The 72,089-nt window shown below is 41.3% G+C and overlaps 1 protein-coding gene across 3 annotated transcripts; it reads left to right on the forward strand.

Moving 5' to 3' along the window:
• Positions 1-33,406: 33,406 nt before the first annotated feature.
• On the forward strand, positions 33,407-42,074 carry slc52a3-2b (solute carrier family 52 member 3-2b). Of its 3 annotated transcripts, none has more exons than XM_080769231.1 (4): positions 33,407-33,486; positions 35,968-37,043; positions 38,937-39,060; positions 40,420-42,074. In XM_080769231.1, the coding sequence occupies exons 2-4, from the start codon at positions 36,013-36,015 to the stop codon at positions 40,630-40,632; spliced, it is 1,368 nt and encodes a 455-aa protein (XP_080625357.1). In that variant the 5' UTR covers positions 33,407-33,486; positions 35,968-36,012; the 3' UTR covers positions 40,633-42,074. The 3 variants fall into 3 exon arrangements, with proteins under 3 accessions (XP_080625357.1, XP_080625355.1, XP_080625356.1); XM_080769229.1 differs by lacking the exon at positions 33,407-33,486 and adding an exon at positions 34,844-34,977; XM_080769230.1 differs by lacking the exon at positions 33,407-33,486 and adding an exon at positions 34,894-34,981.
• Positions 42,075-72,089: the final 30,015 nt, after the last annotated feature.

Here is a 72,089-nt window from a genome sequence, read left to right on the forward strand (position 1 = left end):
TCCAATCAGGATAGAGAGGGGCCTTCCGCCAATCATGATCGAGCGGGGGCGGGCCTTGGTGTGTGTGTGCTTTTGGCCTGTCGCGTGTCCCCCTCCCCCCACTGTAGTGTGTGCATGTGCACATCTTGTTACCCTTACCGGGGCGGACCGGGTTTTTTTCCCAAATCACCCAAATCACTGAATGCTCCTTTAATGTGAGACAGTCACAGAGACAACATAACTAAATAAAACAAGATGAACACAAGTAAACACTCAGTCACACTTCCAAGATGACTCAACTTATTATGGTATGTGTTCTGTGCCTGTAGCTGAATGAAAGGATGACTCTGATCAGAGACAGCCTGGACCGCCTGTGGAGTCGTATGCAGGGTCCCACCTCTCTCCAGGGCCTGACCCCGAGGATCCAGGAACAGCTCCAGGACAATAAGCACACCCTAAATGAGCTCTCCAAGCTGGAGCTGGGACTCAGCAGTGTGAAGACTCAGGCTGATGAGCTACTGGCCAACACCCAGGCAGCTGGCGATGGATCCATTGGAACAGGTAAATGCTGCTCTGATGAAGGCTCATAGCTGGAAAGCGTAAGCGTTCCTTTTTGGTGTGTGCCAATAAAAATGGAAATGTGAGTACTTTGTCCGCCATTCACTAAAAAATGTGGATGTGCTACCTAACCTTTTAGATTAAAAAAAGAAATCCTACTTTTTGATTGTTTGACTTGATACAGTATGTATGTTGCACGTGTGAAGATGCATAAAGATAAGATAGTTCCATGGAAGAAATACCTCTTTATTTGTTGTGGCCATTTTGTACAATTGGCCACAATACAATTGCACATACATACTTCTATAACTCCCTCCTTACTGGCCTACCGGCATGCGCACTTTAGCCTCTCCAACTGATCCAAAATGCCGCAGCTGGCTTGGTCTTCAACCAGCTAAATTTCTCACATCACATGTCTCTCCCCTTCTCCGCTTTCCCAGTTTTTATCTGCTGTGATTTTAACATAGGAAAACGGTAGGTTATTTACTGTATCTCTTCTTTCTACTCCAGCCATCCAGGAACGTGTGTCCAGCCTTTCCCAGCTGTGGGACGAGACTCAGACCCAGGCCAAGGAGAGGGACTGCTGGCTGCTCAAACTCCTGGACCTCGCCATCAAGTTCTGGAGCGATGTCAACGACCTGACGGTTGCGCTCAACGACGCCCAGCAGGCACTGTTGGACCTCAACTCCAGCCGGACCAACTCCGAGACCATCCGCCAGAGCTTGGAAACCATGCAGGTTGGTGTGCACTGATTAACGGCACATTTTTGTGCACAAGTGTGGCACGTGCAAAATTTGTAGATCAGCTATTTTCGCATTCATTAACTGTTGGTTAATGAGTTATTAATCCGACTAAAATGTTTTAATAGTTTGTTGCCTTATAAATAGATCATGAACAAGCAATTAGTAAACATCCTACGAATGACCTAAAGGAGTAGTTTGCCCAAACAATGACTTATTTTCTGACAATATTTCTGACTTATAATGGAAACCTGCAGAGTCTCCGGTAGAACTTAAGACTCAAATAGTCCAAGAGATTCAAAGAGAGGAGATACTGAGTCTCCTACTGACTGATGACCTGGTCATCAAATTATTGGCTCAGGAATGCGACAAAAACTAAACAAAATCTCCATAAATTCAAGTAATTATTTTGGGCGAACTGTTCCTTTAAGTATTTGGTGAGTACAAACCATAGAGTTCAAAAGGATCATGGGGGACTGCCCTGTCCCCTACTATTCATTTAGATGGAAGTTGCTCAGTGGCGTTTTGAAGCACCCGGAAGAACGCTCTACCTGAGCTGCATGGGGTTTCCTCATGCTAAATGCATGGGCCTGCCTGCATTCTCGGCTCTCACCAGTAGGGCTCAGCGCTTCAACGCTGGCCAGCCTTACTGGGGACTTGGTACAAACCCTCTCTGTAGCCAACTCCTACTATTCTACCATCATTAGTACAGGAAAAGGCAACACCAGAGCGCTCTTCTATGGAACTAAATGCATTTCTAAATAGATCATACATGAAAAAGAAATTTTGGGGTACAGTAAAAACATATCTACAACAGGTGGCAATGAACAAAGTCATGCATTCTGAGGTCCAAATCTACCCCTATGTGTCTGTAACTTTGAGAGTGTACACATGGAACCAAAACCAAGATTTGTACACTCTCACAGTTAAATAAACACTGCGGATTGTACAGTGTAGATTGGTGTCCCAGTCAGAGATAAAGAGCTGCGGGAGCTAATTCATATCAGCATCACTGCAGTTGGCCCATGTCTGTTGGCCGATAATAATGATGGCAAATTGATTGCCATAGCAACCTCAGCCCAGGCAGGCTCTGGAAATCCCCCATGCCACGGAGCAGACAGTCTCTTCATGCGGTCACTGGGTCAGAAAGGCACTTGTTATTCATGGTGCACAGTATCATTAGTATTATTAGTTATTTTATTTGGATATGATCAGACGATTCTGACCAACACAGATTTCTGGGCTGTGTGTGTTTGTGTCTCAAATTAGATCTTAATAGTGAACAATTATTTATCTTTTATTTTATGCATAGAATCATATCCATAAATATACAATACTGTATATCATATTTTGTCCAACATCTAGCACATTGTTAGTACATCTTAGTAAATGACGAATAGTTTAAACTTTAGAATAAACTATTATAATAATGACTCACAAGGATTCACAAGGACTGATGTTTTATACATTGGTTGAAAATGCCTTCGTAAATATTAGTACACGGTGAATAGCAACTTTAGAATAACATTAACATCCCAATTAAGGTTTATAACAAATATATTTACTACTAAGTGTTTTAAACATAGATTAATTTGTGTTTAGATAGGTTTGTTCTCTTAAGATAATAATAATATCTGGCGGTGCTGATGGCCTGGCCCTAGTGGTTAAAGTGCATATCATATGACAACGAGTCTCAGGTTCGATACCAGAGCCCGACAGAACTTTGCTGTGCGTCACTTCCCGATTCATGCTTTTATCACAAATGATTCCTTTATATGTTGGAGCTAAGCTGCTGGACTATGACTCTTTCTCTATTTCCTGCCAAAATCTCCACTGTACCATATGATCATAATCAGCTTTATTGTCACATCACAAGGTTTACAGAAGTAAAATAATCACACCCATGTGAAGTGAGGAGCGCTCTTATCATCATACGTCATCATACAGACAGTACATCATCTCATTCTCAACCAATGGCACATCTCCCACCCAATCACTTTTGTCTTCAATGTCTGTCACAAACATTAAATCCCACTGACAATTAATGGACAATTTTGAGTGTTTGTGTAAACACTAACATTACGTAAACACAAACATTGAAGACGATGGTGAGGACGCAAATTCCGATTGGCCGGAATGAGATGATGTATGATGATAAGAGCGCCCCTCACTTCACAGTTCACACGGGTGTAATTTGTATAATAATTATAAGTGATGCTTTACGTTATAAATTAGAACACGTTTCCCTTTCCCCCGCAGACTCTAAGAGAAGACATTGACAGTGTGCAGGGGGATCTGGACACCCTGGGGATCCTGGGAATGGACCTGATGTCAGCCTGTGGGGACACGGACAAACCAGAGGTCACCAGGAGCTTAGATGAGGTTGGCTTTGGAGTTGTCAATTATTTCCACAAACTCATTAACCATGGTTGCCCTGGTTGGAAAATGATAAATAGCCCTCTGCATGTCCTCTGCTACAGCTGTATTGCTCCTGGAACAACCTGAGCAAACTGTGGAGCGAGTGTCACCGCAAGCTGGAAGAGTCCCTGCAGCTGGCCCTACATTATCAGGACACGATGCAGGTGTGTGTGTGTGTGTGTGTGTGTGTGTGTGTGAGCGCACGTGTGTTTGTGCATGCATTTGTGTAGGAATGTGCATGTGTGTGGGTTCCATGGCACAGCGGTTCTCAAACTTTCTCGTGCCAAGGAACCCAAAACTGACATGTATTTGGCTGCGGACACCAATTCTAAAAAATATGTTGCGCCAGGGAAGAGAAGATTTATGTTAAAATAAATCAAAATTATGCAAAATAATTCAAAAGGATTTTCAAAAATAGCAGATGTATCTGCTATTTTTGAATAGACAACATATTAATGGAAAACACCCGCCCCCCGCCCCCCTGCCCGCCAGGACCCCACTTCTGAGAAGCGATGCACTAGCACATGACTTCTCGCATGTGTGCACACACAGCTGAGTTGATGGCGCAGCAGCAGACGAATTCTCCATTTCTCAGGGTCACAATGGGATCGGCCCAGACAGTTGGCCACCACTGTCTGACTCCAGTAGTGTTGTGTGGCATTCTGCCAATGAGAAGGCTAGTCTTTTATCTGGCAGAAATAATGAGTCTCACTTCCCCGCAGCTCTGCCGAAGAGTAGCTGACAGAAAATGCATTCCTTTGCCAATGGGAAACAAATGACCTCAATGGTGTTAACTGTGTGATACACCATTGATGGCACAGGACGGAGAAAGTGGATGAAATGTATCAAAATGTTGCTGTTTCAACGTTGCAATCATATAAAAATAAGAGATATGATATTATGTGTTTCTATAAAATTGTTTCATTTCACCAATAGGGTCTTTTTGAGTGGTTAAAGTCAGCAGAGCTGAGGTCCACAGAAGAGTTTATGGTAGAAACCGACTTGGAATCAGTCAAGGAGCAGCTATGTGACCTCAAGGTGAGTTCATAACATTGAAATACTGTACATCCAAAGCTGGGCTGTAATTGACAGTCAGTGTGTAAATCATTCTCGATGAGAGCATCTGCTAAATGCTTACCGTAAATTGTCGTTTACAAAAAGTCGTAAAGTTTTAACCTTCATATCAATATAGTTCAATCCATCAACTATGGTCTCAACGACTCTTAACATTTGGTCCAGGAGTTTAAACGGGAGCTGTACCAGAAGAAGATCGAGATGGAGAGCCTGAACCACCGCTTTGTGTGCCGGCTGTCCCCAGGATCAGAGAGACCCGGTTCCATCTCACCGCTGTGTGACTTCAGACTGCGCTGGGACAGCCTGGAGGCAGAGACCGTCAACAGACAGGTGAAGGACCCGTGTTCATTTTGACAGCATTTATTTTATTTATTTAGTCTTAGTCATGGTCTTTTCAATAAAATTTCATTTAGTTTTAGTTTCAGTCTGGTTTTAGTTGACTAAATATGATGAGATTTTAGTCGACTAAATCTACAGCTGATTTATTCCAACTAAAATGTATTTTAGTGACCTGTGATGCCGTAGTGCCTGATTTATACTTAGCTGATGGCGGAAATAGCAGATCTACAAGCTCACAATGCTTCGCAGTGTAAAGACCAGCTATTTCCGGAGAGCAAAACCCGAGCATAAAATGCATAAAGCATAAAGCATTTTTCGTCATAGTTTTAGTCGACCTAACTAACACTTGGACACATTGCCACAGACTTGTTGACTGCCAAACAGTGTCACAGAACAACCTTTTAAAACATAACGTCAGTAATGGTTCCCTCCAGTCCCATGTCGTGTTGGTATATTGTCATTGATGAATCCACCTCATTGTGTCTGCAGCATCAGCTGGAGTGTGCGCTGCTAGGCCTGGGCCAGTTCCAGAACACGTTGGACGAGTTGCACACCTGGCTCTCTCGTACTGCTGACCAGCTGCAGGGCAGCCGGCAAATCAGCATCGATCTTCAGTCCTGTGAGATAGAGCTGGCCAAACACAAGGTCGGTTCTGTTCTATTTCGTCCCTGCTGACCGCCAGAGGCGGTGCTTTAAGCATGAATATGTCCTTCGCGCATGCGTCGTCGAGTGTTGTATACAAACAAAGTCAATTTTGACCCCGTGATGACCCGAAGTAGTCTATATCTTCCGGCAGTCTGCAGGGGATCAGTCTCTAATTTTTCTCGCGCGTCGTGGTGAGAAATTTGCACTGGGCTGCGAGGTATTGCTATGCAATACAATATGCAGCTACGGTGCCTGTACCTGGTTGCCGGTAGTTCTGTGACGGCGTGACTGCCTGTCGGAGTAGCGTTTGTTCGCCCTCCAGGAACTGCGACTATGGTTTTCTATCTCCTCGATGAATGGAGTTTATTTCGCGGATTCACGTGGACGCAGGAGCGTACAATCTCTCTCGCCGGTAAGGAAGGCTAACCCCCCTCGGACAAAAGGTACGTTATCGTTTAAAGTGGTGCTATCCCCGCTAAACAGACGTCCAAATGATATGATATATATTTTTATCATGGCATAACCTCTTGTGAGTATAGGCTGCGTTCGCGCCGCCTCCCTGCTCTGCATAAAAGTTTTGTTCGACTGTGAACGCTAACAGACGTTCAAATTATATGATTATTGTATCATGGCATAACCTCTTGTAAGTATAGGCTGCGTTCGCGCCGCCTCCCTGCTCTGCATACAAAGTTTTGTTCAACTGTGAACGCTAGCGCTTATTATAAGCGACTATAAGACCTGCCGAAGGATAAGAACACTGTCATAATATTACCTTCGTTTGATAAACACGCTACTGTCAAGCTTTGGTTAGCCCCTGCTGATGGCAAGCATTGTCGCTACATACTCTCAGCAGTCGACATATAACTTATGACTTAAGTTAGTTAAGGCTAACCGGCATTTTCTGTTTGACAAGCCCCGCTGGCCAAAGCCATATACCAATATTGGCAGCATTCAAGCTTAACCGCTTTTGCGAATAGCTTGTATTCTTGTTGTTATTATTAGCCCGGTACAGGAGCAGCTACCTGCGTCCTCCCAGGGTATTGATGTTGCTACCAGTATAGTCTGTAGCTAAATAGCTATTGGTGTACATAGCCTGTCTGGTTGTTAACCCAGCTGGCCCCCAGCAGTGGGCCTAGCTGAAGCTGCTACCAGTATGTATTATTATACAGTATTATTTTATATTTTATTTTAATGTGAAGCACTTTGAGTTACATTTTATGTATGAAAATGTGCTATATAAATAAAGTTTATTATTATTATTAGGTCTGGAGCTCAAAGCTCCATTAACAGTTTCTTGCATATACAGTGGGTACAACTTGGTTTGTCCACCTGTAGGTCCCATTAACCCAGCTGGTCCCCAGCACAGGGTATCTGGCACTGCTGCCAGCGTAGCTCACAGCAGCTACCAGTAGTTTAAAGTTAAAGCTGTTTATGAACAGGCTATAGCTTGTCTTGTTTGTGGTAGCCCAGCTGGTCTCCAGCATAGATCTCTAACTGGCGCTGCTACCTGTAGTTGTAGCCCAAGCGCTTATTATACTATCTAAGATAAAAAAAGCTATCTGTGTATAGCTTGCTTTACCGTTTGTTGGCCCAGCTGGTACAGGGCAGGCAGCGTATGCGCTCCGCTCCTCCAGCATACGGCCAGCTTGATGTTACTTACTACTAATGTTTGTTAGCTCAAGCATTTATTAACAGCTATCGGTGTATAGCTTGTTCTGTTCTTAGCTGCAGCTGATACAGGCAGCGTACGCGCTCCCTTCCTTCGGCAGGCGGCCCCTATTGGTGGAGCCATCGGTTGTAGCCTTTTCTCCAAAACTAGCTTGTGTCGGTTTATTTAACCAAACTTCTGGCTGGGGTAGGCAGCGTTAGTGCTCCCTCCTCCCAGCATGAATGCGTAGTAGTGCACACTTGACTAGTGTATTGGAAGTGTCTTTTGTTTCGCTCTGGACTAGCAAACATAAATTACAATAGTCTGGTTGCCCTTTTAGGGCAACCACACTAATAATAATGCACTTGGAGTTTGGATAAATGTCATAGTGCTGGGATAAGCGTTCGCATAGGAACACTACAGCTGCTACATAGCAGCGTCTAAACCTTGACTGGAGGCTACTTTATTATCATAATTTATAAGTAAGCCTCCGCCGGGGGTACAGGTAGCGTACGAGCTCCCCTCCCCCACCGCGACCATGCAGGTCGCACAGTATCTAACAGCAACGTTTGTGTGCTGTTTCTATGATGCACTTTACATCTGGTTGAATCTCAAAGTGCTACAATGAGCATTTGCATAAAGCGTAAATGCATGCTGCGGCAGGTATAGCAGCATTCAGTTTTTCGATTAAGTCATTAGATGCCGATCTAAGTTAAAGCCTCTGCTGGTACAGGCAGCGTCCGCGCTCCCTTCCTACAGCATACGGCCCCACCCCTAGCAACCAGTAGCGTCCGCGCCCTGGGCTAGTTGGGACTGGTGTGCACCGGCCGGCCCAAAGGAACCGGTGCCACCACAACGGAAAGTTCCCACTTTTGTACCTCGAAAGCCTCTGCTGGTACAGGCAGCGTACGCGCCTCCTCCCCCCAGCATACGGCCAACACCTAGCAACCAGCAGCGTCCGCGCCCTGGGCTAGTTGGGACTTATGCGCACCGGCCGGTCCAGAGTAACCGGTGCCACCACAATGGAGAGCTCCCACTTTTGTACCTCGTGTGAAGCTCTCCTTCAGCCGTGAGCCGACCTTGGTCCTGCCCCGTGTGCCAGGAGGAAAAGGTCTGACCGCTGGCTACAGCAGATCCGAGAGGGCTCAGCTATCTGCGGAGTTGGCCCACATGAGGTCCATGCTCACTTCGGATGACACCTAGGCACCTCGGAGGGTGCCGAAGCGCCTCCCTCTCTGATGCCACAGCTGACTCGAGGTTGATGTGCTCTCCCCGACAGCTTAAGCTATGCACTTCCATGACTATGAGGAAGATGCAGAAGGCAGTGCCTCCCAGGCATCAGAGCCAGCCTCCCACTTCTCAGCTCATGCGCATAGCCGTGGAACGCATACTAAAGCAGGCAGTCGGCTCCTCCAAGCGCCTTCTGCAGACGCGGCTTTGCTGTCTTCGCCGTCCCCCACGCCTGTACCTGAGTCAGCTACAGGCCTGCCGGGCGGACGATCAGGGCCTTCTCCCATCTCTATACCGATGGTGAAATCCTGGCAGCCCTGCCCTGATTGGAAAAAGTGTCCTGAGACAACCCGTTGCGACTTGACACTTTAATAGATTGGAACGCACAAGGCGATAAGGGCTGGCCTGGGTTACATGCCAGCCACCAAGCCTGTCACTGCATCCCTCATGGTGTTCTCCAGCGAGGCCCGGCGGCAGAACGCTAGGTGACCTCGACCCCAGTACAGGAGCACAGGCAACCTGCTCACTGGGGCCTCCTTTTCACACCTAATAGTGGCAACGTTAATACTGGCTCAGCCACCTTTGGTGTATCACTGGAGGCATTGGCGTCATGTCCTCAGAGCGCGGACGGCTGATGTCCATCGTATCTCTAGCCCGTCGCCAAGCCGGGTTTTCACAGTCAAGCTTGACTGATGAGACTAGGCCAACTCTCCGTAGTCCCCCTGAGGAGCCAGGAGCACTAGGTGGTTCAGCTGGGCGAGAAGCGCTGGAGCGAACCATCCAGGTGGGGAAGACCAGGCTGCAGCTTGCAGGCCTATGACACATCACGCCTCCCAAAGGGCCGAGCTCCAACATTGATGAAATCATCTTGACTGCCCTCGGAGCTCGCATATCACCGCCGGCCCACACTAGAGGCCAGCGTGTTCCCTGGCGTCCCACGCAGGGACCTGACTGTGACTTTCCGGGCTGTGCAGCGCCTTCTGACGCCAGCCCCCCATATCAGGCGGGTCAAATTGGCCATTTTCAGCAACATGACGAGAGCCCTACTATCAGACCAGGAGTGAGGTGTCCTCCTGCCCAAGGGCGCAACAGAGGCTGTATATCCTCAGTCACACTAAGGGAAGTCCGATCTACATACTTCCTTGTGACGCAAGACAGACGGGTGTCGACATGTCTTGAATCTGATGGGACCCAACAGGTCTATGAAGTTCGTGCCAGTCTACTGGGCCGAACACGGCAATGTGCTGGAGCGGCAAGTGGTGTGCTCCGCTCTACAGCACTTCCTGCCGTACAGGAGAGGCGAGCACATTCTCATACGTTCGGGCAACACCTCGATCGTGTATCACGTAAGTCATCGGGCAGGGCCACGTTTGCTCGGCTGCTGTAGGTGTCTATGGACCCCCTCCTGACTTGGGCAGCCTCCCCGCCCGATCAGCCTATAGGCAAGTTGTCTGAGTGGAGAGCGGGACTACACGGTAGGCTCTCCCTCCCATCGAAAGCTTCCATGAGGGGAGCGGTACCCCATCCAGTGGTGGTGAACACTAATCAGAGGCTACCCCGGCAGAGCGGAGGTGGACCTCCTCACCCTGGACCTCACTAACCTCCCTGGTTCTCCCTAACGGAGACACCCAGCCCACCGGGCCAGGACGCAAGGGTCCGACGGTTTCATAGAACCTGAACGCCACAAATGGCTGTCAGCCTGCTGGACTTCTTAGGCTTCCTGCCACATGGCCAGTATGAACGGAACGACCTACATCGTTCCTGACACACATGGCCCTAAGCAGACCACCGCCCACAGGGCACTATCCTTCTAAATGCGCACTGCCAGAGGCACTGCATATGCCTTGCCACTGCCTCTCTGATACGACCAGCGCCTCAGAGTTATTTAGGAGGGTCACACCATACTGCTGGTTGCCCCCCCCCAGCCAAGAAGTACTTGGTCTCCTCTGCTGAACAGACCCAGTCGGAGGACGCCATGGCGTCTCCCCGACAGAGGTCTCCCCCAACTGGGAGGCGGTCGGATACGGCATTCAAATGCTCAAAGCCCCCAACTGTGCGCTTGGCCACTGGCGGCCCTGAACCGCTGTGTGGAACCAGCCAGGCATGCCACCCTGAATTCAAGGGTGACATCCATGACATCCATCAGGCTACTGTACGATAACCGATGGAACCTATTTCCAACTGAGGCCAGAGCAAAGACCTAGTGCGCTGCCCTGCCTACCTGTCTGGAGTTCCGCAGTCCCTCCTAGACAAGGGCCGATCTCCTACTCTAAAAGCATAAGTAGGGGCAATGTCATGTTGATATGCTAGAATCAATATTGCTGTAACGAAGCGTGTCCGTGAGCGGCACGTCCTGTCTGTTAGTGACTTGCGTCCGAAGCAAAGCTCAGACGGCCTGAGTGTCTCTGTGACCGAACAGTGTTCCTCCTGAGGGTGCTGTCACATACACACCTCAACCAGCCTATACGGCTAGCATAGTTTTACCCTCCACCAGGAGAGTGGATGGACGAGCGGGAACTATTGCGCCCAGTGTGGGCCCTGAGAGCCGCTTGTTAGACCTGCCAAATGCTTTCGGCGGTCAGAATGGCTGTTCCGTTGTGACGATGGCCCTTTCAAAGGTAGCGCTCTCTCCAGACAGCGCCCGCCCCACACTATTGTGGATGCCATCAACCACGTTTATGGGGCGAGTGATCGTACCTTACCATTTGGCGTGAGGTGCCACTCTTAACGGGAGCGTCCCCACATCAGGGGCTGCCCCGAGGGAAGTACCCCTGGAATATATCTGTGCCGCTGCCTCATGGGCATCACAGCGAGTTGTTTATGTTCCTCTGGGTGAGTGTTGCCACTCCCCATCCGCTGGACGTGGTCCTCTTACGAGAGTCCTCCAAGCCTACTCCTTATGGTTTGTGATCAGGATCCCTCGTGACTTGGCTGGCATAAGTCATTCATGCTTAAAGCACCGCCTCTGGCGGTCAGCAGGGACGAAATAGAACGATAGTTACGTATGTAACTACGGTTCTATGAGTCCCGAATGACCGCCAGAGGCACTCTGTCACTCAGAATCCTCGTTTTCGCGCGAGAAAATTCTGTAGAGACTGATCCCCTGCAGACTGCCGGAAGATATAGACTACTTCGGGTCATCACGGGGTCAAAATTTACTTTGTTTGTATACAACACTCGACGACGCATGCGCGAAGGACATATTCATGCTTAAAGCACCGCCTCTGGCGGTCATTCGGGACTCATAGAACCGTAGTTACATACGTAACTATCGTTTTAATTACTGTATACAGTCTACCAAAGCTCTTCAGTCTACACCAGTAATTCCTAATATCTATGCCTAAAAAGCAGATCTTCTTTAACTATAAAGTGAAGCAGTTATGAACTGAGGCCGGTACTAATTACAGATGTGCTCGTCCCCAGGTTCTGCGTAACGACGTCATGTCCCATGTGCGTACGGTGGAGTCTCTGAACAAGGCTGGCAGGGGGCTGATGGAGGTCGGGCCCTGCGACAGCCCCCACGGCCTGCAGTCCCGCCTGGAGCAGCTGAATGAGCGCTGGGAGTTTGTCCACTGTGAGACAGAGCGCAGGCAGCTGGAGCTGGAGAACAACCTCAGTCAGGTGAGAACACACAGAGAGGGTGGAATGGCCTCCTCCTCCCATGCTCAATGTATACTGTGCAATTATTAACCCATTTAGACCTGAGGCCGATTCTATTATGTCAACAGTTTTCTGAAAAACCTATGTTTCTATGTCAGTGGTGCTCAACTCTTTTCATGTCAAGGACCCCCAGAATTATCTGTATTTGGCCGCGGACCCCCATCTGAAAATATGTTGTTCCAGGGACCCCCCCAGAAGCAAAGATTTCTGTTAAAAACAAAGATTTGCGCCACATTTTCTAGATTTGTCAAACATAGCAGCTATTTTTCAATAGCTAAAGTATAACATAATCCTTAAAACACCAAAAGGGGTTCCTTTAACCCTGTAACCCCCCACAGAGGCTGAAATTCACACAAATAAAAAATTTCTGGACTCTGTGCAATTTTGAAAATAACCTATGACTTTTGACCTTTAACCCTAATAAAAGTAAGTAGAATTATTGTAATATATGTTTTTTGTTAGAATTAGAATGTCTAGAACATGTTTTATTCATTATTGTGAAAGATTTCCCCCAAATGTAAATTATTAATTTATTATATTATTATATAATTATTATAAATGTGCATAACATTTTCATCAAACTTTTTTTTTTCCTAGTAGTACAAAGGTTGAAATCTCTTTTTTGCAAGTAGAAATTAATCCGGATCTTACAGGGTTAAGCACTGGTGCCCTCTAGTGGCCATTGTAAGAAACATGATTTTAGGCTTTAGAGTATATACTCTAAGCTTTATCCTGAATTGGGAGATTAATATTGTGCTACCCTACAGTATATTATCCTATCCTATCTTTAAAATGATCATTCTTTTCTTACCGTAGGTTCAAGATGTTACAATGGAAATTCAGGATATTCTGCAGTGGCTAGAGAACACAGACCTGAGGCTGTCCTCCACTAAGACTGTGTGGGGGATGCCGGACTCTGCCAACGAGAGACTCAACGCACACCTGGTGAGACTATTCGAAATTTAGACATTTAGTAGATGCTCTTATCCAGAGAATCACTCAAAGTGCAAGATCTGAGAAATTTACACAAACGCTATAGTCAACAAATGACAAGATAAATGGTCAGCAAAATCAATTTTAAGTTCCTCAAAGTAACTAGAATGCCAGATAAACATCAAACCTACCATCTACTGTATCTAAACAGCATGCTACAGTATAACATAGTGTTTGTAATCAAGGAAACAGTACTATGTCTATCTAAACATTAAGGGATTGTGTCTTTGTGTAAAGCCCATTTGCTCCCTCCCCCTTGACAGGAACTATGCAATGAGATGGAGTCTAAGCTTCATGCCTACACAGACGTGAAGAATGCCATCCACAGGATGCTGGAGAGCAGTGATGTGGCCCGGGGCTCCAGCACCGAGCACAGCCTGTGTATCCTGGAGCAGAAGTGGGCCTCCGTTCATAGCAAAGTCCAGGAGCGCAAGGTGGTTAGACTCTTTTCATGAGCAGCTACTGTATATTATGTTCACATTCACACAAACTGCGACAGTGGATCACCGTTACCCATGCATTATGTGTTCTACTGTATGTGGTAAACATTAACACACAGACTGGGGAGGGAACCGTGCAAGGATGCATGTAAATAAACCTGCTGATCATCAGGAGCTTTTAGGGGTTCGCCATCTTGCTCAAGGACACTTGAGCATGGGCTGCATGCAACAGATAGAACCCTGGAACCTTACATAACTACTAACGTCTACTGTACCTACTGAGCCACTGCCACCCTGCCTCAACATTGGGACATAAATAACCAATTAAATTAAATTAACCCATTAGACCTGAGGCCGATTCAAAAGATACCTACTAAACTAAAACATACACATATAGCGGTTATCCTGGTTATATATACATTATACATAATACAGCTAAGGTTACAAAAGGGGGTTCAACCAATGGGGGTTCCCGGTCTAAATAGGTTAAATAACCAAAACTACAACACCTCTGTCTTCACAGGCGAAGCTTACGGAAGGGCTGAGTTTGTCGAAGGAGTTCCACAGTAATGTCCAGGAACTTCTCACTAGGATGGCCAAGTGTGAGGAATCCATAGGAGGTCTACCTGCTCCCAGCTTCGTCTTGGATACAGTGTCCGCTCAGCTCCAGGACCACAGGGTAGGTTTCTTTAGGAGGAGTAATGCATCGCAGAAGCATGTAGTAGACACAAACTCTCAGTCCATTTTGTCTGTCCTAGAATTCTAGTTCGATTCAGACTTCCATTCGGGTGTATATTTGGATTTGCTGCCAGGTAATACTTTTCCCCTCCATACTGTAGGCCCTGGTGAATGAGGTTAGCTCTTACGGCGAGAAGAGGATGGCCGTGGAGAAGGCAGGGTCCAGACTGACGGAACTGGGCAGGAAGGAGGACTGTGATGTCATCCAGAACCTCATCATGACGGTGCAGGACCGCTTTAAAAAGCTGCACCAGCGCGCCATGGAAAGAGGCAGGACACTGGACGAGGTCCGAAGGAACGCCAAGCAGGTACGGATACAGCACAGCAGTGGTTCCCAAACTTTTTCATGTCAAGGATCCCCAAATTGACACAAATTAGCCCGCCGACCCCAATTTGAAAAGGTATGCCAGGGACCCCCATAAGAGAAGATTTTTACGGCTCTAACAGTGATTCTCAACCCGTTTAATTTCAAGGTCCCCCAGTTTGACATGCATTAGTCTACTCTACGGACGCCCATTTAATGGCATTTCTATCTCTGAGACCCCCAATTTATGATTTTGTAAAAACAACGTTAATTTAACTCTGAGTGTACAAATTTGTACACTCAGAGTTCCATGTACACTCAGAGTTCCATTTGGTTCCTAACTATCATTTAGCTGGGGACCCCCTGGAACTCCCTCAAGGACCCCTAGGGTTCCCCGGACACCACTTTGGGAACCACTGCAGTACAATACATCTATTCTTCAGTGGTACAGTGTTACTGTTGCCTTGTATCTGTTGCAAGAAGTTGTATTTAATTACCGGACCATTCTCTCACGATTCAGTTCAGTGAATCTTGGCACCTGCTTGTGGACTGGATGACTGAAGTGGAGCAAACACTCGACACGCATAAAGAGATCGCCGTGTCCCATGAGGAGATCAAACAGCAACTCATTGAGCAAAAGGTGCGATGTGTAAAAATTACACCCTCAATTATGTGGGTTAGCGCATTTAAAACCGAAAAGTGTCATTTTCGATTATTATATTGGTTATAAAAAAATAGCAGATATACAAGCTCATAGCAGGTCACTTAATTCGTCCTGCGCCATGAGCCTGTAGATCTGCAATTTTTTTTTATTATCGTGAAAATGTGTGCAGATCTTTGAATATATCTATTTTTTAAAGCGAGCACTTTTAACTCAAATCGTTGCTTTACGGGGGGTCAGCAGTCATTAAAATGTTGACATATTGTGGCTTATAGCAGCTTTAAGGGGTTAGACTCGAGTTATATCATTGATACTATGAAACAGCTTACATTTTACACTTTTGAGTTACATTAAAGGGCCTTTCTGTGTGGAGTTTGCATGTTCTCCCCGTGTCCCCTAGGGTAGATACCCTCACAAAAACATGCCGTAATCCTGGTCTCTAAAACTACCTCCCCCTGGCCAGCCAGGGCGCCTGATGGAGGGGAAAGGAACTGGTCGGAATAACGTGTCCCTTCCACGCGCTACGTCCGGCCGGGGAAATTCCCCTCTGTCAGGTGAAAAGAAGCAGCTTGGACTCCTCATGCATAGAAGGAGGCATGAGGTCAGTCCGCTGCCCCCCCAGGTTGGCAGAGGAAGTGTAGCGCCCAGGATTACATTAGATAATTGGCACTGGGTGAAAAGAAAAACTGGGTTACAAAATCGTGGGATAAAAAATTTAAACGGCCTTCACGGCCTTTCAAACGTGAAGCGATTTAACACGCTTATAGTTCATTTTCAATGAGACCTGCATTTTCGCGCTGAGAAATTTACGTGAGTGCGGCCCGGTGAATTTGTTGCGCGCATGCTCGTTACGTGCACACGCCCGCGACTCACCAGACCTGGATTCTGTTTAGCTTTTCTTTTACGCTTGCGTTGTTGTGCTCCTCTTGAGCAGACCTGGATCAACCTGTGTTGATCTTCAGGCAACAACGCCTGCGTTCCTCGCTTCCCGTTTGAAAGGCCCTTAATGCTGAGGATTAATTTTGTACTGTTTCTCAATCAGGAGTTCCAGAAACTTCTGCGGTCCAAGAGGCCCATGTATGAGGCAACCCTGAAGAGCGGCCGCGGCCTCCACGAGCGAGCTCAGACGGGCCAGGACAGGCAGCACCTGGAGAACCTGCTGGCTGAACTTAAAGACTCCTGGGATACCATCAATGGAAAGTCTATGGAGAGGTAATATAACACTACCAGTGAGATAGTTCATGGAAACAACAATGTAAAATACATAATTTAACCGTACAAAAGCATTAAATCTGACTTTTACTTGGACAGAGCCATGCAGAAAATTGAATGAGTGTCTCATCTGACTTTTATCTTCCCAGGCAGCACAAACTGGAAGAGGCACTGCTGTTCTCGGGGAGATTCACGGACGCTCTGCAGGCGCTCAACGACTGGCTGTACCGAGCAGAGCCGCAGCTGGCCGAGGACATGCCTGTCGGCGGGGACAAGGACATGGTCAGCGGTCTGATAGACAAGCACAAGGTACGCACGTTTACACAATGCTGGACGGATCTCACACCATCATGTAACGCATCGACATTAATTATGACTCGATACACGTGAGCTTACGCACACGCCTCGCGTCGGATTCAGCTTGAACAGTTCTCAGTGCAAATCTTTGGCTTAAAGATATATATTTGCCTTTTATTGATAACAGTAGTTTGACAAAGGAAAGGAAGAGAGAGATGGGGGGGGGGGGGACATGCAGCAAACGTCGTTGGGATCGGGACTCGAACCCGCGACACACTGTCAGGCTTACCAGCCTAGGTGCCTGGACCACTCGGCCGGCCCAGGACTAGCATCTGTGATGGGTACAGGCTTTAGTTTCGACATACTATTGGTCCGACTGTCATTAGAACGACAACCTACCTCAAACCCTAACCTAACCATAACCGCTGAGCAGCGCATGTTCGCCAACCTTAATCCAATCGTTGTTTCCGCATGTCGGTCCTATGGTGTGTCGGATAAGCGTGCGCAACCCTCTGTGATTTTAACCACTTTATCCATTATTTTTTACTTTAACAATTTTTTTAAAATCGTGATAATGTGTACAAAATTTTTAATATATCATCATCATCATACTATAATTCAGCGAATGTCTGAATGTCTGAATGTCACTGACAGAGCGTTATCTCATCATTGACTGCACGAATCACTCCCACTTTTCACACAGGCATGGACCATGATTATATGGAGGTCTTAACAGAGCCCTTTTTTCAATTTGACAGTGTTTGACAGTGAATAAAAACAGCCGTTTACAGCAGTTTACAGCCGTGGTCTTTGTACGTGGTCTATCTCCGACCGAGCCACACTATTAGCACACATCTCTCCATGCCAAAAAAATTCTGCACACTCCCAGAAGTGACCTAGGCTACTTTTTACAGACGCAACTGTCATATTTACTGTACAAATATTGTTTTTACATCACCACACGATCCCATGGGCAATGCGCCTGGGTGCAGTACCCCCCGCGGCCACAAGATGGGGCAAATATCTCACAACGGGTAAGGGCTAGTAAAAAAAATTAAGCAATCTTTGCTTCTGGGGGTCCCTGGAACAAAAGTATTTTGACATGGGGTGTCGGTGGCAAAATACATATAATTTTGGGGGGTTCTTTTTTAGTTTGAGCACCACTGATATAGCAAATATATATATATATATATATATATATATATATATATATATATATATATATATATTTTTTTTTAAACTGTTAGGATCTTGAATTTTGTAGAATGGGCCTGAGGTCTTAACGTGTTAACTGGAGCATCCCTCCCTCAGGTGTTCCAGAAGGAGTTGAGGTCTTAACGTGTCCCTCCCTCCCTCCCTCAGGTGTTCCAGAAGGAGTTGAGGTCTTAACGTGTCCCTCCCTCCCTCCCTCCCTCCCTCAGGTGTTCCAGAAGGAGTTGAGGTCTTAACGTGTCCCTCCCTCCCTCCCTCAGGTGTTCCAGAAGGAGTTGAGGTCTTAACGTGTCCCTCCCTCCCTCAGGTGTTCCAGAAGGAGTTGAGGTCTTAACGTGTCCCTCCCTCCCTCAGGTGTTCCAGAAGGAGTTGAGGTCTTAACGTGTCCCTCCCTCCCTCAGGTGTTCCAGAAGGAGTTGAGGTCTTAACGTGTCCCTCCCTCCCTCAGGTGTTCCAGAAGGAGTTGAGGTCTTAACGTGTCCCTCCCTCAGGTGTTCCAGAAGGAGTTGAGGTCTTAACGTGTCCCTCCCTCCCTCCCTCCCTCCCTCAGGTGTTCCAGAAGGAGTTGAGGTCTTAACGTGCCCCTCCCTCCCTCAGGTGTTCCAGAAGGAGTTGAGGTCTTAACGTGTCCCTCCCTCCCTCAGGTGTTCCAGAAGGAGTTGAGGTCTTAACGTGTCCCTCCCTCCCTCCCTCAGGTGTTCCAGAAGGAGTTGAGGTCTTAACGTGCCCCTCCCTCCCTCAGGTGTTCCAGAAGGAGTTGAGGTCTTAACGTGTCCCTCCCTCCCTCAGGTGTTCCAGAAGGAGTTGAGGTCTTAACGTGTCCCTCCCTCCCTCCCTCAGGTGTTCCAGAAGGAGTTGAGGTCTTAACGTGTCCCTCCCTCCCTCCCTCCCTCCCTCAGGTGTTCCAGAAGGAGTTGAGGTCTTAACGTGTCCCTCCCTCCCTCCCTCAGGTGTTCCAGAAGGAGTTGAGGTCTTAACGTGCCCCTCCCTCCCTCAGGTGTTCCAGAAGGAGTTGAGGTCTTAACGTGTCCCTCCCTCCCTCAGGTGTTCCAGAAGGAGTTGAGGTCTTAACGTGTCCCTCCCTCCCTCCCTCAGGTGTTCCAGAAGGAGTTGAGGTCTTAACGTGTCCCTCCCTTCCTCAGGTGTTCCAGAAGGAGTTGGGGAAGTATTTAACGTGTTAACTGGAGCCTCCCTCCCTCCCTCAGGTGTTCCAGAAGGAGTATTTAACGTGTTAACTGGAGCGTCCCTCCCTCTCTCCCTCCCTCAGGTGTTCCAGAAGGAGTATTTAACGTGTTAACTGGAGCGTCCCTCCCTCCCTCAGGTGTTCCAGAAGGAGTTGGGGAAGCGTGCCGGGTGCATCCGGACGTTGAAGCGCTCCGTCAGAGACGTGACGCGGAGCAGCACGGCGGACGGACACTGGCTGCAGCAGCAGATGGACGAGCTGGAGGGACGCTGGGAGGCCGTGTGCAAACTGTCCGTCTCCAAGCAGGACCGGCTGGAGGCTGCGCTCCTGCAGGTCACTCAATGTTATATATGCTGTCGGGCAGAAACCTCTGATCTTCGTATTTTGACTTTTTGTGTCATAAATTAATGCCCTACACACAAAATAGCAGATAACGAGCTTGTAGATCTGCCAATTTTTGCTATTTTAGTTTTTCAGGAAATGAAGAAAACCTTATACATTTAAAACAAAGCAATACTGCCTCATCAAAGTTGGTATTGTGACTTTATATATTGTCAATTACTTGCATGAGAGGGGGAGAGGTGGTGGAGTTAGCTGTTAGAGGGCCCAATGGAGTTAAGAGGTTTTGTCCGAAGTGCATTGATTCATGAAAATAAATTAAAAATGTGGTTAGGTGGTTTCCTTCTGAAAGCAATGATTAAATATGAACTTTTATGGTGGATTTCCAATAATACTCATCTATCAATGCTTACTCCTGTCAGGCAGAAAAGTTTGACAATCTCGTCCACTCCTTCATGGAACGTCTTTCAGCATCCGAGAGAGTTCTGAAGTACGGTGTGATCCCTGAAGAGGAGGGCGCGTTGCTGGCCTTCCGAAAACAACACGAGGTCAGTCAGTGTGAATCAACGACTATACACACCAGTTGAAAACTGACCTTGAGGGAAACACTGACGCGAATATATTCAGTATTTTAGCTGTGACGTGAGCGCCCCCTCCTGAGATACTTCCGGGTCCTACTTTTGTGTCGCTTTTGTGTCCCCATGGAGTTATACTGTGACGCTCCGTCGGACTAAATCTGAGACGAAAACAACCACGAAAGTCTCATTTTACCGCTTTCCTTGCAACAACAAAGCTGCGCTGCTCTCCCAAATCTGGCTGTGACAGGCCGTCTGCCCCACATGGAATACTATCATTTTATTTTATTGTGTCAACTAAATCCTCATTAATGCAAACTAGATTCAACATACTAAGCCTGCACGCATTCTAAATATGCCCCCGAAATATTTTACCGAGCAACCGGTTGCAACCTGTTGCCACCTTCAATAATAATGATAATAATTAATAATTAATTGTCTCCACATAATATATTTTTATTATCATGGACACTTGTACAAAACATTAATAATTCTACTCTAGTTGGAAGCATTAAGACCCATTTTAACCCTCAATGGCTTCCTTTCTGAAAAATAATGTCATTGTAAAAAGATTCATGCGTTTAGATATTCTATTTACAATGGGATGCTGACCGGAGCTGGTGCCACTTGGACCCGGACGTAACGTAGCACTACAAAATGACGTCGGACTTAAATACTGAATAGAGAATGACTGGGCGGATGATCAGAGGGCAGTAACATTGTGTTTCCCCTCCGACAGGAGTCGATGAGTGCTCTGCAGGCCCAGGAGGTGGAGCTGGAGAACATCAGACGTCTGGGTGAGGAGATCCTCTCCTCCTGTCATCCAGACTCCATCATCACCCTCAAATCCTGGATCAGTGTCACCAAGACCCGCTATGAAGAGGTGAGTGTTTCATACGGCTGCATAGCAAACTGTATCTTATATATCGTTGCTGTCGGGCATTCTTATTATTATACTTTGGGTGTTTTTTCGTGAATTAACGCCCTACTTGATCGTCATACAAAAATATCAAAAGTAGCAGATCCTTGAGCTTTCGAGCTACTTGTTCTTTTTTTTTTTTTGAATCCTGAGAACATTCCAGTTTCCACCCGGCAGAGACGATTTGCAAACATATTGGTTAACCGAATGAATTACGATGGAAATGGCAATTACTGTAGGTTTGCACATTAGTGATTACTGAGAGAAACAAAGCAGACAACCCGCAACACTCCAGGTTAGAAGAATATCCTTATAGGTGCAAGGCTCAGTAATACAAAATGGAAAACAGAAGAAAGCGCCAGCACTCAATAAATCGTGGACGTGTTTCAGCCAAATGGGCCTTCCTCAATGTTGAGACAACGCTGAGGAAGGCCCATTTGGCCGAAACGTGTCCGCTGCTCGTCAGAGGAAAATAAAGCATGTGAAAAGGACATTTATTGAGTGCTGGCACTTTCTTCTGTTTTCTAGATTAGTGATGATTACTGCTAATGAAGGAAGTATGTATAATTTACAGATTAATTTATTTACATTTACAGCAGAGCACGGTAGGCTAGAGCTCCAGGTCAGCATTTTGCCAGACTTGACTTGTTTTTTTTTAGGCACACATTGAAGTGTAATAGAACAAAAAAAACTAAATTTGTTTTTAATCTCTAAAATGACTGTAACTGCAGAATGTCAAGAGTTGAGAGAATCTAAATGTGATTGTATGTGACTCAGGTTCAGACATGGGCTCAGCAGCAGGGACAGAGGGTCCATGCTAGCTTGTCGACACTGGAGACGGAGAGAGAGGAGGTGCAGAGGCTTCTGGACTGGATCTCCTCAGCAGACGAGGCCCTCAACCTCAGGGAACAGGAGCCACTGCCGGAGACTATGGAGCAGAACCTGGATCTCATTGCACAACACGTGGTATGATATTTTACGTATTATCTGGTGATCTAACTGACGATATTATCTGCTACAGTATGTTTCATTGCATGGTATGAATTACTGTAGCCAATATGCTGTTTCGTTATTTTGAGGACAGTAAAAGGCTCTGAATTAGTCAAACCATGGCGCCATGACTAATACAGGCCTTTTACCGACCTGAAACATTTTGCGAAACAGCATATTGGCCATGCCTCCAGATAGACTAAGACATAGACCATAGAACAGTGGTTCCCAAAGTGGGGTCCGGGGACCCCCAGGGGTACCTGAGGGAGTTCCAGGGGGGACCCATCTATTTTGTTCATGTTCATAAAGTGCTAAAGTGTTTAAAGCAGTGGTTCCCAAACCTTTTCATGTCAAGGACCCCCAAATTGACACTACTTAGCCCGTGGACCCGCATTTGAAAAGATATGCCAGGGACCCCCATAAGAGAAGACGTACACATTTAGACGTCTACATTTAGACGTCTACATTTAGACATTCCTGCAGGAAACACTGCTTGTGGTTGTAAATATATTGTTATCCGTGTTGCGAGGATGAGGGGGTACCTGGAAAAATATCTACCCCAAAAGGGGTACCTGGTCCAAAAAAGTTTGGGAACACCTGCCATAGAAGATGTGCAAAATAGTGTCTTCTTCCTTTTTTCCCTCTTTTTCCCCCTTTTTTGTACATAGACATTTCTCCTTTTCACAATGGACCATTTTCTGAGTCTGACCATAACATAATGTAGGCCTATGTTTTCTGTAAATGTTTCAATACGTTTTCATGATACTCTTGGTCAGTGTTTCTCAAACTTTTCAATTTAAAAAACACCCCTTAACTCTGACAATATACAAATGGAACCAAATGGCCCCGTTAGGGTACATTTGGTTCCATTTGTACACTGTCAGAGTAACAGACTTGTAAGGGTCAATTGAGAGCGCTGAGAGTCCCTGGATCCCACTTTCAGAACCACTGCTCTGGGTAATCTATAATGTCCAAATAGAGAAGAATAGTGCTACTGTGTCATTATTCGTCACAGTCAGCTTTCAAACATTAGTATGTGCACTATAGTTCATTGACAGGGAATCCCATGTACAGTGCCTCTGTATTCAGACATCAATGACCACCCACAGGTGTTCATGGAGGAGTTGAACAAGAAGCAGCCAGAGGTTGAAAATGCCACAAAGTCCTGCAAACACAAGACCGTTCCCAAACAGCAAGTTTCACCCAGCAAGAGGCCACTGGCAAGTAAGTCGACCCTATGCCAATATTTCACAGTACAGTATCCAGCAATTCAATGCAATGCAAACAAGGCTAGGAACATTTGGGAATGATACAGTATGTTGAGTTTGCAAGGTTGCAAAAGTTAGTTTACTGAGCCGTATCAAATATCCACCTCCTTGTGTGTGTGTGTGTGTGTGTGTGTGTGTGTGTGTGTGTGTCCAGAGAGAAGGAGCACACTGAAGGTGCCGCCTGCTGTGCCCGTTCCCCTGGAGCACCTTGACCCCCAGACCCCCCGGCTCAGTCAGCTGGTCAGCCAGTGGCAGAAACTCTGGCTCCTGGCTGCAGGGAGACAAAGCCGCCTGGAACAGTATCAGCAAAAACTCAAAGAGGTCATTCATTGTCTTGTTGTTCTAATCTGGAGCCTCGTTGTCCTTAAACATGCCACGCTACTTCTGTAGCAATGGAGCAGCTCCCCACCAGTGTTCATTTAGTGCCGACATATGACTGACGAAAACTAAACAAAAACTAAGCAATGATGACTAAACCTATTACTGGAGTATTGACAAAATGTCATCAACAGATAAAAACTAGATTAAAATAGTGGATAAGCGATCCAGTAGAACTAAGACGACAACTCATTATGCTTGCCCATCTACAAGCTCACAATGTGATGCACTGTGACGCGTTGTGAGCTTGTAGATCGGATATTTTCAGTACGGTATCACAGCCTTCCAAAATGTATTTTAGTCGACTAAATCAACTGTTTACTGTAGATTTAGTCAACTAATACCTTATGATATTTAGTCAACTAAAACTAAACAAACTAAAACACTTCAGGTGACTAAAACTAAATGGAATGTTATTCAAAAGACTATGACTAAAACTAAATCCTAACAGCACCTTAGGGTCCGATTGCTATTTGTACATTTTGTTCACAAATCGAAGCTCAGTTAAAGCTTGATAATATTAATATATACAGTATACTGTGACGTAAGTTGAAGTGTCTGTTTTTTTTTTACGTTTATACAGATGGAAGAATTTGCAAACTTTGACTTCAGTGTTTGGCGCAAGCGCTACATGCAGTGGATCAGCCACATGAAGTCTCGGATCTTAGACGTGTTCCGAGGCATGGACCGGGACCAGGACGGACGCATAAGCCAGAAGGAGTTCATTGATAGCGTCTTAGCATCCAGTAAGAAGCTCACTATCCCAGTACAAACCTTTCCTTTAGTAGCGCTAGTACAAAGGTTGAAAATGCTATTGAAATAAATGACACCTACAACGTTTTGAGTATTGAGTTAACCCATTCTGACCGGGAACCCATTTTGGTGTCAGCATCATGCTGTGCTTTAGCTATTGAAAAATAGCAGATCTACAAGCTCATAGCGCGCCACCGAGTGGCGCGCTACGAGCTTGTAGGTCTGCTATTTTTGAAAAATCGAAGAACGACTGACATTTTTAGAATCTGATCTCAGGTCAGAATGGGTTCATCAGACCAGTGTGTGTCCAGTGGAAACCTCGTATGAATCTGATCTCAGGTCAGAATGGGTTAATATAAATAATGTACTAATAAACAGTGGCGTAAAGTAACCAAGTACATTTTTACATTTACTAAATTACTGTCAACTACAATCTTTTTTTTTTTTTTTACCTTACTGCAGTATTTCCAATTTTACGGGATCTACAAGCTCACGTGTGAGCTTGTATCTGTTATTTTCAAAATAATTTTATACATTATAAAACTTATGAATGAATGGGACATATTTAATTCTGTAATCTGCTATACAGTATATGTATTTCTACATTGCATTATTGATACTTTTACTCAAGTAAAAATCTTTCTTTCCTTCTTTCCTCTATTGTAGAATTCCCCACCAACTCTCTGGAGATGAATGCTGTGGCCAGTATCTTTGACCAGAATGCGGATGGCTTCATTGACTACTATGAGTTTGTAAGTGCCCTCCACCCTAGCAGAGATCCCTACAGGAGACCACTGGATCCAGATCAAATCAATGAAGAGGTATTTACAGAATAGAATACTCTACACATGAAAAGTATGATTACACAATGTTCAGTTTATTTTTTAATGTATTAGAAGTAAAAGATCGAGCCATATTCACATGGTTCCCATTTTGCTCTCATCTCATACCCGGGCGAAGGAGAACCCCGCTTCGTTCATAGACGTCAGAGCGAAATGGCCACCAATATTGTACGTTGTTGAGAAAGTGCCTCGTCCCCATGTTTCTTTCAGGTGAGTCGGCAGGTGTCTCAGTGTAACTGTCCCAAGCGGTTTGAGGTGGAGCAAATAAGTGCCAACAGATACAGGGTGAGTGAAGCTTATATAACACTTAACAGAAGGGCTGCAACTATCGATACGCTTCTTAGCAAATATTCTATTGATTACTTCTTCATTTAATTCAGTAATCAAGAAACATATTGGTTGGATAATAAAACAATATCAACAAATCAAAGCAAGAACGTATTTCATTAGATTTCTTTTAGATAATTGACTACATCGATTAAATCTATTTAACCAACTTTTTATACTTTATACAATGAAGTATAAAAAGTACAAAATCGGAACACGCAACGTGACACATTGTGAGCTCGAAGATTGCCTGTTTTCCGTATTTCAATTATACTGTAGAGTGTAGATCATCTTTTTGTAATTAAATGGATAAAATTGATTAGTTTTGCACCCCTTGCACTACTACTTCACAAAGTTGTAATGTCTAGATGTTGTTCTGATTGCCACAGTTCGGGGATTCCCAACAGTTGCGGATGGTTCGCATCTTGCGCAGTACGCTCATGGTTAGGGTTGGTGGTGGCTGGACGGCTCTGGATGAGTTCCTGGTCAAGAATGACCCTTGCAGAGGTTCGTAAAAGAAATATCCATATCAATGAATTAATAATGAATTGCATTTTTATGGAGCTTTTCTATGCACTACGTGCCTACTCAAAGCGCTTACAATGGTTCATTCATTCATACATTGGGAGGTGAAGCGGCGAACAGTCGACGCCAGCGTCCTCACTTCCCACCCCCAATCCAACCCTTATCAGTGTTCCATATCAGTGGTTCTGGGGGGACAGTAAAGTGACAATTTGTGTACCTTTTTAATACATACCTAAAACAAGCCCAAATTGATTAAATCAATTAATTACCAGCTGCATTATTATTATTATCTGCGGCGATCCGCTATAACTGGCTCTGTGTCAGTTCCAGCACAGTAGTTTAAATAGTTTAAATTCTCTAAGGCGGAACTATTGTGTTCTGAGTAGTTCGTTTCCCGCCCGGACATATTTGCGGTGCGCACATACATCAGCCAATGAGAAAACCAGCTGGACTAGAGGACTACTGGACTAGCTTGCACATCGATTATAGACTCAGCTTGCTATTGCGGTCACGGCCTGAAAAGGAAGATAACCACTGCCCTATATGAACCTTCTTTACTTGTCTGTTCTAACTTGCCAGTAGTAAAGGGACGGACCAACCTGAAGATCAAGGAGAAGTACCTGTCTCCCGGAGGTGGCTCCTCCAAGGGCTTGTCCGTCAGCAGGTCCAACTCTAGCCTCAGTCTCTACAGCAGTGCCTCAGCACCCACCAGCCCTATGACGCGCAAGAAGGTGAGAGGACTGTCTTGTCTGAATGCTCTCATGATGCGTTCATCAGCAAAATATGGTCTGACAATAATGAAATCATAACATTTCATGTGGATCATTTACACATAGAATCTTAATTTTGTGTTCTGTTTTCATTTTCTCTTCACCCCATACCAAGTTAGTTTACACACAGTGCTGTCCTTGTCCTTTGTTTTTTTAAGTGCAACTTGCACAAATGTCATCTCTGGTGTGCCAATAGGCCAATAGAAACATGAATATTTAATCAACCATTTTGCTTTTTTATTTTACATAGGAAAACCTGTTGGTGTGCAAAGTGTTTACAATACATAATTGTTTCTGTTTCAGGCATTGCTACGCAGGAGTTACTCAGGCGACCGTTGCATTCGTCCTCGGAGCTCCATAGCTGCCTTGGGATCCGACCTACAATTCTCAACTGCAGCGGATGATAACTCCCCATCACCATCCGGTTAGCCAGTGGTTCTGTTTTTGATGTACATTTTTTCAGTACATAATAATACAATATTCTTCCTAAAGAGTAGGTGTAATGAAACTCATGCTTGTTTTAGTATACAGTAGATTAGTGCTCACTGCATTTTACAGAAGTTATTTCCCAAACTTTATAGAAACAGATATGTAACAAAACGGGCTTAGTAACCATAATCTGTCGGGCGATTTCTCCTCGGGGATGAATAAAGTCCATCTTATTTCATCATGTCTTTCAGAAGAAGCTGAGAGATTGCCCACCTGATCACCTCTTCCTGCAGTGTGTATTGTTACAGTGGGGGAACCCCAAAACAGTCTTTTAGTTTATGTTTTCCTTTATGTAGATATGAGAGTGTAGAGAGAGACAGGAAGCTGAGGACAGAGAGGGCGGAAAGCAACACAGGTCTCCCTCCGGCTGGAATGGAACCGGCCCGGGGATGTTGCAATTCTGAGGTTAACGTACTATCCTGTCCTCCACCCCAAGTCTTGGGACAGAAGGATAAAAGGGCTACATGCCTCACGTCTCACAAAGAGACATGAAAAACAAAAGGAATGGACCGTTTTGCCCCCCCGAACTGAGTGACAGTGTATTGATATAGTGAGTTCAAATCTGATGCAATATGAACATTTCCCACCTTACAGTATCTGATTAAACACAAACAAAAAAGGAGTGGAGGATTTGCATGGATGTTTCTTGCATGGTAATCTATTGAAAATCTGATACTTTTTGCAACCTGTCATCAAATATCAACTGTCAGACCTGTCTAATGACTGCCAATTCAGAGCAAATTGCCAATCAATTCCACTTCAAAACCACTTCATCCCTGACATCTCTATTTTGAGCATGTCATTATAGGCAAAAAAGAAAAGAAAAACAGTGTCTGACACTGTCCTACAGTATGTTGTACAACAAAGTAAACTAGGGCTCAAGTGGTTAATCCAAACAAACCACTTGGATTATGAATAATCTAAAATGGCATTTTGTGGTGTTTTACAATGGACATGATGTGAATTTAGCAGGTGCACTACTGCTGTGTATATAACAACGTGTTTGACATGGTGTGATGGTGGGATACTGTCTCCAAGTGACCGTCAAAACGTGACCATGCCAAAACCATGCACATCTGAAGGCTGCGTTGCCCTTCACATTTGTGATATTTTTTACATGACTTTTTAAATGTACTTTTCATGGGGAGAACATTGCTGGCAGGGCCACAATATAAATTTAAGTTTTAATTGTATTATTACTATTATTATTATTTTAACAGAAACTATACAGTAGGTGCCATTATCTGTTTAAGATGTATTTCTTATGTTCTTCAAGTATTGTTTTAAATGCTACATATCCTGTAATGAAACAATGCACTGAATTAAGATGGGCATGGGTCATTGTCATTTTGTAGAGATTATTTTCTCAGGTTTGGTTCTGCCTTTTTAATTAATGTGTGTTCTGTGGAACGGTTACTGTGAGATTGTAGATGTTGTTGATTTACTCATTCCAATGAAAGTCTCACTTGTTTGTCTGTTCTGCCTCTAAAATGCACATATTCTCAGTTGGAGTTAGTGCATTATTCAGTTGTTGAAATTGAACATTCATGTGTAATCATTGAGTACACTGTAAGAGTATCAAAACATTTTAGCTGCCTTGTAAAAAAGGCAAATCTTTTTAAGCTGAAGTTTACTTCAAACTGTATGCCATAATTATGTTATATTCACAATGTTTCCTATAAATGAGATCGCTTTTCCTTTCTTTTTTATTTCTATTACTCGGTCACTTTTAGCCAAAGCAGTGTACTTTATGTTGTATGTCCTTCTGTCAATGACATTATTCACTCCATTTTGCCAGTGATTATATTGTTGCTCTCGGGCAGAAACCTTGTATTTATTTTCTTTTTCAGAAATGAATGCCCTATATTTTGTCATAATATGATCGTATCATCAAAAGGTTGCGAATCTAGCCAATCTACGAGCTCACAACATGTTGCATGCAGGTGACGTGTTGTGCTTTTATAATGACATGCCCAAAATAGGGTGGTTGTCTGTCTTTTTTTATAAATATTGAATCATGAAAAGTATTAACAGAAGCTTGTGCCTAAATAATAACGACACTGAATCTATTGGAACACAGGTTATTTTCCCCATTTCCTGAAAAGTAATCTCTCAAGAACAGATTCTGTGCTGTGAAACAAACAGCAGAGGGTGCTGTTTTTCTTTTTTTTTTGTCGATGTGTTCCCAGATTGCCTGAAAAGTAAAGTAACAGTTCTGGAAATTCAAGGTTTCTGCCCGACAATTTATCCATAATCGATTCAGTAATTTTCATAGCTCCCCTACTGCATTATATCACACATACGAGTTTTATTTTATTTTATTTTATTTTACACTCTTTCCAGTAGCCTACATTACCTCTTAACAGCATCAGCAGAACATAATGGAAAGAAACACCACAGACATTCCCAGAAGATGTGTACCTTATGTACTGTAGATGCATTTTGTACCAATGATGTGTACTATTTATGTGACTGGGTGGCTCAAAGGTAAATCCACAAGCCTTACGACACTAGTATGCACCTTTTTGTCATTATAAAAGGTACACGTTTGTATCTTTTTTTGAGCAAAAAAAAAAAGGATATATCTTTATAGAGCGATAAACCTGAAAGGTACAATGTTACACCTCTTTCCTGAGAGTTTGATAGCTGGTCAGGCTGCTCAGTGTTGTTCTGTGCCTAGCTTTTACTCTGCGTTGTCAGGTGCAGTACAACCAGTAAATATTTTACAAGATGTTATTACGAGTGTAAAGGTACAGTACTGTATTTGTATGTGAAGATTGTATTAGATCTACCTGAGGTTGAGGGCAGTAGCTTATACTCACCGATTGCATTTGGGTCTATGCAGTTCTGGATATGTTTTTTTAAGTCTATATAAATGTTTTTACATACAGTACAACCCCTTTTTATTTTGCCTCAATGTGATGTTCTTGGGGTGCGTGGACAATTTACTGTCCTATAAACCTACAATAGTCTGAATTAATTTGCTATGCACCCTAATATGTCCGTACTGTACATGTTTATATATACCAGCACTGGCTCTGGTGTCTAATTTAGGGAAACTGTAGGAGAATGTCACTAACATTGTAAAAAAATATATCTTTTTGTAATTAAACAGAAAAAACATTGGTGTACTAAATGAATACTGTAACTTTTTAATAATGTCATGTTTATACAGTGGAAATGGATGAAAATGTGCTTTAGAACAGTGTTCCCTATCAAATATCCAGGTACCTTACTGCCTCCCACACTAAACACTAAAATGTAAGCATTGTTTCCTATTGGTCAGGATACTGACCAGAATACCAAAACCAGGATACTGACCAGGCTACTAACCAGGATACTGACACCAGGATACTGTCCAGGCTACTAACCAGGATACTGACACCAGCATAATATGGTACGGACACTGACTCCAACATACTGGGCAGGATACTGACACCAGAATTTTCACACCAGGATACCAGGTTGCGGATACTGACACATAGCATCACAATAATGAAATATCTGCACATTTATGTGTTTTGCAGTAATGTTATGTACAGTATATAATCACAAAAGTAAACTATCTTTAATTCACATGGAAATGTCCACGGGGGTTCATTCACTATTGAGGCAAGCTCAAACGAAGGCTCTCAAATCCAGCCCTATACTCTGCCTCTCATTTGTGGTAGGATTTCGGTGTGTGAAATGCAATCAGAGTGGGAATAGAATTGATGTCTCACTCCCAACTTGCCATAATGAAAGGTCTATTTTGGTTAGAGAGTACATGCATTTGGCCTTGGCCTAGTGGAAGTGCAGGGAAAGAATGTTATCAGCAGGTCGCATAGCAACGCCAGCCTCTGTGCTTTCCCGGTCTATGGCCATCAATGACTGAACCAAGGAAGATGAACTCTACGTCGCTACGCCATCCTCATCCTCAACACTGAGGTGAGTCACAGTTGCAGTACTGTCCTGTGATTACATACAGTAGTACTGTAACAGTACAGTTCACATTTATGTCCGATTCACTTGAAGTCACACATGTACCTGTATGCCAGAACTCCCAGAGTTCTTATCACCAACTGTTTTCCAAATGTCATTATAACTAATATTATTTGCAAATGCAGTATACCCACAACAAGCTGAGAAGGCTTGCTCTAATGCAGTGTCAATTGACATTATGTTCAATCTTGGCAGGCTAAACACACCACACTGACGACAAAACAAAATGGTCACAGCTGCTGAATCGCCACAACAATGCTGAAGCTCACTTTTAAGTGTGACCTTGGCTAAACTATCTGCGAGTTTACATGAGCTTAAAACAATTTGTGGCTCTGCTATGGAAACGGCATTGCAGCACATAATTATATCTCTTGGCAGTTTATTGACTCCTGCATAATTGCTTTCTCTAAGACAGGAAGAAATAGACTTTTTAATTGAGTTTTGGCAGTGTGGAAGATTCACAGCTTGCCTTGAACCGCCCAACATTCACCTTAATCCCATTAAAGCCAGGGTGCTTTAATGAAGGTAACAGTAATAAAGGGCTTTGGGTGTTATGAAAAATACTTTGTATTCATTCACACCGTACAAGCAGTGGTGGAAAAAGTACTCGCATTTGTTACTTAAGTAAATGTATCAATACTGCAATGCAACTACTCAGTTACAAGTAAAATTCAATATTTACTTGAGTAAAAGTACAAAAGTATGTGTATCAAAATGTACTTAAAGTACCAAAAGTAAAAAGTACTCACTGTGCAGAATGTCCCATTTCAAATCTAAAAAGTAACTAGTAACTGAGGTTTTCAAATAATTGTAGTGGAGTAAAAGTACAACAATTGCCTCTGAGATGTAGAAAGTATTGGAATTTCTTGTAAAGTACAAATACCTCAAAATTGTACTAAAGTACAGTAAGTACATTGCTTAAGTACATTTACGTAGTTACTTTCCACCACTGCGTACAAGTTTGAGACAAAGCGTTGTGGGCAAATATTCAACGGAGGAACTCGGGTCAATAATTCCACAGAGGTGGGTGCTGGGGGCAGTGGGGGCACTCAAATCAAATGGCATTCAGTCAAGCTGCTGCCCATTGATGTGGTCACTCATTTGACAAGGAATTTTCACTGAACAAAAGCCATTTCTGAGCCCCAGCATCCACCCACACATCACAGACCGTTGTCGAGAGTCGTCTTATGGTTGGCCAAACCAGTGGTTTTCAAAGTGGGGGCCGTGGCCTCCTTGGGTGCCGCAAGGGGGTGCCAGGTGGGCCAATGGTAAAAGATAGATGGTGGGGGGGAGGGGAGTTAATTGAAAATATATTAGAACAATATTGAGCGCATGTCATTATTGTCTAAATAAAAAAAACTTTTCTGCTTTTCTCTCAAAAACCATTCAGCAATTGTGAAAATAGCAGATCTACAAGCTCACAGCATGATGCGTTGCTTTGTCTTTTTATGGCCATTTCACAATAAGGTAGCTATAGCTACTACCAGAGGCTATGACCAAGGTTCCCGAAACGTAGCTTAGCCTTAGACTCGAAGGCTAAGCTGTACACCACCACCTGGCTCTAACCACGAGGTGAGCCTTCAGAAAGTGTTGGTTCCTTCCAGAAATGTTTCACCTTCTTTACCTCATTTGACTCCCTCTACAGTGAATGCCTCTCCCTCATATTCTCATCCACCCCTCTCTCCTTCTTCCCTTCCAGCTCCTCCCAACCCCTGTAGTCTGGGACTGTTTCTCAGACTGGACCCCCTCTGACCGCTGGCTCAGCCAACAGTGAAGTAAGCCGTACTAGGCACAGCAGTCCAACATATAGATACCATAGATACATTTGCAACCTGCAGAAGGTCATTGTCCTGTTTGTTACATTGCACTCTTACTGTGTTGTGTCTGCAGGTCGAGCATCGTAACCGTCGACCTCTTGGAGAAGAAGCAACATATTCTGCCGATTCACATGCATTCCAGCACCCGGGGGTGTTTCAGCGTTCAAGGAGTTAACATCCAGGTAGGTTTTTATTGTGTGGGATATAGTAATTTCTGGGGGTAATATATATATATATATATATATATATATATATATATATATATATATATATGGATAATGATTATTTTTTTAAATCATCAATGTGTTTCCAAGTTTGGAATTGTGTGTTTGAGCTATGACAACATTTCCCATTTTCAAATTATATTATTTTGAATTGTTTGCATTTTGTGCTGTATTTATTAGTGATTAAAACGTTTTAATTAGGCAGCTGTACGTGGTAAACCACAATTCAGTGAGCCTTTAGTTGTACTGCTGTTTGAAACGAAGGTCTCATGACTCTCATCTGAGAGATCAAAGACAAGTCTGTGATCTCAAATATGCAATATTTCATGTTGTATTTATTTCAACACAAACACATTCTGACTTAAGGATTTATCCAGAACCACAAATGCAGGAGTATGAGGTTTATTGTATGTATTTCCTGATTCGTTCAGAGCTTAACAATACTTGCAACAACCATAAGCCCATGACAACATAGTTGAACAGCTATCTTGAAAATGTACAGTCGAGAAATCAGGTTCAGTTTGAATGCATAATCATCAGACGCCAGAATCATGCCAGTTCTTGCATACCATACTTCAGGGCTCAAATAATTAGCTGGGGGCCTCATTTCAATCAGGACACGTGGCTCAGAACTCGTGGCTCAGAACTCAACAGTAACAACATTAAGCTGAATTCAGAACTATCTCCAGCCACAATATACAGTCACGTTCTCAATGTTGACGTACCGTATAGGCCTATCTATTTGTAACTCTGCATGACCTATATTTACTGTACAGTAAGTAGGATTTTACTGTGTGTGTGTGTGTGTGTGTGTGTGTGTGTGTGTGTGTGTGTGTGTGTGTGTGTGTGTGTGTGTGTGTGTGTGTGTGTGTGTGTGTGTGTATATATGCTCTACATATTGGAGAGGTATGCAGCTAGCAGCTGTCCCCTTCATAGTCACACGACTCACACTACCAGTCTACCACCTACAAGTCCTGGGGAATAAGGGGGCAGAGCCCAAGGTCACATGTGCTGGTTGGATGGAGGGGGAGAACAGGAAGGGGGAGAACAGGAGGAGCTAGATATCTAGATGTGGTGAGCCCTCCCCCTGCGTCTCCTGCTCCATGTTTCACTCTGCTCCGAACCAGGCCTATATACATGTCACAGGCAGAGGAAGAGCACATGGCTGGAGGATTTTGAACAGAAGCCTCCAATAGCACAACATTAACGTGTCACAGTGCGCCTGCGTAGTCCCTCCCTGTCTGGGGCATTAAGAACACGGAAGCAGTGTGCAGCCTGTCACTGTGAAAGTGTGTGTGTGGGTAGAAGGAGGGGGTAGGGAATGTATAAACACATGACACATGCACTTGCCGGCTGATGAAACGAAAAGAATGGGTATTGATCACAATGGTGTGAGAGGTTAGCAGCATATAGAGATGAGGGACTATTCCTGACTCCACTCTGAACAAGGTAGGTGAGTGTCCCCCAGGACGTTTGATTGACTAGGAACGTATAGAGAAACTACAAGGTTGCTATAGATTATCTATAACACCCACTAGCCTTTTCAAGTCCATCTGCACCATGCGCTGTGCAAGCCTGTCTTAATGTAACAGTGAAGGTTAACAAATGGCTTAGAAAAATGGCTTAATTTATTATGTATTTATGTGAAGCACTTCTCCCTGCCATACCAATTAAACAGACTTGAATTGATTAGAACGAGAGTTTTAAAATAATAATAATACTTGAATCATAATACATTTGAGACTTTTTAGGAAAATGTTTAATCTACCTTTTTTTTCTTCAAAAGAAAATGATATGCAGCACATGATTTGAAGTGTGGCTGGCATTCACATTCCAAGTGTGAAAGTGTGTGAAAGGTCCTATGCCAATTTGCCAAATAGTATTAGAGATTATAGAAGACGAGGTGGGTGTCCCTGGGGGAATAGAGAGAACGAGATAAAGAGAGGGAAGGTCATTTCAAGCTTCACGGGCACATAGTGAACAGCAATGTCAAGTAGCCTTTCATCCGCTCTGTTAGGCAGAACCTGTTAGGCCAAACCTTAGGACTCATCATGACTCTTTTTATGCTTTGTCGTCTATGGTATTTGAACATGGCTCTCTTACAAAGCACGCACGCAAATGGTTCTCATGTGAATAATCGTGCATTGATTCCTTTCATTTTTAATGTCTGAAATGTCTATAACACTTAACTTGGAATAACTATATCCTATAATTTGTTAATAGTTAATAATTAAAAAACTCTTGGATATTGAGTTTGTTCATGATTTGTTAACCATTTATCTATATCTATAAATGCACCGTGTGTGTGTGTGTGTGTGTGATGATTGCAATTAGCTATTAACTATTTACTGTATAAGGGATAGTTACCTAAATCTGTTTTTAGGTGATGTGCCCACTCTTGTAGTGCATAATCTGAATATGTTCCTGATCATGTTTCAGATTGTGTAAATCCGTGTTTGCTGATACACCCTTCAAGCCTTCGCCATGTCGCTGTTGACCCATGTCCTGGCATGCCTGTTTGGCATGGGCTCATGGGTGGCCATCAATGGGATGTGGGTCGAGCTGCCCCTGGTCGTACCAGATATTCCAGAGGGCTGGTACCTGCCCTCCTACCTCACAGTCCTCATCCAGATGGCCAACGTAGGCCCTCTCTTCGTCACTCTCATGCACCGCTTCCGCCCGGGGACACTGGACGAGCGGCCCATCATCTACTCCATCGTAGGACTGGGGATTGTTTCCACCTTTCTCCTGGCTTTCTTCTGGAAGCACACGGTGGCTATAGGAGGCACGATGCACAGTGTCCCCCTTCTGGTGTTGAGCTTTCTGCTGTCTGTGGTTGACTGCACCTCCTCAGTAACATTCCTGCCATTCATGATGAGGCTGCGGCCTCAGTACCTCACCACGTACTTTGCAGGGGAAGGACTCAGTGGCCTTGTGCCCGCTCTGGCAGCTCTGATTCAGGGAGTCGGGGTGGTCCACTGTCAAAACACTACTGTGGCCGATACGGTCAATGGGACACTGAATAACTCCACTGTGAGCGGTAGTGGCGAGCTACAGGCCATCTACCAGCCCGCTAACTTCTCCGCCCAGGTGTTCTTCGTCTTCCTCAGTGCAATGATGTTCGTGTGCCTGGTGGCCTTCATCCTTCTCAACCACCACCCGGCTGTGGCTCGGGAGAGAAAGAGCGATCTGTACTTTGGTGGAGATCTGGTCCGGGAGAAGGCAGAGCAGGGTCTGTCTCTGCACACCCAGAGTCCAGAGCAGAAGCCTATGATCTGTCCGCTGGAGGCTCCCAGGAGGCGCAGCGCTTTTGGGAGGGGGACATACAGTGGTCTCGAGGTGGTGTTCATCTTTGTTGTGCTAGCCTGGGTCAATGCCCTCACCAATGCTGTGCTGCCCTCTGTGCAGTCCTACTCCTGTCTGCCGTATGGAAACAAGGCCTACCATCTATCCGCCAGCATGGCAGCTGTTGCTAACCCCGTGGCCTGCTGCATTGCCATGTTCTTGCCTGTCAGGTAAGCATCGTCTCTAGGCAGAGATTACACATCCTTAATATGCTATAATACCGCATTCTAATCATTCAGAATAATACTGTTTACTATGATGTGATACCCAATGTATTTTCAATAGTTCCAGGTAGGTTCTATAATAAGCATTGTTGTGGTGTCTGTATGGGAGATTGGTCCAACACACTTTGATGTGTGAAACAAATGCAATGAACAAAGTTTTACAAATGCAATGCAACAGTTTTACCGTATTTAATGTCACAATCGACTATCAACTTCTCAAACTAAACGCGTCTTTGGCTTCCTTTGTCATATTTTTTAGTGCAAACCTGCAAAGTGTTTGTATTGTCAGTATCTTATGCTGTAATTATAAATTATAATACTAATTTTAGTTACCACTTTTCTGTCACATTTTCTACATACATTACATTTTCCCTCATGCATTTAACCCTATTATGAGCATGTTGGTGATTCACTCTAGACGCCTTGAATGCAGCAAACTTCCCATTAAATAGCCAACACAATACTGCGTTAAAAACGCTCATAAACATCTGAATGTAGTCAGACTGTTATTGCAGTGGTTTTTAAGTTAAAAAAAATTAAGTTAATATCTCAAGGCACAACTGTATGCTAGAAAAAAAACTAAAAACTATCTACATTGGATTCAATTACAGTATACATTTACTATAATGACACACCCAATGATGATGCCATGTTGAAAGTGGTTAAAATATATTTCTTATGAAATAGAAATTTCCTCCAGTATTGGGAAATGAGTGTGCATGAACTAAGTACTGATAGTAAATGAAAACAATTCAAAGATTTTTGTATAGTTGTATATTGCAATAATAATAATGGTTGTATTAGTGGTTGTCAGGAAATCCCCAGGCACACATGGGCTTGTCTCATCACTTTCTGTCTCTTTCTTGTCAACATGTCAATATGACACCATGCAGTGTCTTTTGTTGATATTCTGCATTCTTTAAGATTTCTTTTTTTTTTTGGGCTTTTTTGGCCTTTATTGATAGATGTATAGTAGGTAGACAGGAAACGGGGAGAGAGATGGGGGGGAAGACACGCAGCGAAGGTTGTCGGGATCGGGACTCGAACCCGCAACACGCTGCCATGCTGGACCACCAGCTGGACTACCAGCCCAGGCCAATATTCTGAATTCTTAACTCCCCAGAGTCCCCATCATTAAACCAAATCCAGTGACTTTGATTGATGCAATACTGAGCATGGATCAGATTCTAAATTCTAACATTTATTTATTTCACTGCAGATAGCTAGTCTACATATTATTCTTTTGAATCATCCTTGTTATAATCATGATCGCCCATGTCTGTGTACTTGAACGTGAGACACAGTGTACTCGTGTACTGCCTGATCTGTAGCATACTTTATAGTTACGAGAGACATCTCTGACAGCAAGGTCAGCCTTGCTGCAGCCAGTAGGAACGTTATTATGTCTCATATCTTGTTGTCACGTCATTACGATCCAGCACTATATATGTTCCTGTTTGTGTAATAAACTTTGTGAACCTTTAGCGTGATAATGTCTCGTGTCACGTTATTGTTCTCCCGGGCCCGCCGCTGCAGTCGCCGTGCCCGTACCGAAGGAATACTTCAACCGGATTATCACACACCACCCAGCCGGCACACACTACCTGTCTGTCAAACCAGACGAGGGTCCAGTACTTAGAGTTTACAACAATCCTTAACACTTAAATTCAATTAATTATTTTAATGGCAATAACCTTCCTGCCCTATAGCATTTCGGCTTTGTGCCCTCAAAAAATGGAAAACACCAAAGGCCAAGTGGCCTTGCTCCTACCACGATGATTCAATTGTAGGCCTGCTACTGAAACTGACACGTTTTCTCTTCTGCATCTTGGTCTCCAGGTCTCTCAACTTCATGGGCTTTCTGACAATCGTTGGGACAGGCTTTGGAGCCTACATCATGGCTATGGCTGCCTTGAGTCCCTGTCCGTTGCTGGTTCACACAACCTCTGGAACGGCAATTATAGTAAGAATTCATTTCAGGCTCAAGTCAAAAGTATTGTTGTATAGTATTAGTATGGTATTGTATATTATACAGAAAAAGAGAAACTCATCTGCTCCAAAAGTGATACTTTATTGATGACGTTTCGAGCTAATTGGCTCTCTCATCTGGTCAAACTGGAGATGTGAGTGATCCACCCATTTAAAAAGACACCCACGGGTCTCGTTACTAGTCAGTGGGTGGAACCAACACGACATGGTCATCAAATCAATTAATCAAATATCACTATAGAGTGTTTCACATTTTTACGATCCACAACAGTGGAATAAGCATAAATGGACATCATCATTAATAGAATCTATATAAGAATTCACATAATCAGGCATTATCTTAGGCAACAATTCAAGGATATATAAATATTAAATATATATCATAGTTACAGTAAAGAAATGATTAAAAGTGGCTGATAGGAAAGTCCTCATTCATTCCCTTTGGGGACATTGTGTTTAAGGTATAAATCCAAAAGGATTCACGCTGTAACAGCAATCTATTCAGGTCTCCTCCTCGCCTGGGACATTTCACATGTTCAATCCCCTGATATCTGAGAGTGGCCACAGTGTGTTTAGCGGACATGAAGTGCATTGCAACGGGGCTCTTAAGGATCTTGGTTGCGGATGCTGCTTCTATGCTCGGAAATGCATGTCTTTAGCTGTTGCCAATGTATCCCAGACCGCATGGGCCTTTTAGCTGGTAGCTATATTACTTCACTATTTTTGGTTGTGCATGTTATAGTGCCCTTGACTTTTGAATCCATAGCACCTCTACCAAGTGATGTGCGTATCCTATTAGTTTTTGTATATTATACACACACACCATAGAGCGTACGGTCGCAGTCCCGCCCCCTACCAGGGCCCAGGAAATGAGTCCCCGTTCATTTTCCTCATAGACATTTCAAAAAGTATATATTTAAACTGACCTTTTAAGCCTTGTACAAACTCGAGTTGTGATAAATCATGACAACAAACACAATTTTTCGGCCGAACAAATAATTAGAAAGAAGAAGAAAACGGCAGGTTACACTTTTTTCTTGTTTTTCTTCATTGTAATTATTTGTTTGGTCCAAAATATTGTGTTTATTTTCATGATTTGTCACAACTCAAGTTGGCTTTGTACGATACTTAAAAGGTCTTTGGGCATTGAGAATTATTTCCTGGGCCTGGCGTCGTCATGAAAGGGGGCGGGACTGCGACGCTCTATAGTCAGGAGGTGTACAGTATCATAAATGTATCTGAATTATGGTCTTTAATTATGGTCACCAATAGCCTATAGTGATACATTAAATAATATTTGCATTTATTTTTCTTTGTTAATTGTCTGCTGTAGGTAATAGCCTGGATCCTGTTTGTCCTGACACTGTCCTACATAAAGGTGATCATTGGTGTGATTCTGCGGGATGAAGGACACAGCGCCCTTGTGTGGTGTGGAGCAGTAGTGCAGCTGGGCTCCATGCTTGGGGCAATGTCAATGTTTCCTCTGGTCAGTCTCTATGGGCTTTTCAAATCAGGTGATCCCTGTAACACCAGGTGCCTAAAATAGGAACAGGGGGCACGGTGGCACAGTTGGTAGTGCTGTCGCCTCACAGCTAGAAGGTCCTGGGTTCGATTCCCGCTCGGGACGCTGTGGGTGCTGGTGCCGTGTTTCCTCCTCCTCAGTGCCCATACCCGAGGTGGGGTTGGTGAAAGGGCCTTTCTGTGTGGAGTTTGCATGTTCTCCCCGTGTCCCCTAGGGTAGGTACCCTCACAAAAAAACATGCAGTAATCCTGGTCTCTAAACTGCCTCCCCCTGGCCAGCCGGGGCGCCTAATGGAGGGGAAACTCCCCCCTGTCAGGTGTAAAGGAGCAACTTGGACACTCAGGCATGAAGGAAGCATGAGTTCAAATCCGTTGCTCTCCCCATGTCCCCCATATATGGGCACTAGGTTGGCGGAGGGTGTGTAGAGCCCAGGATCACATTAGATAATTGACACAGGGGTGAAAAATGGGTTACAAACTTTTTATAAAGAAAATAAAGTAGGGACAGAATATGTACGACACATGGTCACATTATAAATGCTACTGACTATCTGTGTCACTCAAAGGCAGCAACACTAAGAAATAAAAGATCTAAGCCCACACCACGCCACAACGAAAAATGTTTTGGACATGCAAGTGTAACGCCCCTGATTCAAACTCAGGTTTCCCGCATGAAAGTCCAACATCTTAACCACTACTAGACCAAAGGGATATCCCTATGGACTGGGGAGATATTAGACTTTTGAGGCCATCAGGCAGAGGCTCCCTGAGCCACTCTGCTACACTACTCACCACCCTTTTGACCTCCCACGGGGAAACCTGATCCGGGTCACAGCACCAATGTAAAGCCTGGGATTCGAACTCTGAGCCCCACTGCTACACAAGGTTTCGGCCCGACACACAGCGATGATATAAGTTCCACTGATTTCACATTATGTTCAGGACACAGTTATGTTTTTGTTTTTTTTAGCACTAAACACTTATACAAGTGTTGAGTGTATATGTGCAAACACTGTAATGTCTCTTCAAAAGATGTTCTGTATATGGTTAGAAAGTTTATCTTACATTTTTATTTTGTTTGTTATTTATTGAATTGTGAACAAAGCAGTGGGGGAAGCTGGGCTGGTTCCCTGTACAGTAGGAGGGAGTGTGTCAAAACCATACTTTTAAGGTCCCAAAGACAATGACAAGATTAGAGCATCTTTTTTTCTTTTTACATGTATGATGGTTATCAAGTACATCAATAATTGTTAATGGCATTCTTACCTTAAGTGCTTTAAAATGGTGCCTTCCTTTGGACACCTAGAAATCGAATCTGTAGTTTATTAGTTTACATTTAGTGTGAGTTGTAGGTTTTTATTATTATTTTGTAATGAAATTATACGCTTTGTATGCAGCTACAGTTATGTACTGGTGTCGTCCTATTATAATTATGAACAATGTCAAATAAAATGTTGCTTTACTGTGCTACTGTAGCATGATTTCCAAAACACAGCAATTCACAAATGACCATAACAGATCAGAACACCATTCAGGAACCATAGTCAGCACTAGTGTCTTGAAGGACCACTTCACCACTTTTCAACCTACCTTCAGATAAATGGTCCTCAGTTGTCATGGTAAAATACCACCATTTTGGTCTACTCTGTATGTGCGCATTTCAGATTATCTTTGTAGATCAAATTAGGTTGACTGTATTCATTTTCTCAGCAATTCTCTGTTGAAGCCATTTGACTTGTCACAATTAGTAATTACACACTGTCGGAGCCGGGACTTGAACCTGTGGCCTCCTGATTCCCAGGCAGGCTCTGCACCCAGTGAGCCACTGTATGTACAAAAAGCCAACTAGATAATGATAGAAGAGCCAGGGGCTTGTTTCCATTGTAGTTAATAAACATTGTGACGGTTCCCTATATTGTGTTATATGTATATTACTCTATAGTTGTCTGGTTTAGGTATATGTTGTGTTTACGGTTTGCCCTATAGTAACCTCTGTTCTTTGTATCCAATAGGATTGGGGAGCAGAGCTAGACATGATGTTCAGCCTAAGTGGCTCGCACCTGGGCCCGGGTGTCGACGCCCTATAAATGCCTGCTTCCCCAGTCCTTCCACAGATCTGTTCTTTTCATTTGCCTCCTGCACTCCACCATGCACACTTCTCAACATTTATGTTAATCCATACAACACGCACACACATACATTTCACTCATGCATACACGCACTACACCACTGACTACTGATCTCCACACTTCACCTGGTTCATCATGATTTGTTCCTTAATTTACTGTTTTTGTTTAGTTAATAAATTCTATTTCTTTGGTCAACTGCGTCTCCCCTGTTTTTTGTTGTGTATCTTGGCACCCCCTAGGCCAGGTACATAACAAAATGGGAGCTCTGTCCGCTTGAATTTTGAATAGTTGTGCAGGAAGTTTGGAGAGTCAAGTGACTCGCCCTTCTGCCTTTTGTTCTGCGCTTTTGTGAATTGAGTGAAATCATTTGGGAACCATTCCGGGGGTTTCCTTGTCCATGTGGTCGACACTACAGTCCGGTGAGTACAAAGCGATGTTTACTTCAGCGTACACGCTTGTGTACTTGGACTTTGGGAGATGCAGTTGATTTGTTTGATTATTTGAATTTGTTAAGACATTTGGGTATTTTGCAATTTGATTAAGTTTGTGCTAGTGGGGAGGTTTTTTCCTATTTTGTTATGTACCTGGCCTAGGGGGTGCCAAGATACACAACAAAAAACAGGGGAGACGCAGTTGACCAAAGAAATAGAATTTATTAACTAAACAAAACTGTAAATTAAGGAACAAATCATGATGGAACCGATGAAGTGTGGAGATCAGTAGTCAGTGGTGTAGTGCGTGTATGCATGAGTAAAACAAGGTTTGCAATTACTGTCATAGGCGTGGCCACTGGAAATCTGAGTGTTTCAGGTTAAACCCCAGGACTGAATCTTTGAGCGCAGGTCATTCGCAACCAAAAGGGGCTGGCGTTGCCGCTCCAGTTAATCCGGTGTCCATTTGTGTTTCACCTAATTTCGGTCCAAATAAGGATACAGAGTTTGCAGCACTGAGATCTTACCATCCATTTATCAGGCAGGGGTCTGTGTCTTTGGTGCAAGGGGGAAAAGAAGCACCTGTAACTATTCTAAGGGATACGGGGGCTTTTAATTCATTTATTCAAACTGGTATTCTTCCGTTAAACCATGTTTCTGACACGGGTGACAAGGTGCCTGTTCGGGGCATGGACATGAATGTTTTGATGGTTCCCTTGCATAAAGTGGTGCTTAAATGTGAACTTTTTCAGGGAGAAGCAAAGCTTGCCGTGCGCCCAGCACTGCCGATTCCGGGAGTGACTCTAATCCTGGGTAACGACCTGGTTGGTGCTCAGGTGTGGGCGGGGCTTCAGCCACCAGCAATGGTGACGTCCGTTCCCATGGTAACGAGGGAAGTGGCCACTTTTCAGGCAGACGTATCTGGTCCACACACTGTGGTAAAGCAGATCTCTGATCAAAATGACAGGATTTCTACACCTAAACGTGGTAGGAAACGAAAGAAACGTAAGAAACAAACAGTTTTATTCTGGCAGCCCCACAGGTAGACAGGCCATTCTTGAGTTTTACTGAGGCCATTCCGGTCTTTGAGTACTAATGTTATTGTGGGTCTTCTCTGTGGTTTCTCTTTGTTTTTGGCATTCATCTCTTAAATGCTTCATGATATCAGTTGCTGGGGTGGAGACTGTTAACAAGGGGGGTTGGCCATGGTAGGAGCACTCTTAATGCTAATGTTAGTATTGGATCTATTTTAAAGCTAATTCAAGTAGTGGGTGCCGGTGTTCCCTTTGGGACCCCGTCTTTATGGGGGGGGGTGTGACGGTTCCCTATATTGTGTTATATGTATATTACTCTATAGTTGTCTGGTTTAGGTATGTTGTGTTTACGGTTTGCCCTATAGTAACCTCTGTTCTTTGTATCCAATAGGATTGGGGAGCAGAGCTAGACATGATGTTCAGCCTAAGTGGCTCGCACCTGGGCCCGGGTGTCGACGCCCTATAAATGCCTGCTTCCCCAGTCCTTCCACAGATCTGTTCTTATCATTTGCCTCCTGCACTCCACCATGCACACTTCTCAACATTTATGTTAATCCATACAACACGCACACACATACATTTCACTCATGCATACACGCACTACACCACTGACTACTGATCTCCACACTTCACCTGGTTCATCATGATTTGTTCCTTAATTTACTGTTTTTGTTTAGTTAATAAATTCTATTTCTTTGGTCAACTGCGTCTCCCCTGTTTTTTGTTGTGTATCTTGGCACCCCCTAGGCCAGGTACATAACAAAATTCAAACGTCTAGATAAACAACAGCACAACAGACAATAGACACAATTTATTTCTTTATTTTTGTATCACTGTTGTTACTCAAAGGCAAAGGAAGACTGTGCTGTTGCAGGTAGCACAACTCAGTGAGTTAGGTCATTGCCTACATGATCTGGAGGTGGTGGGTTCAAGCCCCACTAAAGTCTTTACTTTCCTTAATTTCAAAAAAAAAGTTAGCCTCGTTTCTCATCATTTTGGACCGTGGGCTATAGCCCATATCGTACGGCATACTATAGCGCGCAGTTTTTCATCATTTTTGAGGATTTGAAAAAAATGACGAAATGACAAAAACGATGGGTTATAGCCCATGTTTTTTGAAATTTTGAAAAAAAAAGTTAGCCTCGTTTCTCATCATTTTGGACCATGGGCTATAGCCCATATCGTACGGCATACTATAGCGCGCCGTTTTTCATCATTTTTGAGGATTTGAAAAAAATGACGAAATGACAAAAACGATGGGTTATAGCCCATGTTTTTTGAAATTTAAAAAAAAAAAGTTAGCCTCGTTTCTCATCATTTTGGACCGTGGGCTATAGCCCATATCGTACGGCATACTATAGCGCGCCGTTTTTCATCATTTTTGAGGATTTGAAAAAAATGACGAAATGACAAAAACGATGGGTTATAGCCCATGTTTTTTGAAATTTCGGAAAAAAAAGTTATCCTCGTTTCTCATCATTTTGGACCATGGGCTATAGCCCATATCGTACGGCATACTATAGCGCGCCGTTTTTCATCATTTTTGAGGATTTGAAAAAAATGACGAAATGACAAAAACGATGGGTTATAGCCCATGTTTTTTGAAATTTTGAAAAAAAAAGTTAGCCTCGTTTCTCATCATTTTGGACCGTGGGCTATAGCCCATATCGTACGGCATACTATAGCGCGCCGTTTTTCATCATTTTTGAAGATTTGAAAAAAATGACGAAATGACAAAAACGATGGGTTATAGCCCATGTTTTTTGAAATTTTGAAAAAAAAAGTTAGCCTCGTTTCTCATCATTTTGGACCATGGGCTATAGCCCATATCGTACGGCATACTATAGCGCGCCGTTTTTCATCATTTTTGAGGATTTGAAAAAAATGACGAAATGACAAAAACGATGGGTTATAGCCCATGTTTTTTGAAATTTTGAAAAAAAAAGTTAGCCTCGTTTCTCATCATTTTGGACCGTGGGCTATAGCCCATATCGTACGGCATACTATAGCGCGCCGTTTTTCATCATTTTTGAGGATTTGAAAAAAATGACGAAATGACAAAAACGATGTTTTTTGAAATTTCGAAAAAAAAAAGTTATCCTCGTTTCTCATCATTTTGGACCATGGGCTATAGCCCATATTGTACGGCATACTATAGCGCGCCGTTTTTCATCATTTTTCAGGATTTGAAAAAAATGACGAAATGACAAAAACGATGGGTTATAGCCCATGTTTTTTGAAATTTTGGAAAAAAAAGTTAGCCTCGTTTCTCATCATTTTGGACCGTGGGCTATAGCCCATATCGTACGGCATACTATAGCGCGCCGTTTTTCATCATTTTTGAGGATTTGAAAAAAATGACGAAATGACAAAAACGATGGGTTATAGCCCATGTTTTTTGAAATTTTGAAAAAAAAAGTTAGCCTCGTTTCTCATCATTTTGGACCGTGGGCTAGCCCATATCGTACGGCATACTATAGCGCGCCGTTTTTCATCATTTTTGAAAAAAATGACGAAATGACAAAAACGATGGGTTATAGCCCATGTTTTTTGAAATTTTGAAAAAAAAAGTTAGCCTCGTTTCTCATCATTTTGGACCATGGGCTATAGCCGATATCGTACGGCATACTATAGCGCGCCGTTTTTCATCATTTTTGAGGATTTGAAAAAAATGACGAAATGACAAAAACGATGGGTTATAGCCCATGTTTTTTGAAATTTTGAAAAAAAAAGTTAGCCTCGTTTCTCATCATTTTGGACCATGGGCTATAGCCCATATCGTACGGCATACTATAGCGCGCCGTTTTTCATCATTTTTGAGGATTTGAAAAAAATGACGAAATGACAAAAACGATGGGTTATAGCCCATGTTTTTTGAAATTTTGAAAAAAAAAGTTATCCTCGTTTCTCATCATTTTGGACCATGGGCTATAGCCCATATCGTACGGCATACTATAGCGTGCCGTTTTTCATCATTTTTGAGGATTTGAAAAAATGACAAAATGACAAAAACGATGGGTTATAGCCCATGTTTTTTGAAATTTTGAAAAAAAAAGTTAGCCTCGTTTCTCATCATTTTGGACCGTGGGCTATAGCCCATATCGTACGGCATACTATAGCGCGCCGTTTTTCATCATTTTTGAGGATTTGAAAAAAATGACGAAATGACAAAAACGATGGGTTATAGCCCATGTTTTTTGAAATTTTGAAAAAAAAAGTTATCCTCGTTTCTCATCATTTTGGACCATGGGCTATAGCCCATATCGTACGGCATACTATAGCGTGCCGTTTTTCATCATTTTTGAGGATTTGAAAAAATGACAAAATGACAAAAACGATGGGTTATAGCCCATGTTTTTTGAAATTTTGAAAAAAAAAGTTAGCCTCGTTTCTCATCATTTTGGACCGTGGGCTATAGCCCATATCGTACGGCATACTATAGCGCGCCGTTTTTCATCATTTTTGAGGATTTGAAAAATTTTACGAAATGACAAAAACGATGGGTTATAGCCCATGTTTTTTGAAATTTTGAAAAAAAAAAGTTAGCCTCGTTTCTCATCATTTCTGACCGTGGGCTATAGCCCATATTGTACGGCATACTATAGCGCGCCGTTTTTCATCATTTTTGAGGATTTGAAAAAAAATGACGAAATGACAAAAACGATGGGTTATAGCCCATGTTTTTTGAAATTTTGAAAAAAAAAGTTAGCCTCGTTTCTCATCATTTTGGACCATGGGCTATAGCCCATATCGTACGGCATACTATAGCGTGCCGTTTTTCATCATTTTTGAGGATTTGAAAAAAATGACGAAATGACAAAAACGATGGGTTATAGCCCATGTTTTTTGAAATTTTGAAAAAAAAAGTTAGCCTCGTTTCTCATCATTTTGGACCGTGGGCTATAGCCCATATCGTACGGCATACTATAGCGCGCCGTTTTTCATCATTTTTGAAAAAAATGACGAAATGACAAAAACGATGGGTTATAGCCCATGTTTTTTGAAATTTTGAAAAAAAAAGTTAGCCTCGTTTCTCATCATTTTGGACCATGGGCTATAGCCGATATCGTACGGCATACTATAGCGCGCCGTTTTTCATCATTTTTGAGGATTTGAAAAAAATGACGAAATGACAAAAACGATGGGTTATAGCCCATGTTTTTTGAAATTTTGAAAAAAAAAGTTAGCCTCGTTTCTCATCATTTTGGACCATGGGCTATAGCCCATATCGTACGGCATACTATAGCGCGCCGTTTTTCATCATTTTTGAGGATTTGAAAAAAATGACGAAATGACAAAAACGATGGGTTATAGCCCATGTTTTTTGAAATTTTGAAAAAAAAAGTTATCCTCGTTTCTCATCATTTTGGACCATGGGCTATAGCCCATATCGTACGGCATACTATAGCGCGCCGTTTTTCATCATTTTTGAGGATTTGAAAAAATGACAAAATGACAAAAACGATGGGTTATAGCCCATGTTTTTTGAAATTTTGAAAAAAAAAGTTAGCCTCGTTTCTCATCATTTTGGACCGTGGGCTATAGCCCATATCGTACGGCATACTATAGCGCGCCGTTTTTCATCATTTTTGAGGATTTGAAAAAAATTACGAAATGACAAAAACGATGGGTTATAGCCCATGTTTTTTGAAATTTTGGAAAAAAAAAGTTAGCCTCGTTTCTCATCATTTCTGACCGTGGGCTATAGCCCATATTGTACGGCATACTATAGCGCGCCGTTTTTCATCATTTTTGAGGATTTGAAAAAAATGACGAAATGACAAAAACGATGGGTTATAGCCCATGTTTTTTGAAATTTTGAAAAAAAAAGTTAGCCTCGTTTCTCATCATTTTGGACCATGGGCTATAGCCCATATCGTACGGCATACTATAGCGCGCCGTTTTTCATCATTTTTGAGGATTTGAAAAAAATGACGAAATGACAAACGATGGGTTATAGCCCATGTTTTTTGAAATTTTGAAAAAAAAAGTTATCCTCGTTTCTCATCATTTTGGACCATGGGCTATAGCCCATATCGTACGGCATACTATAGCGCGCCGTTTTTCATCATTTTTGAGGATTTGAAAAAATGACAAAATGACAAAAACGATGGGTTATAGCCCATGTTTTTTGAAATTTTGAAAAAAAAAGTTAGCCTCGTTTCTCATCATTTTGGACCGTGGGCTATAGCCCATATCGTACGGCATACTATAGCGCGCCGTTTTTCATCATTTTTGAAAAAAATGACGAAATGACAAAAACGATGGGTTATAGCCCATGTTTTTTGAAATTTTGAAAAAAAAAGTTAGCCTCGTTTCTCATCATTTTGGACCATGGGCTATAGCCGATATCGTACGGCATACTATAGCGCGCCGTTTTTCATCATTTTTGAGGATTTGAAAAAAATGACGAAATGACAAAAACGATGGGTTATAGCCCATGTTTTTTGAAATTTTGAAAAAAAAAGTTAGCCTCGTTTCTCATCATTTTGGACCATGGGCTATAGCCCATATCGTACGGCATACTATAGCGCGCCGTTTTTCATCATTTTTGAGGATTTGAAAAAAATGACGAAATGACAAAAACGATGGGTTATAGCCCATGTTTTTTGAAATTTTGAAAAAAAAAGTTATCCTCGTTTCTCATCATTTTGGACCATGGGCTATAGCCCATATCGTACGGCATACTATAGCGTGCCGTTTTTCATCATTTTTGAGGATTTGAAAAAATGACAAAATGACAAAAACGATGGGTTATAGCCCATGTTTTTTGAAATTTTGAAAAAAACAGTTAGCCTCGTTTCTCATCATTTTGGACCGTGGGCTATAGCCCATATCGTACGGCATACTATAGCGCGCCGTTTTTCATCATTTTTGAGGATTTGAAAAAATTTACGAAATGACAAAAACGATGGGTTATAGCCCATGTTTTTTGAAATTTTGAAAAAAAAAAGTTAGCCTCGTTTCTCATCATTTCTGACCGTGGGCTATAGCCCATATTGTACGGCATACTATAGCGCGCCGTTTTTCATCATTTTTGAGGATTTGAAAAAAATGACGAAATGACAAAAACGATGGGTTATAGCCCATGTTTTTTGAAATTTTGAAAAAAAAAGTTAGCCTCGTTTCTCATCATTTTGGACCATGGGCTATAGCCCATATCGTACGGCATACTATAGCGCGCCGTTTTTCATCATTTTTGAGGATTTGAAAAAAATGACGAAATGACAAAAACGATGGGTTATAGCCCATGTTTTTTGAAATTTTGAAAAAAAAAGTTAGCCTCGTTTCTCATCATTTTGGACCGTGGGCTATAGCCCATATCGTACGGCATACTATAGCGCGCCGTTTTTCATCATTTTTGAAAAAAATGACGAAATGACAAAAACGATGGGTTATAGCCCATGTTTTTTGAAATTTTGAAAAAAAAAGTTAGCCTCGTTTCTCATCATTTTGGACCATGGGCTATAGCCGATATCGTACGGCATACTATAGCGCGCCGTTTTTCATCATTTTTGAGGATTTGAAAAAAATGACGAAATGACAAAAACGATGGGTTATAGCCCATGTTTTTTGAAATTTTGAAAAAAAAAGTTAGCCTCGTTTCTCATCATTTTGGACCATGGGCTATAGCCCATATCGTACGGCATACTATAGCGCGCCGTTTTTCATCATTTTTGAGGATTTGAAAAAAATGACGAAATGACAAAAACGATGGGTTATAGCCCATGTTTTTTGAAATTTTGAAAAAAAAAGTTATCCTCGTTTCTCATCATTTTGGACCATGGGCTATAGCCCATATCGTACGGCATACTATAGCGCGCCGTTTTTCATCATTTTTGAGGATTTGAAAAAATGACAAAATGACAAAAACGATGGGTTATAGCCCATGTTTTTTGAAATTTTGAAAAAAAAAGTTAGCCTCGTTTCTCATCATTTTGGACCGTGGGCTATAGCCCATATCGTACGGCATACTATAGCGCGCCGTTTTTCATCATTTTTGAGGATTTGAAAAAAATTACGAAATGACAAAAACGATGGGTTATAGCCCATGTTTTTTGAAATTTTGAAAAAAAAAAGTTAGCCTCGTTTCTCATCATTTCTGACCGTGGGCTATAGCCCATATTGTACGGCATACTATAGCGCGCCGTTTTTCATCATTTTTGAGGATTTGAAAAAAATGACGAAATGACAAAAACGATGGGTTATAGCCCATGTTTTTTGAAATTTTGAAAAAAAAAGTTAGCCTCGTTTCTCATCATTTTGGACCATGGGCTATAGCCCATATCGTACGGCATACTATAGCGCGCCGTTTTTCATCATTTTTGAGGATTTGAAAAAAATGACGAAATGACAAAAACGATGGGTTATAGCCCATGTTTTTTGAAATTTTGAAAAAAAAAGTTATCCTCGTTTCTCATCATTTTGGACCATGGGCTATAGCCCATATCGTACGGCATACTATAGCGCGCCGTTTTTCATCATTTTTGAGGATTTGAAAAAATGACAAAATGACAAAAACGATGGGTTATAGCCCATGTTTTTTGAAATTTTGAAAAAAAAAGTTAGCCTCGTTTCTCATCATTTTGGACCGTGGGCTATAGCCCATATCGTACGGCATACTATAGCGCGCCGTTTTTCATCATTTTTGAGGATTTGAAAAAAATTACGAAATGACAAAAACGATGGGTTATAGCCCATGTTTTTTGAAATTTTGAAAAAAAAAAGTTAGCCTCGTTTCTCATCATTTCTGACCGTGGGCTATAGCCCATATTGTACGGCATACTATAGCGCGCCGTTTTTCATCATTTATGAGGATTTTAAAAAAATGACGAAATGACAAAAACGATGGGTTATAGCCCATGTTTTTTGAAATTTTGAAAAAAAAAGTTAGCCTCGTTTCTCATCATTTTGGACCGTGGGCTATAGCCCATGTCGTACGGCATACTATAACGCGCCGTTTTTCATCATTTTTGAGGATTTGAAAAAAATGACGAAATGACAAAAACGATGGGTTATAGCCCATGTTTTTTGAAATTTTGAAAAAAAAATTAGCCTCGTTTCTCATCATTTTGGACCGTGGGCTATAGCCCATATCGTACGGCATACTATAGCGCGCCGTTTTTCATCATTTTTGAGGATTTTAAAAAAATGACGAAATGACAAAAACGATGGGTTATAGCCCATGTTTTTTGAAATTTTGGAAAAAAAAGTTAGCCTCGTTTCTCATCATTTTGGACCATGGGCTATAGCCCATATCGTACGGCATACTATAGCGCGCCGTTTTTCATCATTTTTGAGGATTTGAAAAAAATGACGAAATGACAAAAACGATGGGTTATAGCCCATGTTTTTTTAAATTTTGAAAAAAAAAGTTAGCCTCGTTTCTCATCATTTTGGACCGTGGGCTATAGCCCATATCGTACGGCATACTATAGCGCGCCGTTTTTCATCATTTTTGAGGATTTGAAAAAAATGACGAAATGACAAAAACGATGGGTTATAGCCCATGTTTTTTGAAATTTTGAAAAAAAAAGTTAGCCTCGTTTCTCATCATTTTGGACCATGGGATATAGCCCATATCGTACGGCATACTATAGCGCGCCGTTTTTCATCATTTTTGAGGATTTGAAAAAAATGACGAAATGACAAAAACGATGGGTTATAGCCCATGTTTTTTGAAATTTTGAAAAAAAAAGTTAGCCTCGTTTCTCATCATTTTGGACCATGGGCTATAGCCCATATCGTACGGCATACTATAGCGCGCCGTTTTTCATCATTTTTGAGGATTTGAAAAAAATGACGAAATGACAAAAACGATGGGTTATAGCCCATGTTTTTTGAAATTTTGAAAAAAAAAGTTATCCTCGTTTCTCATCATTTTGGACCATGGGCTATAGCCCATATCGTACGGCATACTATAGCGCGCCGTTTTTCATCATTTTTGAGGATTTGAAAAAAATTACGAAATGACAAAAACGATGGGTTATAGCCCATGTTTTTTGAAATTTTGAAAAAAAAAGTTAGCCTCGTTTCTCATCATTTTGGACCGTGGGCTATAGCCCATATCGTACGGCATACTATAGCGCGCCGTTTTTCATCATTTTTGAGGATTTGAAAAAAATGACGAAATGACAAAAACGATGGGTTATAGCCCATGTTTTTTGAAATTTCGAAAAAAAAAAGTTATCCTCGTTTCTCATCATTTTGGACCATGGGCTATAGCCCATATTGTACGGCATACTATAGCGCGCCGTTTTTCATCATTTTTCAGGATTTGAAAAAAATGACGAAATGACAAAAACGATGGGTTATAGCCCATGTTTTTTGAAATTTTGGAAAAAAAAGTTAGCCTCGTTTCTCATCATTTTGGACCGTGGGCTATAGCCCATATCGTACGGCATACTATAGCGCGCCGTTTTTCATCATTTTTGAGGATTTGAAAAAAATGACGAAATGACAAAAACGATGGGTTATAGCCCTAGTTTTTTGAAATTTTGAAAAAAAAAGTTAGCCTCGTTTCTCATCATTTTGGACCGTGGGCTATAGCCCATATCGTACGGCATACTATAGCGCGCCGTTTTTCATCATTTTTGAAAAAAATGACGAAATGACAAAAACGATGGGTTATAGCCCATGTTTTTTGAAATTTTGAAAAAAAAAGTTAGCCTCGTTTCTCATCATTTTGGACCATGGGCTATAGCCGATATCGTACGGCATACTATAGCGCGCCGTTTTTCATCATTTTTGAGGATTTGAAAAAAATGACGAAATGACAAAAACGATGGGTTATAGCCCATGTTTTTTGAAATTTTGAAAAAAAAAGTTAGCCTCGTTTCTCATCATTTTGGACCATGGGCTATAGCCCATATCGTACGGCATACTATAGCGCGCCGTTTTTCATCATTTTTGAGGATTTGAAAAAAATGACGAAATGACAAAAACGATGGGTTATAGCCCATGTTTTTTGAAATTTTGAAAAAAAAAGTTATCCTCGTTTCTCATCATTTTGGACCATGGGCTATAGCCCATATCGTACGGCATACTATAGCGCGCCGTTTTTCATCATTTTTGAGGATTTGAAAAAAATTACGAAATGACAAAAACGATGGGTTATAGCCCATGTTTTTTGAAATTTTGAAAAAAAAAGTTAGCCTCGTTTCTCATCATTTTGGACCGTGGGCTATAGCCCATATCGTACGGCATACTATAGCGCGCCGTTTTTCATCATTTTTGAGGATTTGAAAAAAATGACGAAATGACAAAAACGATGGGTTATAGCCCATGTTTTTTGAAATTTCGAAAAAAAAAAGTTATCCTCGTTTCTCATCATTTTGGACCATGGGCTATAGCCCATATTGTACGGCATACTATAGCGCGCCGTTTTTCATCATTTTTCAGGATTTGAAAAAAATGACGAAATGACAAAAACGATGGGTTATAGCCCATGTTTTTTGAAATTTTGGAAAAAAAAGTTAGCCTCGTTTCTCATCATTTTGGACCGTGGGCTATAGCCCATATCGTACGGCATACTATAGCGCGCCGTTTTTCATCATTTTTGAGGATTTGAAAAAAATGACGAAATGACAAAAACGATGGGTTATAGCCCATGTTTTTTGAAATTTTGAAAAAAAAAGTTAGCCTCGTTTCTCATCATTTTGGACCGTGGGCTATAGCCCATATCGTACGGCATACTATAGCGCGCCGTTTTTCATCATTTTTAAAAAAAATGACGAAATGACAAAAACGATGGGTTATAGCCCATGTTTTTTGAAATTTTGAAAAAAATAGTTAGCCTCGTTTCTCATCATTTTGGACCATGGGCTATAGCCGATATCGTACGGCATACTATAGCGCGCCGTTTTTCATCATTTTTGAGGATTTGAAAAAAATGACGAAATGACAAAAACGATGGGTTATAGCCCATGTTTTTTGAAATTTTGAAAAAAAAAGTTAGCCTCGTTTCTCATCATTTTGGACCATGGGCTATAGCCCATATCGTACGGCATACTATAGCGCGCCGTTTTTCATCATTTTTGAGGATTTGAAAAAAATGACGAAATGACAAAAACGATGGGTTATAGCCCATGTTTTTTGAAATTTTGAAAAAAAAAGTTATCCTCGTTTCTCATCATTTTGGACCATGGGCTATAGCCCATATCGTACGGCATACTATAGCGCGCCGTTTTTCATCATTTTTGAGGATTTGAAAAAATGACAAAATGACAAAAACGATGGGTTATAGCCCATGTTTTTTGAAATTTTGAAAAAAAAAGTTAGCCTCGTTTCTCATCATTTTGGACCGTGGGCTATAGCCCATATCGTACGGCATACTATAGCGCGCCGTTTTTCATCATTTTTGAGGATTTGAAAAAAATTACGAAATGACAAAAACGATGGGTTATAGCCCATGTTTTTTGAAATTTTGAAAAAAAAAAGTTAGCCTCGTTTCTCATCATTTCTGACCGTGGGCTATAGCCCATATTGTACGGCATACTATAGCGCGCCGTTTTTCATCATTTTTGAGGATTTGAAAAAAATGACGAAATGACAAAAACGATGGGTTATAGCCCATGTTTTTTGAAATTTTGAAAAAAAAAGTTAGCCTCGTTTCTCATCATTTTGGACCATGGGCTATAGCCCATATCGTACGGCATACTATAGCGCGCCGTTTTTCATCATTTTTGAGGATTTGAAAAAAATGACGAAATGACAAAAACGATGGGTTATAGCCCATGTTTTTTGAAATTTTGAAAAAAAAAGTTAGCCTCGTTTCTCATCATTTTGGACCGTGGGCTATAGCCCATATCGTACGGCATACTATAGCGCGCCGTTTTTCATCATTTTTGAGGATTTGAAAAAAATGACGAAATGACAAAAACGATGGGTTATAGCCCATGTTTGTTGAAATTTTGAAAAAAAAGGTTAGCCTCGTTTCTCATCATTTTGGACCGTGGGCTATAGCCCATATCGTACGGCATACTATAGCGCGCCGTTTTTCATCATTTTTGAGGATTTGAAAAAAATGACGAAATGACAAAAACGATGGGTTATAGCCCATGTTTTTTGAAATTTTGAAAAAAAAAGTTAGCCTCGTTTCTCATCATTTTGGACCGTGGGCTATAGCCCATATCGTACGGCATACTATAGCGCGCCGTTTTTCATCATTTTTGAGGATTTGAAAAAAATGACGAAATGACAAAAACGATGGGTTATAGCCCATGTTTTTTGAAATTTCGAAAAAAAAAGTTAGCCTCGTTTCTCATCATTTTGGACCATGGGCTATAGCCCATATTGTACGGCATACTATAGCGCGCCGTTTTGCATCATTTTTCAGGATTTGAAAAAAATGACGAAATGACAAAAACGATGGGTTATAGCCCATGTTTTTTGAAATTTTGGAAAAAAAAGTTAGCCTCGTTTCTCATCATTTTGGACCGTGGGCTATAGCCCATATCGTACGGCATACTATAGCGCGCCGTTTTTCATCATTTTTGAGGATTTGAAAAAAATGACGAAATGACAAAAACGATGGGTTATAGCCCATGTTTTTTGAAATTTTGAAAAAAAAAGTTAGCCTCGTTTCTCATCATTTTGGACCGTGGGCTATAGCCCATATCGTACGGCATACTATAGCGCGCCGTTTTTCATCATTTTTGAGGATTTGAAAAAAATGACGAAATGACAAAAACGATGGGTTATAGCCCATGTTTTTTGAAATTTTGAAAAAAAAAGTTAGCCTCGTTTCTCATCATTTTGGACCGTGGGCTATAGCCCATATCGTACGGCATACTATAGCGCGCTGTTTTTCATCATTTTTGAGGATTTGAAAAAAATTACGAAATGACAAAAACGATGGGTTATAGCCCATGTTTTTTGAAATTTTGAAAAAAAAAAGTTAGCCTCGTTTCTCATCATTTTGGACCGTGGGCTATAGCCCATATCGTACGGCATACTATAGCGCGCTGTTTTTCATCATTTTTGAGGATTTGAAAAAAATTACGAAATGACAAAAACGATGGGTTATAGCCCATGTTTTTTGAAATTTTGAAAAAAAAAAGTTAGCCTCGTTTCTCATCATTTCTGACCGTGGGCTATAGCCCATATTGTACGGCATACTATAGCGCGCCGTTTTTCATCATTTTTGAGGATTTGAAAAAAATGACGAAATGACAAAAACGATGGGTTATAGCCCATGTTTTTTGAAATTTTGAAAAAAAAAGTTAGCCTCGTTTCTCATCATTTTGGACCGTGGGCTATAGCCCATATCGTACGGCATACTATAACGCGCCGTTTTTCATCATTTTTGAGGATTTGAAAAAAATGACGGGTTATAGCCCATGTTTTTCAAAATTTTGAAAAAAAAAGTTAGCCTCGTTTCTCATCATTTTGGACCGTGGGCTATAGCCCATATCGTACGGCATACTATAGTGCGCCGTTTTTCATCATTTTTGAGGATTTGAAAAAAATGACGAAATGACAAAAACGATGGGTTATAGCCCATGTTTTTTGAAATTTTGGAAAAAAAAGTTAGCCTCGTTTCTCATCATTTTGGACCATGGGCTATAGCCCATATCGTACGGCATACTATAGCGCGCCGTTTTTCATCATTTTTGAGGATTTGAAAAAAATGACGAAATGACAAAAACGATGGGTTATAGCCCATGTTTTTTGAAATTTTGAAAAAAAAAGTTAGCCTCGTTTCTCATCATTTTGGACCGTGGGCTATAGCCCATATCGTACGGCATACTATAGCGCGCCGTTTTTCATCATTTTTGAGGATTTGAAAAAAATGACGAAATGACAAAAACGATGGGTTATAGCCCATGTTTTTTGAAATTTTGAAAAAAAAAGTTAGCCTCGTTTCTCATCATTTTGGACCGTGGGCTATAGCCCATATCGTACGGCATACTATAGCGCGCCGTTTTTCATCATTTTTGAGGATTTGAAAAAATGACGAAATGACAAAAACGATGGGTTATAGCCCATGTTTTTTGAAATTTTGAAAAAAAAAGTTAGCCTCGTTTCTCATCATTTTGGACCGTGGGCTATAGCCCATATCGTACGGCATACTATAGCGCGCCGTTTTTCATCATTTTTGAGGATTTGAAAAAAATGACGAAATGACAAAAACGATGGGTTATAGCCCATGTTTTTTGAAATTTTGAAAAAATAAGTTAGCCTCGTTTCTCATCATTTTGGACCATGGGCTATAGCCCATATCGTACGGCATACTATAGCGCGCCGTTTTTCATCATTTTTGAGGATTTGAAAAAAATGACGAAATGACAAAAACGATGGGTTATAGCCCATGTTTTTTGAAATTTTGAAAAAAAAAGTTAGCCTCGTTTCTCATCATTTTGGACCGTGGGCTATAGCCCATATCGTACGGCATACTATAGCGCGCCGTTTTTCATCATTTTTGAGGATTTGAAAAAAATGACGAAATGACAAAAACGATGGGTTATAGCCCATGTTTTTTGAAATTTTGGAAAAAAAAGTTAGTCTCGTTTCTCATCATTTTGGACCGTGGGCTATAGCCCATATCGTACGGCATACTATAACGCGCCGTTTTTCATCATTTTTGAGGATTTGAAAAAAATGACGAAATGACAAAAACGATGGGTTATAGCCCATGTTTTTTGAAATTTTGAAAAAAAAAGTTAGCCTCGTTTCTCATCATTTTGGACCGTGGGCTATAGCCCATATCGTACGGCATACTATAACGCGCCGTTTTTCATCATTTTTGAGGATTTGAAAAAAATGACGGGTTATAGCCCATGTTTTTCAAAATTTTGAAAAAAAAAGTTAGCCTCGTTTCTCATCATTTTGGACCGTGGGCTATAGCCCATATCGTACGGCATACTATAGTGCGCCGTTTTTCATCATTTTTGAGGATTTGAAAAAAATGACGAAATGACAAAAACGATGGGTTATAGCCCATGTTTTTTGAAATTTTGGAAAAAAAAGTTAGCCTCGTTTCTCATCATTTTGGACCATGGGCTATAGCCCATATCGTACGGCATACTATAGCGCGCCGTTTTTCATCATTTTTGAGGATTTGAAAAAAATGACGAAATGACAAAAACGATGGGTTATAGCCCATGTTTTTTGAAATTTTGAAAAAAAAAGTTAGCCTCGTTTCTCATCATTTTGGACCGTGGGCTATAGCCCATATCGTACGGCATACTATAGCGCGCCGTTTTTCATCATTTTTGAGGATTTGAAAAAAATGACGAAATGACAAAAACGATGGGTTAAAGCCCATGTTTTTTGAAATTTTGAAAAAAAAAGTTAGCCTCGTTTCTCATCATTTTGGACCGTGGGCTATAGCCCATATCGTACGGCATACTATAGCGCGCCGTTTTTCATCATTTTTGAGGATTTGAAAAAATGACGAAATGACAAAAACGATGGGTTATAGCCCATGTTTTTTGAAATTTTGAAAAAAAAAGTTAGCCTCGTTTCTCATCATTTTGGACCGTGGGCTATAGCCCATATCGTACGGCATACTATAGCGCGCCGTTTTTCATCATTTTTGAGGATTTGAAAAAAATGACGAAATGACAAAAACGATGGGTTATAGCCCATGTTTTTTGAAATTTTGAAAAAATAAGTTAGCCTCGTTTCTCATCATTTTGGACCATGGGCTATAGCCCATATCGTACGGCATACTATAGCGCGCCGTTTTTCATCATTTTTGAGGATTTGAAAAAAATGACGAAATGACAAAAACGATGGGTTATAGCCCATGTTTTTTGAAATTTTGGAAAAAAAAGTTAGTCTCGTTTCTCATCATTTTGGACCGTGGGCTATAGCCCATATCGTACGGCATACTATAACGCGCCGTTTTTCATCATTTTTGAGGATTTGAAAAAAATGACGAAATGACAAAAACGATGGGTTATAGCCCATGTTTTTTTAAATTTTGAAAAAAAAAGTTAGCCTCGTTTCTCATCATTTTGGACCGTGGGCTATAGCCCATATCGTACGGCATACTATAGCGTGCCGTTTTTCATCATTTTTGAGGATTTGAAAAAAATGACGAAATGACAAAAACGATGGGTTATAGCCCATGTTTTTTGAAATTTTGAAAAAAAAAGTTAGCCTCGTTTCTCATCATTTTGGACCATGGGATATAGCCCATATCGTACGGCATACTATAGCGCGCCGTTTTTCATCATTTTTGAGGATTTGAAAAAAATGACGAAATGACAAAAACGATGGGTTATAGCCCATGTTTTTTGAAATTTTGAAAAAAAAAGTTAGCCTCGTTTCTCATCATTTTGGACCATGGGCTATAGCCCATATCGTACGGCATACTATAGCGCGCCGTTTTTCATCATTTTTGAGGATTTGAAAAAAATGACGAAATGACAAAAACGATGGGTTATAGCCCATGTTTTTTGAAATTTTGAAAAAAAAAGTTATCCTCGTTTCTCATCATTTTGGACCATGGGCTATAGCCCATATCGTACGGCATACTATAGCGCGCCGTTTTTCATCATTTTTGAGGATTTGAAAAAAATTACGAAATGACAAAAACGATGGGTTATAGCCCATGTTTTTTGAAATTTTGAAAAAAAAAGTTAGCCTCGTTTCTCATCATTTTGGACCGTGGGCTATAGCCCATATCGTACGGCATACTATAGCGCGCCGTTTTTCATCATTTTTGAGGATTTGAAAAAAATGACGAAATGACAAAAACGATGGGTTATAGCCCATGTTTTTTGAAATTTCGAAAAAAAAAAGTTATCCTCGTTTCTCATCATTTTGGACCATGGGCTATAGCCCATATTGTACGGCATACTATAGCGCGCCGTTTTTCATCATTTTTCAGGATTTGAAAAAAATGACGAAATGACAAAAACGATGGGTTATAGCCCATGTTTTTTGAAATTTTGGAAAAAAAAGTTAGCCTCGTTTCTCATCATTTTGGACCGTGGGCTATAGCCCATATCGTACGGCATACTATAGCGCGCCGTTTTTCATCATTTTTGAGGATTTGAAAAAAATGACGAAATGACAAAAACGATGGGTTATAGCCCATGTTTTTTGAAATTTTGAAAAAAAAAGTTAGCCTCGTTTCTCATCATTTTGGACCGTGGGCTATAGCCCATATCGTACGGCATACTATAGCGCGCCGTTTTTCATCATTTTTGAAAAAAATGACGAAATGACAAAAACGATGGGTTATAGCCCATGTTTTTTGAAATTTTGAAAAAAAAAGTTAGCCTCGTTTCTCATCATTTTGGACCATGGGCTATAGCCGATATCGTACGGCATACTATAGCGCGCCGTTTTTCATCATTTTTGAGGATTTGAAAAAAATGACGAAATGACAAAAACGATGGGTTATAGCCCATGTTTTTTGAAATTTTGAAAAAAAAAGTTAGCCTCGTTTCTCATCATTTTGGACCATGGGCTATAGCCCATATCGTACGGCATACTATAGCGCGCCGTTTTTCATCATTTTTGAGGATTTGAAAAAAATGACGAAATGACAAAAACGATGGGTTATAGCCCATGTTTTTTGAAATTTTGAAAAAAAAAGTTATCCTCGTTTCTCATCATTTTGGACCATGGGCTATAGCCCATATCGTACGGCATACTATAGCGCGCCGTTTTTCATCATTTTTGAGGATTTGAAAAAAATTACGAAATGACAAAAACGATGGGTTATAGCCCATGTTTTTTGAAATTTTGAAAAAAAAGTTAGCCTCGTTTCTCATCATTTTGGACCGTGGGCTATAGCCCATATCGTACGGCATACTATAGCGCGCCGTTTTTCATCATTTTTGAGGATTTGAAAAAAATGACGAAATGACAAAAACGATGGGTTATAGCCCATGTTTTTTGAAATTTCGGGAAAAAAAAGTTATCCTCGTTTCTCATCATTTTGGACCATGGGCTATAGCCCATATTGTACGGCATACTATAGCGCGCCGTTTTTCATCATTTTTGAGGATTTGAAAAAAATGACGAAATGACAAAAACGATGGGTTATAGCCCATGTTTTTTGAAATTTTGAAAAAAAAAGTTATCCTCGTTTCTCATCATTTTGGACCATGGGCTATAGCCCATATCGTACGGCATACTATAGCGCGCCGTTTTTCATCATTTTTGAGGATTTGAAAAAAATTACGAAATGACAAAAACGATGGGTTATAGCCCATGTTTTTTGAAATTTTGAAAAAAAAAGTTAGCCTCGTTTCTCATCATTTTGGACCGTGGGCTATAGCCCATATCGTACGGCATACTATAGCGCGCCGTTTTTCATCATTTTTGAGGATTTGAAAAAAATGACGAAATGACAAAAACGATGGGTTATAGCCCATGTTTTTTGAAATTTCGGGAAAAAAAAGTTATCCTCGTTTCTCATCATTTTGGACCATGGGCTATAGCCCATATTGTACGGCATACTATAGCGCGCCGTTTTTCATCATTTTTCAGGATTTGAAAAAAATGACGAAATGACAAAAACGATGGGTTATAGCCCATGTTTTTTGAAATTTTGGAAAAAAAAGTTAGCCTCGTTTCTCATCATTTTGGACCGTGGGCTATAGCCCATATCGTACGGCATACTATAGCGCGCCGTTTTTCATCATTTTTGAGGATTTGAAAAAAATGACGAAATGACAAAAACGATGGGTTATAGCCCATGTTTTTTGAAATTTTGAAAAAAAAAGTTAGCCTCGTTTCTCATCATTTTGGACCGTGGGCTATAGCCCATATCGTACGGCATACTATAGCGCGCCGTTTTTCATCATTTTTAAAAAAAATGACGAAATGACAAAAACGATGGGTTATAGCCCATGTTTTTTGAAATTTTGAAAAAAAAAGTTAGCCTCGTTTCTCATCATTTTGGACCATGGGCTATAGCCGATATCGTACGGCATACTATAGCGCGCCGTTTTTCATCATTTTTGAGGATTTGAAAAAAATGACGAAATGACAAAAACGATGGGTTATAGCCCATGTTTTTTGAAATTTTGAAAAAAAAAGTTAGCCTCGTTTCTCATCATTTTGGACCATGGGCTATAGCCCATATCGTACGGCATACTATAGCGCGCCGTTTTTCATCATTTTTGAGGATTTGAAAAAAATGACGAAATGACAAAAACGATGGGTTATAGCCCATGTTTTTTGAAATTTTGAAAAAAAAAGTTATCCTCGTTTCTCATCATTTTGGACCATGGGCTATAGCCCATATCGTACGGCATACTATAGCGCGCCGTTTTTCATCATTTTTGAGGATTTGAAAAAAATTACGAAATGACAAAAACGATGGGTTATAGCCCATGTTTTTTGAAATTTTGAAAAAAAAAAGTTAGCCTCGTTTCTCATCATTTCTGACCGTGGGCTATAGCCCATATTGTACGGCATACTATAGCGCGCCGTTTTTCATCATTTTTGAGGATTTGAAAAAAATGACGAAATGACAAAAACGATGGGTTATAGCCCATGTTTTTTGAAATTTTGAAAAAAAAAGTTAGCCTCGTTTCTCATCATTTTGGACCATGGGCTATAGCCCATATCGTACGGCATACTATAGCGCGCCGTTTTTCATCATTTTTGAGGATTTGAAAAAAATGACGAAATGACAAAAACGATGGGTTATAGCCCATGTTTTTTGAAATTTTGAAAAAAAAAGTTAGCCTCGTTTCTCATCATTTTGGACCGTGGGCTATAGCCCATATCGTACGGCATACTATAGCGCGCCGTTTTTCATCATTTTTGAGGATTTGAAAAAAATGACGAAATGACAAAAACGATGGGTTATAGCCCATGTTTGTTGAAATTTTGAAAAAAAAGGTTAGCCTCGTTTCTCATCATTTTGGACCGTGGGCTATAGCCCATATCGTACGGCATACTATAGCGCGCCGTTTTTCATCATTTTTGAGGATTTGAAAAAAATGACGAAATGACAAAAACGATGGGTTATAGCCCATGTTTTTTGAAATTTTGAAAAAAAAGGTTAGCCTCGTTTCTCATCATTTTGGACCGTGGGCTATAGCCCATATCGTACGGCATACTATAGCGCGCCGTTTTTCATCATTTTTGAGGATTTGAAAAAAATGACGAAATGACAAAAACGATGGGTTATAGCCCATGTTTTTTGAAATTTCGAAAAAAAAAGTTAGCCTCGTTTCTCATCATTTTGGACCATGGGCTATAGCCCATATTGTACGGCATACTATAGCGCGCCGTTTTGCATCATTTTTCAGGATTTGAAAAAAATGACGAAATGACAAAAACGATGGGTTATAGCCCATGTTTTTTGAAATTTTGGAAAAAAAAGTTAGCCTCGTTTCTCATCATTTTGGACCGTGGGCTATAGCCCATATCGTACGGCATACTATAGCGCGCCGTTTTTCATCATTTTTGAGGATTTGAAAAAAATGACGAAATGACAAAAACGATGGGTTATAGCCCATGTTTTTTGAAATTTTGAAAAAAAAAGTTAGCCTCGTTTCTCATCATTTTGGACCGTGGGCTATAGCCCATATCGTACGGCATACTATAGCGCGCCGTTTTTCATCATTTTTGAGGATTTGAAAAAAATGACGAAATGACAAAAACGATGGGTTATAGCCCATGTTTTTTGAAATTTTGAAAAAAAAAGTTAGCCTCGTTTCTCATCATTTTGGACCGTGGGCTATAGCCCATATCGTACGGCATACTATAGCGCGCTGTTTTTCATCATTTTTGAGGATTTGAAAAAAATTACGAAATGACAAAAACGATGGGTTATAGCCCATGTTTTTTGAAATTTTGAAAAAAAAAAGTTAGCCTCGTTTCTCATCATTTTGGACCGTGGGCTATAGCCCATATCGTACGGCATACTATAGCGCGCTGTTTTTCATCATTTTTGAGGATTTGAAAAAAATTACGAAATGACAAAAACGATGGGTTATAGCCCATGTTTTTTGAAATTTTGAAAAAAAAAAGTTAGCCTCGTTTCTCATCATTTCTGACCGTGGGCTATAGCACATATTGTACGGCATACTATAGCGCGCCGTTTTTCATCATTTTTGAGGATTTGAAAAAAATGACGAAATGACAAAAACGATGGGTTATAGCCCATGTTTTTTGAAATTTTGAAAAAAAAAGTTAGCCTCGTTTCTCATCATTTTGGACCGTGGGCTATAGCCCATATCGTACGGCATACTATAACGCGCCGTTTTTCATCATTTTTGAGGATTTGAAAAAAATGACGGGTTATAGCCCATGTTTTTCAAAATTTTGAAAAAAAAAGTTAGCCTCGTTTCTCATCATTTTGGACCGTGGGCTATAGCCCATATCGTACGGCATACTATAGTGCGCCGTTTTTCATCATTTTTGAGGATTTGAAAAAAATGACGAAATGACAAAAACGATGGGTTATAGCCTTAGAGTATATATACAATAGAGAAGACACCCAGAGAAAATCCTGAAGCGCAATGGACATAGTGGCCGAAGAAGGTATTGCAGTTTGGTAAGGTTTTGCCCTCAAACACATGAACGCGCACTAGGCTCCGCCCACTCCAGCAAGTTTCAGCAAGCTCTCTGAGCTCTGCCCCAGAGCGGAGCGCTGAGAGACAGACCGCATTAAAACCAGGAAATGCCGCATCAGGACTTTTGCTCATTACTTATTATTCTGTGTATATAAAATATAGATAATTTGTCTAATCTCTAGTTACATCAATATTGTTCTTGTAAAATAGTTGGTTTGTGACCAAGTATTAAGATTATAAAGATCGCTTATGTCATTTTGACTTCCCATTCACTTACCATAGGCTTCTGCTGTAGAACTCCCGAGTCCGAATTCTTTTTTTTTTTTTTTAAATAGCAGCTGTACATGAAATGTTAATGTTGATTTAGCATCAACATGATTATTTACCGATATAAATACATGGTTTGATAACCTACAAGTAGGCGAAACTCATTTTCTGCCAGGCGTATGTCTCTCCATTTACCCCGTCTTCAAGCCTCCATCCCTGGGCAGAGGTTGAATGATTGACTGGTGGTCGTGGAGCTCTGTGCAGTGCCGTCTAAAATCAATGGTTAAATTATTCCATAACACTGAAAATGATCAATTTTCCAATTAAAATCAAATTATGGTCAAGTGTGTAAATTACATTTATTCTGTTTGGACAAAGTGCAGTTAAGAAAAGGTGGAGATCAAGGAAGAATTTCTCTATGTCACATGTGAAGTGTAAAACTGGGAATTTCACCCAAGGAATCCATGATGAAGTGCTAAGATAACCACAATAATAACCCAGATTCGTATTGATGTGCTTACCGAGATAATCAAAATGCTTTCATTTTAAACCAACCTCTGAATTAAAACATTGGGTTCTGCAAAAGTCACAGATCAAATTGCAATGATTTTTAAAATAATCTATTATTCACACTGGATAAACAACAGTGGGACTGGAATACTGTACATCCAGTATTGAGACATATTTCCTATGCACATATATGAACCTGAATGGCATAGAATAGCCTACGCAGCATTTATTCTGCATATCAGATATTGGAATATGTTCATATTGTCTAAAGAACCAAAAACAATATCTGTCTGGTCAAGCAGTAGATCATGTACGATTTGGTATTTTTGTTAGTAATATGTCTAAAAAGTCATTGCTCATAGTGGTGCGCAAATTGGCATGACAAGTGTCAAAGTGCTCTTTTTTAAACTATATTGACATTCTTTTTCAATTACAATTTTACAATTGTGACAATATTGTCACACTTTAAATATTATTTTGTTATATAAATATATAGTTTGTATTACATTTGTTGGTTGTCTGATACATATTTAATATTTATTATATTTGCATTCATAGTGCTACAAGTGCTATGAAAAAGAACCCATCATTTATTGTATTTTGGCATTTTATTAGAGATCTGTAGCATTATTATTTAATAGTTTAGAGTGGTGCTGTGACCTTGCATTTGCCATGAAGGCTTAAAGTGTTCTTCAGAGCTAAAATTGTTCTACATTGTCATTGGTAAAGTGTATTTGTAAAATGTATGTAGCCTATATTTTCACTTTCTTCTAAATGTGAATTAGCAAAAGTATAAAGTCCCTTTAAAAGCAAATATTCAACTGCAGCACTGCACCACACAATAACACAAGTTGGAATGAACTTCAGTTTATTGCATTAATATTATATTATATGGTGTGTAAACAGTTCATAGAGGTGTATAAAAATAACGAATTTAAAGAATCAGATACATCCATGTTCTTAATCTATTCAAAATGCTAATATGATAAAAAACAGCAGACGAGTCTGCTGCCAACATAGCGATGCGCGTTCACCACGAGTAGCACGCACACGCACACACGCACGATGCTAGTTCATGTGTCGGTCGTCGCGCGTTCATGTGTTTGAGGGCAAAAATCCAGAATGCACAGGGCTCCTAAACCGGAAGGAGGAGTGGATTCGCCTCATGCGCTTCTGAGCAACTCAATGCAAGTGGACGGGAGGAGAACTTGGGTGTCTTCTCTATTGTATATATACTCTAAGGTTATAGCCCATGTTTTTTGAAATTTTGGAAAAAAAAGTTAGCCTCGTTTCTCATCATTTTGGACCATGGGCTATAGCCCATATCGTACGGCATACTATAGCGCGCCGTTTTTCATCATTTTTGAGGATTTGAAAAAAATGACGAAATGACAAAAACGATGGGTTATAGCCCATGTTTTTTGAAATTTTGAAAAAAAAAGTTAGCCTCGTTTCTCATCATTTTGGACCGTGGGCTATAGCCCATATCGTACGGCATACTATAGCGCGCCGTTTTTCATCATTTTTGAGGATTTGAAAAAAATGACGAAATGACAAAAACGATGGGTTATAGCCCATGTTTTTTGAAATTTTGAAAAAAAAAGTTAGCCTCGTTTCTCATCATTTTGGACCGTGGGCTATAGCCCATATCGTACGGCATACTATAGCGCGCCGTTTTTCATCATTTTTGAGGATTTGAAAAAATGACGAAATGACAAAAACGATGGGTTATAGCCCATGTTTTTTTAAAATTTGAAAAAAAAAGTTAGCCTCGTTTCTCATCATTTTGGACCGTGGGCTATAGCCCATATCGTACGGCATACTATAGCGCGCCGTTTTTCATCATTTTTGAGGATTTGAAAAAAATGACGAAATGACAAAAACGATGGGTTATAGCCCATGTTTTTTGAAATTTTGGAAAAAAAAGTTAGTCTCGTTTCTCATCATTTTGGACCGTGGGCTATAGCCCATATCGTACGGCATACTATAACGCGCCGTTTTTCATCATTTTTGAGGATTTGAAAAAAATGACGAAATGACAAAAACGATGGGTTATAGCCCATGTTTTTTGAAATTTTGAAAAAAAAAGTTAGCCTCGTTTCTCATCATTTTGGACCGTGGGCTATAGCCCATATCGTACGGCATACTATAACGCGCCGTTTTTCATCATTTTTGAGGATTTGAAAAAAATGACGGGTTATAGCCCATGTTTTTCAAAATTTTGAAAAAAAAAGTTAGCCTCGTTTCTCATCATTTTGGACCGTGGGCTATAGCCCATATCGTACGGCATACTATAGTGCGCCGTTTTTCATCATTTTTGAGGATTTGAAAAAAATGACGAAATGACAAAAACGATGGGTTATAGCCCATGTTTTTTGAAATTTTGGAAAAAAAAGTTAGCCTCGTTTCTCATCATTTTGGACCATGGGCTATAGCCCATATCGTACGGCATACTATAGCGCGCCGTTTTTCATCATTTTTGAGGATTTGAAAAAAATGACGAAATGACAAAAACGATGGGTTATAGCCCATGTTTTTTGAAATTTTGAAAAAAAAAGTTAGCCTCGTTTCTCATCATTTTGGACCGTGGGCTATAGCCCATATCGTACGGCATACTATAGCGCGCCGTTTTTCATCATTTTTGAGGATTTGAAAAAAATGACGAAATGACAAAAACGATGGGTTATAGCCCATGTTTTTTGAAATTTTGAAAAAAAAAGTTAGCCTCGTTTCTCATCATTTTGGACCGTGGGCTATAGCCCATATCGTACGGCATACTATAGCGCGCCGTTTTTCATCATTTTTGAGGATTTTAAAAAATGACGAAATGACAAAAACGATGGGTTATAGCCCATGTTTTTTGAAATTTTGAAAAAAAAAGTTAGCCTCGTTTCTCATCATTTTGGACCGTGGGCTATAGCCCATATCGTACGGCATACTATAGCGCGCCGTTTTTCATCATTTTTGAGGATTTGAAAAAAATGACGAAATGACAAAAACGATGGGTTATAGCCCATGTTTTTTGAAATTTTGAAAAAATAAGTTAGCCTCGTTTCTCATCATTTTGGACCATGGGCTATAGCCCATATCGTACGGCATACTATAGCGCGCCGTTTTTCATCATTTTTGAGGATTTGAAAAAAATGACGAAATGACAAAAACGATGGGTTATAGCCCATGTTTTTTGAAATTTTGGAAAAAAAAGTTAGTCTCGTTTCTCATCATTTTGGACCGTGGGCTATAGCCCATATCGTACGGCATACTATAACGCGCCGTTTTTCATCATTTTTGAGGATTTGAAAAAAATGACGAAATGACAAAAACGATGGGTTATAGCCCATGTTTTTTGAAATTTTGAAAAAAAAAGTTAGCCTCGTTTCTCATCATTTTGGACCGTGGGCTATAGCCCATATCGTACGGCATACTATAACGCGCCGTTTTTCATCATTTTTGAGGATTTGAAAAAAATGACGGGTTATAGCCCATGTTTTTCAAAATTTTGAAAAAAAAAGTTAGCCTCGTTTCTCATCATTTTGGACCGTGGGCTATAGCCCATATCGTACGGCATACTATAGTGCGCCGTTTTTCATCATTTTTGAGGATTTGAAAAAAATGACGAAATGACAAAAACGATGGGTTATAGCCCATGTTTTTTGAAATTTTGGAAAAAAAAGTTAGCCTCGTTTCTCATCATTTTGGACCATGGGCTATAGCCCATATCGTACGGCATACTATAGCGCGCCGTTTTTCATCATTTTTGAGGATTTGAAAAAAATGACGAAATGACAAAAACGATGGGTTATAGCCCATGTTTTTTGAAATTTTGAAAAAAAAAGTTAGCCTCGTTTCTCATCATTTTGGACCGTGGGCTATAGCCCATATCGTACGGCATACTATAGCGCGCCGTTTTTCATCATTTTTGAGGATTTGAAAAAAATGACGAAATGACAAAAACGATGGGTTATAGCCCATGTTTTTTGAAATTTTGAAAAAAAAAGTTAGCCTCGTTTCTCATCATTTTGGACCGTGGGCTATAGCCCATATCGTACGGCATACTATAGCGCGCCGTTTTTCATCATTTTTGAGGATTTGAAAAAATGACGAAATGACAAAAACGATGGGTTATAGCCCATGTTTTTTGAAATTTTGAAAAAAAAAGTTAGCCTCGTTTCTCATCATTTTGGACCGTGGGCTATAGCCCATATCGTACGGCATACTATAGCGCGCCGTTTTTCATCATTTTTGAGGATTTGAAAAAAATGACGAAATGACAAAAACGATGGGTTATAGCCCATGTTTTTTGAAATTTTGAAAAAATAAGTTAGCCTCGTTTCTCATCATTTTGGACCATGGGCTATAGCCCATATCGTACGGCATACTATAGCGCGCAGTTTTTCATCATTTTTGAGGATTTGAAAAAAATGACGAAATGACAAAAACGATGGGTTATAGCCCATGTTTTTTGAAATTTTGAAAAAAAAAGTTAGCCTTGTTTCTCATCATTTTGGACCGTGGGCTATAGCCCATATCGTACGGCATACTATAGCGCGCCGTTTTTCATCATTTTTGAGGATTTGAAAAAAATGACGAAATGACAAAAACGATGGGTTATAGCCCATGTTTTTTGAAATTTTGGAAAAAAAAGTTAGTCTCGTTTCTCATCATTTTGGACCGTGGGCTATAGCCCATATCGTACGGCATACTATAACGCGCCGTTTTTCATCATTTTTGAGGATTTGAAAAAAATGACGAAATGACAAAAACGATGGGTTATAGCCCATGTTTTTTGAAATTTTGAAAAAAAAAGTTAGCCTCGTTTCTCATCATTTTGGACCGTGGGCTATAGCCCATATCGTACGGCATACTATAGCGCGCCGTTTTTCATCATTTTTGAGGATTTAAAAAAAATGACGAAATGACAAAAACGATGGGTTATAGCCCATGTTTTTTGAAATTTTGAAAAAAAAAGTTAGCCTCGTTTCTCTTCATTTTGGACCATGGGCTATAGCCCATATCGTACGGCATACTATAGCGCGCCGTTTTTCATCATTTTTGAGGATTTGAAAAAAATGACGAAATGACAAAAACGATGGGTTATAGCCCATGTTTTTTGAAATTTTGAAAAAAAAAAGTTAGCCTCGTTTCTCATCATTTTGGACCGTGGGCTATAGCCCATATCGTACGGCATACTATAGCGCGCCGTTTTTCATCATTTTTGAGGATTTGAAAAAAATGACGAAATGACAAAAACGATGGGTTATAGCCCATGTTTTTTGAAATTTTGAAAAATAAAGTTAGCCTCGTTTCTCATCATTTTGGACCGTGGGCTATAGCCCATATCGTACGGCATACTATAGCGCGCCGTTTTTCATCATTTTTGAGGATTTGAAAAAAATGACGAAATGACAAAAACGATGGGTTATAGCCCATGTTTTTTGAAATTTTGAAAAAAAAAGTTAGCCTCGTTTCTCATCATTTTGGACCATGGGCTATAGCCCATATCGTACGGCATACTATAGCGCGCCGTTTTTCATCATTTTTGAGGATTTGAAAAAAATGACGAAATGACAAAAACGATGGGTTATAGCCCATGTTTTTTGAAATTTTGAAAAAA

Source organism: Protomyctophum bolini (assembly GCF_963924005.1).
Source record: "Protomyctophum bolini genome assembly, chromosome: 7".
Classification (NCBI taxonomy): Eukaryota; Metazoa; Chordata; class Actinopteri; order Myctophiformes; family Myctophidae; genus Protomyctophum; species Protomyctophum bolini.

Excerpts from the sequence above, each read along its gene's own strand:
- slc52a3-2b (XM_080769231.1), top strand. The coding sequence starts at position 36,013 with ATGTCGCTGTTGACCCATGTCCTGGCATGCCTGTTTGGCATGGGCTCA. Across the intron at positions 37,044-38,936 it reads GCCATGTTCTTGCCTGTCAG|GTCTCTCAACTTCATGGGCT; the intron begins GTAAGCATCGTC and ends CTTGGTCTCCAG. Across the intron at positions 39,061-40,419 it reads CCTCTGGAACGGCAATTATA|GTAATAGCCTGGATCCTGTT; the intron begins GTAAGAATTCAT and ends TGTCTGCTGTAG.